The sequence below is a fragment of the Ambystoma mexicanum genome, chromosome 11, assembly GCF_040938575.1.
Source record: "Ambystoma mexicanum isolate Mex_15411 chromosome 11, UKY_AmexF1_1, whole genome shotgun sequence".
Lineage (NCBI taxonomy): Eukaryota > Metazoa > Chordata > Amphibia > Caudata > Ambystomatidae > Ambystoma > Ambystoma mexicanum.
In genome coordinates this window covers 72,757,400-72,829,488 of record NC_090934.1, presented here as the reverse complement: position 1 = coordinate 72,829,488, position 72,089 = coordinate 72,757,400, and the positions used below count along the sequence as shown (strand labels likewise).

At 46.5% G+C, this 72,089-nt stretch overlaps 1 protein-coding gene across 1 annotated transcript; it reads right to left on the bottom strand.

Annotated features, from left to right (window-relative positions):
* Positions 1-28,284: 28,284 nt before the first annotated feature.
* On the bottom strand, positions 28,285-57,288 carry LOC138504919 (uncharacterized). Its single transcript, XM_069625319.1, has 3 exons — positions 56,969-57,288; positions 29,358-30,153; positions 28,285-29,244 (listed from the first exon to the last, which is right to left on the bottom strand). The coding sequence occupies exons 1-3, from the start codon at positions 57,286-57,288 to the stop codon at positions 28,285-28,287; spliced, it is 2,076 nt and encodes a 691-aa protein (XP_069481420.1).
* Positions 57,289-72,089: the final 14,801 nt, after the last annotated feature.

Genomic DNA, 72,089 nt, shown 5'->3' with positions numbered 1-72,089 from the left:
TTACTCACATTTCCGGCCCGGATTCTGTCACTTTGGAGATATTGCAGAGGCTGGTGTGGAGTCTCCACTATGATGTGTTCCCCCTGGATAAACGGGCGGTAATTCTTCAATGCCCACACCGTTGCCAGGAGTGCCTTCTCACAATCGTTGAATTTTTCCTCCACGGAGGATAAAGTTTTGCTCGCATAGGAGATTACTTTATTGACCTTGTCATGCTTTTGATATAATACTGCCGTCAAGCACGTATTAGAGAACCCCGTCTCCAGGAAGAACTCCTTGTTTCTCACAGGGTAAGCTAGGCAAGGCGCTTGTGAGAGGCTTCTTTTGAGTTGTTTTACTGCCTCGGCTTGTTCTGGACCCCATTCCCACTTGACCCCCCCTTTCAGGAGATGAATCAGGGGTCTGGTGATCTCTGCGTAGCCCTCAATGAACTTTCTGCTGTAATTAGTCAGTCCAAGGAGGCTCCTTAATTCTCGCAGAGTTGTGGGGTCTTTCAATTTTTGGAGTGTTTCCACTTTCTTTTCCTGGGGACAGAGACCCTGAGGAGTAATCTCATGCCCCAAGAAATTAACACGGGTTCGACACCACTGTGCTTTCTGAAAGGAAAGTTTTGCTCCGGCGGCCCTCAACTGTGTCAGAACATAACGGATCTCTGCTATGTGTTCCTCCACAGATGAACTTTTGATGAGGACATCATCTACATAAGCCAGGTTACCCCTTGCACCCAAGTCGGGCATGGCCTTATGTAGGAAAATGTTGAACTCATTACCGGAGTTAAGGTATCCGAAGGGAGTCCGGGTCCATGTGTACTGCTGGCCCCCAAAGGTAAAAGCCAGTTTGTATTGGTCCTCCCTGCTGACAGGCACGGTCCAGTATCCATTGGTCAGGTCTATTGCAGTGAATACCTGTGACCCCTGGATCTGGGCCAGCCCTTGGTCAATGTAGGGAAGAGGCCATCGGGAAGTATGGACCCGTTTGTTGAGCTCCCTGAGGTCGGCGCAGAGTCTCCACTGGCCGTTTGGCTTCAATATTCCCAGCACCGGATTATTGAAGGTGCTGTGGACTGGACGGATTATTCCCCGGGACTCAAGGTTCTTAATTATTTCAGTAAGGGACTCCATTGATGCGAGAGGCAAGCGATATTGCTTCACAAACACAGGAGTCATGCCAGGGTCCGTGGGGATTGTCGTGGTGTGGATGTCAGTGCGACCACAGTCATATGAGTCTACCGCAAAGAGATCTTGGAAATCCAAGAAAACTTGTTTCAACTTTTGCTTTTGTTCCAGAGTCACACAGGCATCAGCTAGGTTGACTCTCTCTTCCACCATCTGCCTGAAGCCTGGAAAGACTTCTGGTTTGGCTATCTCCGCGGCCTCCTCCAGCTGGGTGGAGAAGTCCCTGGTCAGAGTGCTGATATGGACCGGAGGCTTCAGGTGGGAAAGGCAGCCCTCATGGACTTGGAAAATCACCTCATCCCTCCTGAAGTCACAAGTCACATCTTCCTTACCATAGGGGCAGGAAGTGTACACCAGGAAGTTCCCCCCATGCCGGGTAAAAATCCTGTCTGGTGTTGTATTGTCCTCACTGTCACTGTCAACGCAGTCCTTGGGGATTGGCCCTAACAGTTCGTTACCTAAATCAATGGAAAAATGTCGGTCATCAACCGCCATTCCAATAAGGGTGCCTGCGGCTAGAGTAATACTCTTTAAGTCGCTGTTATCCACCTCTATTAGAATGGTGTCATGTTCTATGTTGACTAATGGAGTTGGGTTTACCCCCAACCCTTGCTGTTGGAGAGAAGCGTTTAGATGTATGTAAGCATCAGGGTTTTTCAACTCTTGTCCCCTTTAAACTTTCACTTCCAGGGAGAATTGTCGGGTCCTTTCTGGGATGGTGACTTCCTCTTTAACCTGAATTTCAACTGCATAAGGTAGCAATTGAGCTGACCTAAATGCTTTTTCTGGATCATCAAAGCCCATGGGATTATCCGCTAATCGGGACCAAGCTTTGAAGTTTATTAGGTCCAAACTAATGGCAAAGCGATTGAGAATGTCACTGCCTAAGTAAAAGGCGGCAGGGACGTCTCGCACGACCCAACAATTGTGGACTATGCTCTTGTTGCCAATGGAGATTTTGAACATACACCTGCTTGGCAGGAGATGTTTTGAATTGGGTGCTTCCAGGTCCATTTCCCATTTGTCTATCAGTTTGAAGGTGGGAATGGCTGGATCTTTTGGGAGTTGGCGAAACATGGCTTCGCTGATGAAGCTCTTACCGTTGTTCACACACACTCGAGCGAGAACAGAGTCCTTCCCATCATTTAACTGAACAGGAATGAACAACTGCTCTCCAATTTGCTGAATATCAGCCAGGCTTTGAGCTGATTTCACATCTTTCTGGACTATAGGAGTGGGAGTTTCAGATTGTGGATTAGTATAGAATTTCAGAGTGTTTCCTTCCAGCGTGGAATACCACTTTAGACTGGAAGGAAGGTTGATTTTCAGAAATAGAGAGGACCCCCCATCACCAGTCTGTTGTCCTACTGCTATTACTGTCACGTCTGGAATTTGGTTGTTCTGGAAGTGAAATTCTACTTGGTCAGATTTTTGTTCAACCATGTGGCATGTGCCGTTTAAACTAACATGGTTGACACTCTGTTTTAATTTTATTGGTCGGCTAGTCTGGGTCCAGAGGACCTTGTTTACGCAATCTATTAGGGGTGACAACCTTCTCAGGAGGTCATTCCCTAGTAAACAAGGGGTGCCCTCTGGGGTCACAACTATGACCGGGTGTTTCAACTTGTGTCGCCCGATCTTAATGTCCAAGTCTGCCGTCCCCTCGACGGGAATTTCCTTCCCGTCAAAGTTCTGCAGTTGTCCAGGAAGAGAGGTGAGAGGAATTTGGTAATTCTCTCCCCTTCCTGCATTCAGTTCGTCAAAGGCCCTTCTGGACAGAAGGGTAGCTTGAGATCCAGTGTCCACCAGCGCTGAGATTGTACCCTGCCCCTGTACTTGTACCGGGGCATAATATCTTCCCTCCTTCTCCTCAAGGGGGCACAGATAATGTACATTTTTGGACAACTGGTGGGCTAACTTTCTGGTTTTGGACATCGCTAGCGAAGGGATTTGGGCAGAATCTTGTGGAGAGCCTTGGGAATCTGAAAGAAAAATTTTGCAACTGGAGATCAGAGCCATTGTGGGTTCCCCCGGCTCTGGTTCGGGGCCGCCCCCCCCCCCCTTTTTGGAGGCAGTCACCAGGATGGGTCTGAATCAGGGGATTTTCTTGCTGTTGGTTCTGGGATGAGATGGTGGGCGGCGGTAGCTCAGTCTCCACATCTCCCCAGTCTGGATTTGCATCCCTAGGGACCCATTTTTCTTTGGGAGGAGTTCCCCCCTCTCTGAAGGAGAAGATCCTTTTCCCAGGATCCTCTGAGGATCCCTCTCCCTCAAATTGGAAGATCTGTACCTCCTCCTCAAACTGAGTCTGTTTGGGTCTTTTGTTTCTCCTACCCCCCCTCTGCTCCTTAGGAGGCAGACTTTCAGGGGCAAGAGATTTTGTTTCCGGTTCCTGGGTTTCCAGGGGCTGTTTACAAGTGAGGAAGGAAGCTTCCTCCAAGGCTTTACACCCCCCTTCCCCTTGTGCCTCCTCCCTGGGAACCGGTGAGTTATCGGGGTGCTGCCCCCGTCATTGTTCTGGAGCACCAGGTCCACAGTTGGGTGCGTTCTGCGCCGGCATGCTGATCTGAGGGTTCTGCTGCGCCCTCAGTATATGACCCATATCCCGCGCCATGTTTTGAACCTGGCGCTCTAACTGGGAAACCCGCTCAGGCTGATACGGGGCCCTGTTTTCTCCCCTGGGCTGATCCCGGGAAGGGTAGCTGTCCCTCCTCTGGTAATACCCCTGGTTGGGAAGATTTGGGTACCCCTCCACCCTTGGCCTCCCCTCTTCCGGATTCAGTGGTCTGGGCTCAGGGAATTGGGGAAAGAAGGATGGATGGTTTTGGGGCTGAAAGTCGGGAGGATATCTGGGGAAAAAGTTCTGCCCAGGGTTTGGTAAATTTCTGCCCTCCGGTGGGAAGTTTGGAGGGAAGTTCCCTGGGTTAGGTGCTTGGCTGGATCCCCCCCCTTGGGCTGGAGGAGTCCACACATAACCCAGGATGGGTCTGTTACCTTTGTAGCGAGGACTTACATAGTCAGGAGAGCGAGGGACCCCATTTGTGGGGCTGCCTCCCTGGCTCCCTGTCTGTGACTGGCCCGAGGACCTTCTGGGCCTAGCATTATTAGGTGCAGGTAGGTTTTTAGGCCCCCCCATCTCCAAATCCAAAACGGGGGTGACCTTTACCTCTGCCACCTTGGCAGCAGCAGGGGTGCTGTTGGCTTTGGGGTTTTTCTGGGCGTTGCTTTTATTTTCTATGGGCTTCTGCACCTCATAGATCCGGGTAGCCTGTTCAATGACCCAGTCTAAAGATCTTTTCTCATGAAAATCCCTCACGAGCTGGGTCATGATATATTTGGGCAAGGCATGGAAAAACGTATTTATAAACTCTCTACTATCTGTGCGCACCCTTCTTGTGGTCTGTGCAAAAGCACGCTTTAACTCCTGCACAAATTCTTGTGGGGCCTGATCCTCCCCACATTGCAAATTGTAGGCTGCCTTGCGAGCCTCTTGAGGATTTCTGTGAACAGAAAAATGTTTCAGGATGGCCGCCTTATAGGTGGACCATCTTAAATGATTTTGGTCCTCCAGCCCCGCAAAGAAACTGGAGTATTCCGGGGAGAAGGTCCACTTTACATATTGAATGCAGCTTTGGCTGTCCTTCAAATGGAAAGTCTCCATCATTTGTTCAAACAACTCTAAGTGCTCCCAAACAGAATACTTAGCGTTCTTATGGTAAGGCGTGATGACGCTCCTGATTGCCTTAATCTGCTGTAAGGGGTCCTTAAGCAAGGCCCTTTTTGCCTTATTGGCCTTTTTGGTTCGGGTAACCCTTGTCCATTCTTCCTCGGACTCAGAGGCACTGCTCCCAGAGGTTCCCGTCTGTTCTTCCAGGTTTTCCCGGATTCTGCGAGCCTGGGAATGGCTGGCAGAATGTGGGGGCCTGGTCTCCTGTGTCCTGCGCAGTTCAGAGGAGTCTTCAGATTCCTCCTTGCTGCCAGGATTTGATGGGTACCCCCTCCACTGACCTAACTGGGCAGAGGTTTTCAGGATGCCCTTAATGGGCCTACTCTCCTGGGGTTCCCCATTGAACTGTACTGTACTTGGGTGCCCATACCCGGATGCCCACCCCTCCATTCCTGAGTGGTACTGGCCTATGAGCCCCATACTCTTAGCTGGATAGTAATCTGCCATCCCTGTGGCCCTGTGCTCATGTGCGCCAGGGGACATGGGGGTGGTAGAGTCCAGGGACTGGGGGAGATGAAGGCCCCTGGTGTTAGGGCTCCTGCGGTTATGGTCAGGAGTCTCTCTTTCCCAGCGGACCTCATCTCTATCCGCCCCTGCTCCCTGTTGCAATGCAAGAGCCTGCATTTGTGCTTTCAGTTCCTCTGTTAAGGCCTTACTCGACTCTATCAGTTTCTCCTGCATCGCTACCTGTTGCTGGAGCCTCTCATTGTGCTGGCAGAGAGCCTCATTTTCCCTCTGTGCTTCCTGGTTGGTCCTGGAGAACTGGGCCAGTCTCTGCTGCAGGAGGGTTACCTCCTGGGCAATGTCCCTATTGGCCTGCTCCTTTCTTGCTAGAGCATCCTCCACCCTTCTGGTGTGCTCTACCAAGTTCTGGTTTTCTTTTTGGAGGTCACCCAGCCCCTGGTGGGCCAGGTGATTTTCTTCCATTTTCCTTTTTAAATGGCAGACTTCCTGGCCTAAGGCGTCTCTTTCCTGACTAAGAGCCTGCATCTGTGCCGCCAGGTCGTCCCTTTGCCTTTGGAAGGCACCAGCATTCTGGCGCTCCTGATCAAACTCTGCCTGGGTATCCAGGTCTTTCAGAATTAGTTTGTTGCTCTCTGCCTTCACTCTATCTAGGTGGCCTTGCAGGGTGACTACCTGCTCAGCACATACCCTGTTGAAGTCTAGCTGTTGCTCCAGCTTTTTCTGGCTCTGCAGTAAGGAGTCCAAACTGTCTTGGTGCTCCTTCTGCAGGGCCAGAAATCTAGTATCCTGGTCTGTCTTTTCCTGTTGTAGGATGCCCATATCCTCTTTTATTTTAATGATATATTGCCTACTATCATTTTCTGCCTCCTGGCTCCTCTGCAGCCTCTGCTCAGAAGAGACCAGGTCAGATTGGACCTTCTCTAACGCCATCTGTTGCCTATTTGCCAGATTTTGGCTTTCAGCACATCTATCCTGCATGTCTCCCATATATAAATATAAATATGCCGCTATCCTAACAATCTTGTCGTGTTCATCTTTGGCCTTAGGAGCCATATATAGTTCACTCAGGGCCACATGTAATGGACCCTGATCTCTCCATAAGTCTGACCCTGTTTCTGTGACCTGTTGCATGATGGCCTGCAACCAGACTGTTTGGTCCTGGTGAGTCCACTCACCTCTCACAAATAACTTATGTAAGAAGTGCTCTCTGGCTATTTTCATATCTACCAAGGTCGTCATTCTAGAGATTGGTCTCTGTCCTGACTTACAGAAGTTAGTATTTTATTTTTGCAGAACAGAACTTTTCTTGGAGTGTCCCTTTTGAGGAATGCTTCACAGCGTAACACAGCGTGGTGATCCGACTGGATGTATGTATCTGGTCAGCTGGCACGCTGTATTAATCTGCACAAATGGTAAATCTAACCCAACGTCTCGGCTCGAGCCCCCACTTTGTAAGAGGATTCAATTCAGCACTACAGCTAAGTTAACGCCTAGTCTAGAATACTGAATGAAAACCCTTATTGATATATCTTTAGGTCCAGTTCATGCGTTCTGGATGACTACCCCTATATAACACCCCTCTCTTGGAATCCCCCTGACCCCACTGAGCCAAGAAGTAGTTCTGTTTTGCAAGTTTAAAAGGTTTATTTGATGCTTTAAACAATAGATGTATATATCACACTTTATAATAAATTAATAATTGAATAGCACACTTAATCTGATATGATAAAGATCAACAACGGAGAATCTGGCACTAGCACGCTTCTTTATAATCACTAATGAGTTGACATGAAATGGATAAGGTAGCACACTGGTAAATAGGAACAAAAGTATAATGTGGTAGAGGATGCTTTATGTAAGCTCAGGTGGATGCAATATTCAATGAATGCAGTACAGAAAATACGCAATATGATTTCAACCAAACAATGTAATCACTTTTCTCTGGCTATTCACTCCCCCCCTCTTTATGCAATGCAAGGAAATGGGAGGAAAGCACACAGTTCTCAGAAATGCAATCAATGTAATCAGTTCAATCCCCCCCAAACTTAGACAACAGAAGTTTAAAACACAGGCAAATGCTTTGATATGTGCTAGCAATGGATGAGAAATATGCTGGAAATGCTTTTGATTCCCTTTCAGAGGTTCAGGGTGAGTGGCATCTAGTTAATATTAGTCCAGGCTCACACTAGCAATGATGCAGGGATAGTTAGCAGGTTAAACGAATTTCTGGCAAATGGAAAGCAATCAGCACTGCTGTCTTTTTACACGTGAAGAAATTGCAAATCGCGGTAAAATTCGCGGATGCGTGTTCCGCGATTGCGGTAAAACTATAGGGGGTAGGAATGCGGTTCTAGGTTCCTAGGAAAGCCACGATTCTAAGCTATCAGAGGAAAGTTACTGCAAGTCTCTAAGGCAAACGGTCGCGGAGATATGAGCGATTTAATAGAGGTCGTTTTTGGTTTTGCGAATTTTAAAAGCTCAAAATGACAAGTGACAAATTTTACTAGAAATGACAGGTGACAGCTAGGAGGCAGTTCTACTTAGATTAAATAGATTGAATTAGATGAATTTAAACTAAGAGCTTTGGTTTGGTACAGTTTGGCGGTACTCACAAGAGATTTTAAACAGGAAAGCGACTTGGTCACGGACTTCAGTCTGGTCAGGTCTTCCCGAGTCCTGCTCACAGCGCCTGGCCTCTGGAACTGCTCACAGCGGTCTGGTCTGGGTCTCTCTGGGTACGGCACTGCTTTCTCTCTGGTCTGGTCTCTGCTAGGCACCGGTTCTCTGGGTCTCTCTGCTCTGGATAGATTGAAGTCTCTAGTTTGGCTTTCTGGAGGTTGATGGAGGTAGGTATGGATTTTTCCGGTAGGGCATCCAGCGGCAGATGAAATTGAATGTCTCTCTCTGTCCTCTCTGTCTGCTTTTATGTGTTTTTGAAAGTGGGTGTATATGCAGCATCACTAGACTTGCCCCTCTCACTTGTCATTGGTCAAATTTCCATTCCTTACTTGATTGGCGAATGAACTGTGAGTCAGAGGGATGTCATTTTATGGCTTGCAGATGGGACATTCCCCTGTCATCTGTGCACCCAAATCTATATATGATCAAAATCCATACTTCAGAGTTACACAGTTGTTTGAAATTACATATACATGGTGTGGCTGAATTTAGCCATGTCTCTGTCCAAATCTGCTTTTTCTAGAAGCTTGCATTCAGAGATGGTACATAATTGACTTTTTAACTGCTTTTTCAATTTCTGACATGGACCCAACTTTACATACATGTGTGCAGGGAGTAGGGACATTAACTGATGAAGTTTCAGATTTTTAACATGCACACATTTAGAGTAATATCCACTTTTCCGCTAAAACCCCCCCGAACATACCACCAGTTCCTACCACGTCTTAAACTGTGGGCAGAAAAATCACAAGAATTATGGTATCATTTATAAAATTTTCACATGTCCGCACCATGAGTTATTAATCTTTTTCTAAACAATATTCTGGCTACAAAGGGGTGTGGTTTTCTCTCAGCACAAGGTAGAAATACTGGTCCATCCAGTTCTGCCAAGCCAGCTTGCTCTCACAGGCAGTGCCCCTCCCAGCTCCTGCCAAGAGGAAGCTACATTTTACGACTGCGGTAATAAAAACCTTTGCCTGAGTGAAGAGGGCTTTGTTCACTCTCCTGCAGAGCACAGGTAATTCAATTATCAGATAGATGGCATATCCTTAGTGTGGGCAGCAAAAGTAAGATTGGCCTGGGAACCCAGTTGTGACTCAAGTTTCACTCCTGATGGGGGGTAGCTGTCAAGCAAAATCAAGTTCCTTAAGCCAGACCTTCAGCTAACTGGCAGGTTTTTTGTTGCTTTTTAACTTAACTTGCAATTTTACACATGCAGCTAGAATGCTGATTCTAAGTGCAAAACTATGACATTTCAACAGTTACAAAGGCATGTGACACCAAACATAGGTCACTCATTTAATCTAAACATTTTCGATTTTAGTGTCTTTAAATCCAGTGCAACTTAAACTGCTGCAATCCACAGCTCAGCCAGTCTGGTTATAAACCTTGTCTTATGATCTTCATTTCCCAGATTTTGTAGGCACACAAAACTCCATTCTGCCAAATGTCTGCTGGTGTTCAGTAAATATTTTGCACATATTGCAATGTTTGAAAATAGGCATTTTGACTTGCCTTCAGAAAAACACAGAGTGGTTTTAAAACGCCGGCTTTTGGATAGTGGTGAGTACTGGTACTGCACCCATTTTTGGGATTTAAGAAATGAATTCCCAACAGTATGGGTTTGCTTTTGGCAATCAGCATTGCCATTCCCAATGGTTTCAGACTACTGTGCGGGTAGTCCAATGGTGGTTTTAAAGCGCTTTGAAGCTAATCGGCGCTACTGTTTTTCCTTTGGCAACCCATTTCCCTCATGGCAACCCGGCCTTTCATTCTCGCACTGGTGGGTGGCAAGTGAGGCAGCCATTTTAGTGTGCGCACAAACTGCGCAGCTTTCCTGGATTTCGGCGCACATGTGGGTTTTCCGCCATCTTGAATTTCCTAAGCCCACAGCACCAAATGTTGTAGCATGATAGCTTAAACGTGGGTCAGGACACCCAACAATCTGTAAGCTCATATTGTGCGTCAATGTGGTTTCCCCCCTTTTTTTTTTTTTTAAAGAACTTTGTCAGTGTTGACAATTGCGAAAGGTTTGGTCTTATATTTAAGATTTTGTTTTTGGCTTTGCATGTTTTCATATTTATGCTGTTTTTTTGTGCTGTTGCATTGTTTTCAGAAGTAGTATTGACTTTGAGTTGTCTTTTTCTTTTTCTTTTCATCGTCATTTGCACTTGGCACAGACTTTTTTTGAGTTGGTTGGGCTTGCATTCTGTCTCTCCGTAGGTTGAGTGTCTGGGAGGTGTGGCCCAGGATCTTCAAAGATCTCACAGAGCTCCAGCTCTGATGACATTGCGCGCAGGGCTTGGAGCTGGCGATTTGCGATCGCAGCAAGCTTGGGTCCAACCGCCTCCGTTTTTTTTGCTGCAGCAGTCTTGCGGCTCCAGGCTCCCTCTCTCCGCGTGCCAGGCAGGCATCACGGTTTCCGACCACATTTCTCGCCAGGCCCGACGACGCTTCCACGCCAGGGAAGGCGGAGGAGCCCAGTGAGGCCGGATGGGTCTCCAGACTCTCCACCACTGCCCGCGCAGACCAACACACGGATCCGGACCCACCAGAGGTCTGCTCCTCGACTGCAGACACAGCACCCCCTCCGGGGTGAGCCGGTAAGCGAGCGAGGAGAGACGTGGCGGGAGGGGTCATGTTTGGTGATCTTGGAGTGGTGTTTGAATTTGTTTGTTGACAATGAATAGTAGATGTCTCGAGCTCCTCAGGTGGTTTCAAGAGAGGATCAGTTGAGAGCTGAGGGTCATTCGGCACAGGCCACAGGCTTTTACTTAAAGTCTGTGTGGGTAGTTGGAATACTTTCTTTCCCTCTTTATTTCCAGCAATTTTGGCGGATTTGATGGTGGGTGCTGAGGTATCTGGTGAATTTTGAGGTTCTTCTAGAGGGAGTTTTTGAAAGTGTGGACGGGGTCGCAGACCTTTTAGGCGCCCATTTTCTTCCTCTAGAGCAGTATGTGGGGGGGCAGTCAGTCCAGTCATGACAGCCATGACTGCAGGACTGCCACTCTTTAGGTAAGAGTGGCCAGGGAAAACAGACCAACAGGAAGTAGACTGCAGGACTGCCACTCTCCGCCACTCCGACTGCATGGTTGCACGCATTTTGCAGACATTTTGTAAGAAGGAACTTGTAACATTAATTTATATTAGATGTTTTGTACCACTAATATCTAAATTGTACATGTCCTTTATTTTGATTTGTGTATTTTCTCTTGCAATTGCAAACAATCGGCTTTACTCTCCGTCTCTGACCTGAAATGTGGCATGCTTGGTATGTTCTATATTTTATTATATATATTTTTTCACATTTTTTTCATCTTTTGTCAATTTACATTTCTGCTTTGCCTTGTTATGTGCATAATTTGATGAACACTCTTTGTAAAAGTTAGTAAAATTCTATGTGTAATGTTCTGTTCATAACTACTCACAGCCTTGAGAGGTGGTCGAAACACGTGTCGGCAGTACATTATGTATTCACAACATTTCCTAGTTCTACAATCACAAGTGGGTTGAGCGCGAGTCACCTTCCCAGATCTCAAATGCACTGTTTATCATTTGCAAATCCTAGTGGGAGGTTTGTCGGAACAGTGTGTGCGTTGCCAACAAACATTTTCCTGCTTGTTTTCATTTTAATACAGAGTGGTCAATAGCACACAAGAACTGTATCGAACAGAGACGTCTTTAGGGGAGGGCAAATGGGACACTTGCCCAGGGCCCCCACCTTGGAGGGGGGCCCCAAAAAGCTGCCTGATCTGAAGAAATAAGATTACATTGTTAACCAGTCTTAAATAGCACACATCAGGATATTTTATGGGGTGCTGCTGAGTCCTTAAACCCATTGCCTTTCTGTTTTGACAAGTACATTCTGCATTGATCAATTCATAATAATAATAATAATTCGGCATTTATATAGCGCTACGAACCCTCAGGTATCTGAGTGCTGCTTACTATTACCCACGGTGTGTGGTGCTCATTTATCGACCTCAGAAGGATGAAAGGCTGAGTTTGGCCCTGCCGGGATTCGAACCTGCGTGAGCGCTCTACTAGCTGTGCCACTTGACCGGCTTTTATTTATTCATCATCTATTGCTTTCTGTGTTCACTGTGGTATACATAGTGTGTGTGTTCCTTACACCACAACTCTGTAGCATTCTTTCCTTCTTGTGGGAATTATGTTGATCATGTGCAATAGGCAACAGTGAAATGCATGTTGATAAATAGTGCGACAATGGTTCAGAAGTTAGCTCAGTGTGTGAAGCACCCATTGCAGAGATATGTGTTCATATGCACAATTAGAATATCATATTCCAGCAAGTCTGGCTGAGCCTTTCCTATGTCTGAAGTTTATAAAACTGCCTGCATATGTACTTGGTTTTGCAGAACAACATCTGCTGGTATCAGCAATGTACCTGTACCAGATAGGGAATGCTATAAAAACAAACTTGTCATCGGTATGGTGAAGAAATTGGTTTGTTCAGATGAGGTGTTGTAAAGCCTAGGCAATCACCTCCAACAATGGCATATACTGTTAGTCCAAGAGGTGAATAAGTATCCAAATTCAAGACTATGGAACAAAAGTCTTCATGCTTGTATCCTGGCTTTGCCAAGCAGACGATACAGTGATCCTGGTCAAATCATCAAATATAACTTACATTACTTTGCTGTCTTCTGTGAGGTTTGCCTTCTTGCATGCTTCTGGCATCGTTTAGCCCATTACTTGATCTTTCTTCTTATGTAGACCATTTGAGTGGAAGGGGTGGTAGATAGAAGAGAGCGGACCAGATGTTGCAGGCCTTAGGCAAGCATATTTCAAGGTCTGACACAAAAAACGGTTAGCTCTTTGGTAAAAGTCAAATGTTTTTATGCACGTTTATAAATGAAAATGTCACAAGCCATTGTTTTGGAAGTATTTAAAGCTTCAAAACACAAAAGACAAACCCAGATTACATTTCTTAAATCACATTGATTGGTAGGCTGGTACTTATATACTTCCCTTGATGATGGAGAAAATGAAGCTAGAACCATTCCCATTTTGCATAGAACCCTTCTATAATATTTTGCTTAAAATGGTCATGTGTGGTAATGTGATTTGTGTACATTCCAAATCCATTTTTATAAAATGAGATTGTTTTAGTTAATGGTAAGAATTGGAAAAGAAAGTGTTCGAATGCAGAAATTGCAGTGTTGGCAAAAATCCCAGCTTCACCCCTTCAGCCCTTAACCAATGTGTGATCCTGGGCATCTCATTTAATCTTATATTGCCAGTCCCTAAACCTTTTCAAAATTGTCAGCCCTTCAGAGTGACTTCCTTCTCAGGATACGATCTTCATAAAAGACATATTCATGGTTTCACTGGCTATAGGGTTGCTTCCACTTTAATAGTGAGCACATTCATATTGCACACCACAGGCATTTGTTCCTTTGATATCTAATGGCAACACTATTTGAAAACCCTATCCCACTTCTAATATCAATCTGTCTGGATAAAGACACCTTTCTGGTAGTTTCTAATCTGCCTCCACTATCCATGCTACGGTATGTGTAGCATTGTCCTTCCTTCCAATTGGTCTCCTCTGTCCATGCATGAGAACTTTTGCATTCTGTGAGGCAACTAATGTGAGTTACCTGTCTATTATGGGTGACATGTACCTTTTACATATGGTCCTGCATTAATACTACAGGCTGCACACCTTCCTGGATGTTACTGATAAAAGTTATCCTGTATGCACTAAAGCAGTAGCCTATTCGTAGACTGCTAATGTTGGTCTTCACATGCTACTTGTTTATCATTCTGATTAGAGCAAGAATGTTGAAGGTAAGGGGACTTAAAGGGAGTAAACGTGCTCATTATGCTGCGAGACAGCATATCAACCTATAGGTTATGAGCGCAACGGGTGGGGGGTGCAACCATTATTCGTGATCCCTTAATTTGTTTGGTTTGGTGGACGGGGCCCCCAAAGATGTCTGTGCCCAGGGCCCCAAAAGTGCTTAAAATGGCCTTGGTATCAAACCCACATTGTGTATTTATTTATCTATCTAGAACATGGGCATATCGATGGATACAAAACTCCTGGGGCCGAGACACCGTGGCTTGTGTCACTGCTGTCACCCGGCAGTGGGTACAGCCAGGCCAATATATTTTGATGGGCCTGATTGTAGCGTAAGTGGGTTTGATGGAAAGAGTAAGTGCCACCTGGGTGATAGTAGAGTTCAGCCGGTGAGGTGAAATGACCCAGCGCTGTGTAGCAGTGAAAGAGTCAATCCCTGTCCCATGTATGTTGGGTAATGATCTTCTTGATCCAAGATAGTCGCAGCAGATACCCGATCGAGTGCCAAAGAGATCTCCAGATTGAACACTCTCAGAACCTTAGGGATGGAGTGCTTCCAGAGGGCTTGTTGGAAGGACTGGTGTGGCTGGTAGCCCCTAGTCCAGTTCCACAGACTGTTGAGTCACCTACTCCTGTGGGAGAGGGGCTCATAGCCACTAAGGACCCTACTTTTGTAGCACATGACTCAGTGACTTCAGAGTTGTCTGGCGCAGCACAGGACCATGACGTGGAGAACCAGGTGGGCACAGATCTGAAGGGTCTGCCCAAGCTGGATGAGTTTGCATCAGCTGGGGGCAGATCAGACTGACTTCTTCACAGTCCAGAAAGATTGTCCAACTCTGGAGACCCTGTGGCAGTAGGTGGAGGAGCAGGCTAAGGGCAAGGCCCTTGGAATGTTCAAAGTATACTGGGAGGATGAACTCCTGTACAATGAGTCAAAAGACTTGGAGTACAAAGGCAACAGAAGGTTGGTGATTCCCAAATGCCACAGAAAGTTCCTTTTGAATTTCGCTCACCAAATTCCTTTAGCGGGTCACCTGGGAGTGACTAAGACATCAGACCGGTTATCTGTGCAGTTTCAATGGCCACAGTTCTTTCTGAAGGTTAAGGAATTGTTGTGATCCTGCCTGACTTTCAAGCTTCTGGCAAATCAGGTGGTGCCATAAAGGCCCCCAATGCCTCTACCTGTGGTTTTCCAACCTTTCAAGAGAATAGGCATGGATATTGTGAGTCCTTTGGATACTCAAACCAGCTCAGGGAACAGATATATCTTGGTGGTGGACCATGCAATGGGATACCCTGAGGATGTCCCTATGAGGCGAATCAAAGCCCCTGTGGTTGTGAAGGCTCTTATTGGGATATTCTCCCGCATTGGATTCACTAAGGAAGTCGTTTCTGACAGGGGATCAAACTTCATATCAGCGTATATGAAAGCCACATGGGAAGAGTGTGGAGTCACCTATAGGTGCACTACATCCTCAAACAAATGGGCTTCTTGAGCGGTTCAACAAGACCCTGAAAGGCATGATAGGTGGCTTGGAAGAGCACCTGAGGAGAACATGGGACATTCTCCTGCCATGCCTTCTGTTGGCCTACAGATAGGTGCCACAGAACGGAGTAGGGTTAAGCCTCTTGAGCTTCTGTTTGGGTACCCTATACAAGGTCCTTCCAGTATAGTGAAAGAGGGATGGGAAAGCAAAACCTCATCCCCTACACGAGATGTGGTTGACTATGAAATTGGCCTTCGGTCTAGAATGGCCAAGTAAATTGAACAGTCGACAAAGAACCTAAAGGGCAGTCAGGAGCTGATGAAGCACTGGCACGACCAGAAGGCCACAGTGCCAGTGTATTCTCCAGGCCAGTGGGTGTGGATTATGGAACCTGTCAAACCCAGTACCCTTCAGGACAAGTGGACTGGTCCTTATTGTGGCTGGAAATGGTCATTGATGTGAATAATCTCATTGAAGTTAAAGGAACTAAACAGATGTGCAGGGATTTTCACATCGACCGGCTAAAACCCCATTATAGCCGGGATGACTTGGTCATGGCGTTAGTGAGTGCTGGAGCGACTGAGGAGGAGATCGATCCCCTCTCAGACCTACTGCACACTTCACACTGACTCCCGGTCGCGAAGATTGTTGCTCCCATAATCCGGACACTGGAGACAGTTAGCCGGTGAAGAGTAGGATTCAACGGATGTCCGATAAGGTCAGGGACACCATCAAGGAGGATGTTTCCAAGATGTTGTACCTAGGAGTGAGAGAGCTATCCCACAGCCCCTAGGCTAGCCCATTGGTCCTGGTCCCTAAAAACAACAATAATGGGAAGACTGAAGTTCACTTTGGTGTGGACTACAGAGGAGCTCATTTCTGTCACTGTTAGGACTGATTTTCCATTCTCTGGCCTGGTGGACAGATGTATAGAAGGCCGACCTATATTGTGACAGTAACAAATCTGGGAAGCTGTAGCCAAACCAGTGTAGGTAGCAGTGACAGGCGGTCTAGGCTAAGTTCTTCAGATAGGGTGAGCTTGTAAAGGGTCCACAATGAGGTCACACAATGGGAGTCACAGATTACACTTAGACAGGATGTATAAAAATACAGTTATTTAATTAAGGCCAAAACACACTATAGAACAATGACTACAAGCAGTAGACATATCACACAACACTATCAAACTTAATAAATATATACATTCACTTGGTTATAATGCATAATACCTATCAGAAACTCCTTCAAAGGAAAGGTTAGGCAAGTATTATGCACATAAAGGTCCACAGCGATGATCCCCATCTAAAATTGTCCAGCCCTAAATTGCCTGGGGCCTTGTGTCCAATAGTTCAGGATACAGTGCCACAGAAATTATGATGCAGGAAAAAATGCAGGTAGGGTCCAGTGAAGGGTTCTTAGGGATAGGGTTCAAGATAAACTAATGCCCATAAGTTGCCCCAACAGTCATATGTCTTGCACAAGCCAGCTATGGTAAAGCCAAAAGTGATAGAAATAAGGTTTAGTATACGCCCATTGACTTAGAATGGGGGTATAGGCATAGGTTAGAAACTCTGTAACTTAACCCTCATACTCCGATTCTTTCCCAGACTTGGCAGAACAAGGGTAAGAATGTCCAACATTGCTTTTCCCATCAAAAGCTGCAGTCCTTGAATCCCAGGGGTTGCAGGTTCGAGCTGCTCTCCGGTTGGTGTATTTTACTGTTGCAAGAACTCCCAGTTGAAGAATACAGAAAAACTCGATGCAGCACCCCTCTGAAGACTGGAGCCAGGTCAGGTAAGCATTTATCAGATGGTTGTTGCCGCGCATCACAAAAGGACTACGCAGCCACTGTAGGACTTTCCCTTCTATCTCAGATCCCCTTGCAGCCAGGACGCCAAGATTTCGCAGGAGGTAGTCTTACAGGGCCAGCTGAGAATCAGTATGGTGACACCGGCAGCATGGTAGCCCATAAACAAAGCTGGTCAGCCACAGGACAGTTCCAGGACTTCCTTTGACAGGGCACCGAGCAGATGTTGGGAATAGATGGTGCCTCCACTCCAAGGGTCGTAGCTCCTTCACAGGACTACTAAAGATCAAGAGCAAGACAGGGCTCCCCTAGGACAGCAGCAGAAGTTGGTTGCCAGGTCTCCTTCAGTCAGGTCTCAGGTTTCTTCGCAGGTCTCACAGTTGGATAGGATGGTTGGCTCCTTCAGGTTTCTCCAGGATCTCTGAAGAATGGGTGCAGGGGTCCTCTTCTTATCATAGAAGCCAGGTAAGAGCTGAAACACCCACTAGCCAATAGCAGGACTAGCCCCCACACACACACACCCCAGCAGTGGTCCAATCAGGACCACTGGCGGGATCAATCATGCATACCACTCAGACACACTGAAACCAGTTTGTGTATTGGAGTTAGACTGACCCGGCCCACAGCCTGCCAGAATACACACACAGACATACAGTAGCCCACCAAAAGCTCCTGCTTTCCCGGGCACTGGAAGTCATTATAAGGATTTGCCTGGCCTCTGAGACCAGGAAGAAGGCTAAAGAACATGATAGCAAAAGAACAGGTGAACATTCTCATGGCACGGGCATGTTTGACCCGTAGCCGCAGATAATAGCCAAAACGCGGTAAAAGCGGTAAACGCGGTAAACGTGGTAAAGCCTAAACAAAGATTCCCCAAAATTTGGGAAAAGTCACTGCTGCCACCAGCCTATCCTTTTAGCAGACCAGTAACCAAAAATCATCTGAGTGTTAGTCTAGGGCAAAACAAAAAAAGCACCCCATTGTACTGCAGTGTAAGCTGCATTGTACAATGATAAAAGGTTACCACAAGCGATACAAAAGTAACCACGGTAGTAACACAGTAACTCAACTAAGGGAAACAAGGTTTCCCAGTACTGACAGCCTGAAGGACATATCTGTTTCCGTATAACAAATGAGCAAAGGCCAGTGCAGTGAAGGTTAAGGCTTCACTGTACTGCGACAAGTACAGGTCAGATTTTAAAAATAAAAGCAAAACGTTTGGGGGTTCCATAAAGATGGAAGGAAAGGTGCAGTTAAGAGAAATATTTCCTAACAGTCATGAAGGCAGATGTTCACCCCATTCTTAGGGCAGATGAGCTCATTGACAAGCTTGCCGCTGACAAGACCACAAGTACCTTTGACCTCAGGGCAGGTTATTGGCAGGTCAGCTTGACAGATGGAGCGAGAGAGAGGCCAGCATTCTCAACCCTGGAAGTACATTATCAGTTCACTGTGATGCCCTATGGATTGAAGAATGCCCCTGCCACTTTTCAGCAGATAGTTAACAAGGTTTTGTTGGGCCTGGCGAATGTCCATGTTGCCTCTTTAGATGACATTCCTTTCTTCAGCCACATCTGGGAGGATCACTTATCCCACCAGAAACAAATGCTTCAGGCGCTGCAGAACGCAGGTCTGACTATCAAGGCCACAAAGTGCCAGAAACAGCGCAGGGCACAGTGACTTACCTAGGCCACCTCGTCGGTAGAGGTAAGAAACAACCTCTGGAAGCAAAGGTACAGGCTGTGAAGGATTGAGACATCCCCACCACACAGACGCAGGTAAGAGCCTTACTAGGTCTCACTGGGTACTACCGGTCACTCATCAGAGGGTATTCAACCATTGCAATGCCCCTGAATGATGTAACTTACAAGAAGATGCGGAAGAAGGTAACATGGACCCCACCTCTCAAACCTCCTTTCAGGACTTTAAGGATAGATTTTGCAGGGCCCGAGTGCTGAAAGTGCCAGACTGTGGTCAGGAATGCACTATCCAGACAGACGCCTGTGATTTTGGGATTGGAGCAGTGTTAGTGCAGCTGAACTCTGAAGGGGTAGAGCAACCTGTCACCTAAATTAGCAGGCAGTTGACAAAAGGGAAACAGACTTTTCTGTCATAGAAAAAAAGGCGCATGCGGTCGTGTGGGCCGTAAAGAAGCTGAAACTCAACATCTTTGGGTCTCACTTTACAATCCAGACAGACCACAGGCCTCTGCGATGGTTAATGTCCATGCTAGGGGTGAACCCTAAGGTTTGGCATTGGGCCATATCCTCAAGGGCATCCAGCACAAGCAAGGGTGCCAGCATGGAAATGCAGGTGGCCTCAGCTGGTATTTTCACCTTGATGACGAAGCAGACCCTCAGTAGGGTGGTGGTTCCCATGTTGAGGCTGGGGTGCAGTGGAGGATTTTGACCATCGGCGCGGGTAGTGTGCGCTCGTCTGGCTTTTTGATGATTTGTTTAGGAAATGGAATGATGGGAGATCAACCTCTGAAAATGTGTGGGGCTAATCGACACACATTTTCCAAAGTTTGCAGCACAACAAACACATAGTCCAGTGTACTCTGGGCGACACAGTCTACAGGTGCAGTCCTCCTTGTCACATTTATTTGACAGGTGACAGCGAGGGGTGTACTTAAACATCAAGAGGAGAAGGGCAACACCTACTTCCTCCCATGGCCAGCCTAATTAAATATCAAAGACATCATGGATCTGCCGTGTGCTATTGTCTAAATAGGTGTGGTGACAGCACATACTGATGAGAGTTAATTGAAGCAGGCCTGGAAATAGGCCTGGTCACAGAACTTAACAATGGGCAGGAAAACGAACACCTCTTGGACATGCCATGTGCCAACTTGAAGACTAGTCCCCACCTCTCTGTATAAAGGACAGTGAATGGCTGTGGCAACCACTTTCAGCCAGGAGATGGTGCACCCAACTCTTTGTGGGACACTTTAAGTATCTTTACAATTTATCTTTGCTGCTCCTCAACTCATCGACTTCCCCGTGAGGAACCCCCAAGTTATAGAGCTCTCTGAACACCAGGTCAGGGGGCGCAGGTGGCCGAACCATCTGTGGCCTATGGCAGTATGTGTTGTGTGATAGACCATGAAGGCGTTTTTGAGACACCGGGGTTGAATTTTGCGAGAAACAATATGAGATTTCCCTATTGCCACAATTGCCTGATGAACACATAACAAATGCCATTCTTTGCCCCATGGGCATTGCCCCAGCAGTCTAATATCTCCACGCACAGCAGCACCCAAGCACGTTAGGTTGAGGTTTGTGATATTGCTCGGCATGCAAACCAACATACTAAGGACGGTAGAAAGAGCAGCTGGGATTTTCATGTCTCATGTTGCTCTTTCTCCGAACCCAAAACTTCATGTCCCAGGAGAGAGAGAGAGAGAGAGAGAGAGAGAGAGAGAGAGAAAGAGAGAGAGAGAGAGAGAGAGAGGGAGAGAGAGAGAGAGAGAGAGAGAGAGAGAGAGAGAGAGAGAGAGAAAGCGAGAGAGGGGGGAGTGGGACAGAGAGAGATAGATTGAAAGTAAGAGAGAGCATGAGAGAGAATGAGAGAGGTAGAGGTGTGTGAATGAGACAGACAGAGATAGACCGAAAGATAGAAAGTAAGAGAGAGAGCACGAGAGAGAACAAGAGAGAGGTAGATATGTGTGTGTGACAGATATATAGAGAGAGAGAGAGAGGAAGAGAGAGCATGAGAGAGAGAGAGAGAGAGAGAGAGAGAGAGAGAGAGAGAGAGAGAGAGAAAGACGGCGGTAGAGGTGTGTGTCTGTGACAGAGAGAGAGAGAGAGAGAGAAAGTAAGAGAGTGCATGAGAGAGAACAAGAGAGAGGCAGAGGTGTGTGTATGTGAGACAGGGGGGGAGAGAGAGAAAATAAGAAAGTGCAGGAGACAGAAAGAGAAAAAAGGTATTGAGTGTGTGACAGAGAGAAAGAGGGGGTAGAGGTGTGTCTATGACAGAGAGACAGAGAGAGGGCGCATGAGAGCGAACGAGGGAGAGGTAGTGAGTGTATATGTGGCAGAGAGAGAGAGAGAGACAGAGAGAGAGAGAGAGAGAGAGAGAGAGAGAGAGACAGAGGGACAGAGATAGAGAGACAGTGTCAGATAGGGACAGAGTGACCAACTGAAATGTAGAATGGGATGTACTGCAGAGGTGAGTGGTAGGAGTGCAGGGAGAAGTCCATATAATGCTGCCTTGTGCGAACTCTTCATGCTTTGCTGTGCTATTTGATGCTTTCTTATCCATCTTATGTCTTGCCATGACTTTGTCATCCTTAACTATGCCTTTTTATGCTTTGACAGCCGTTCAGATAGCACAATGAGCTAAGCGCTTACCCCTAATATCTAGGCGCAACCTGCTGTGACAGGTCCGAATCGCGGCAGGGTCAACTCAGCCATTCATCTTTCTGAGGTCGATAAAGTACCACTCTGTGGGATAATAACGTCTTCTTTTATTTCAGCGCTTGGAGACCTATGGCTTTGTAGCGCTAGATAAGAAATACATTGTTATATGTGTGGCTTCTTGATTCTTCCTGCCCATCGCCAACCTGATTGCCATTCTACTTTTCACCTTATACTTTCTGCCCCCAGAATTCCCATTGCGATTCTTCTCCTAGGTGTGACACTTAATTTGCTCCTACACGTCCTTCTGGCGGTCAGCTTCTAGGTGTCCCACTGTGATTCTGCCTGCTACGGTGTGCTCCCATGGGTCCCACGGCATATGTTCTCCTGTCGGCCATCTGTAACTTTGCCCCCACTGTGCTTTTGTGCCTAAGCATCCCACTGTAACATTCACCCTCTGTGATTTTGCTTCATGGTGTCCGACTCTAGTTGGTCCCCACTGTAATTTGGCTCCCCACTTCCCGACTGCATGTGTGCACCAATATGTCCATAGAGTGATATTCCCTCGAGCGATTTCACTCCACTGCCGACTTGGTAGCCACATCTGCCTTGTCTCATATGTCTTCCCTGTCTTTCTCCAATGTGATATATGACTCGGCACTGCATGCTGTCTACTGCCAGGAATGCCAGTCCATGCCAGAACACCTTAGTACTTCTCATCACATTTACTCTACCTGAAGTTCACCGCTACCAGAACCTTGGCAAGGCCATACCAGATCGACTCCCCAAACGCCATTCAGGTCTCCTCTCACTGCTCCTGTCACTAGCGAGCTCAAATTCTATGTTCCAACACACAATCCACATCTGAACAAAGCCCTGAGTTCTCCACTGGCTGCAACTGGCGCTAGTAAAATCAAATTCTATGTTCCAGCGCACAATCCATATATGACCGAAGACACAGAGGTCTCCACTGACTGCTCCTGCCACTAGTGAGCTCAAATTCCATGTTCCAACACACAATCCACATATCATCTAAGCCACCAAGGTCTCCACTGACTGCTCCTAGCACTAGCAAGCTGAAATTCTGTGTTCCAACGCACAATCCATATATGACCGAAGCCACCGAGGTCTCCACTGACTGCTCCTGGCACTAGTGAGCTCAAATTCTATGTTCCAACGCACAATCCATATATGACCAAAGCCATTGAGGTCTCCACTGACTGCTCATGGCACTAGCAAGCTCACATTCCATGTTCCAATGCACAATCCACATATGTACGAAGCCACCAAGGTCTCCACTGACTGCTCCTAGCACTAGCGAGCTGAAATTCTGTGTTCCAACGCACAATCCATATATGACCGAAGCCACCAAGGTCTCCACTGACTGTTCCTGGCACTAGCGAGCTCAAATTCTATGTTCCAACTCACAATCCACATATGTATGGAGCCACCAAGTTCTCCACTGACTGCTCCTAGCACTAGCGAGCTCAAATTCTATGTTCCAACTCACAATCCACATATGACCGAAGCCACCGAGGTCTCCACTGACTGCTCCTGGCACTAGTGAGCTCAAATTCTATGTTCCAACGCACAATCCATATATGACCAAAGCCATTGAGGTCTCCACTGACTGCTCATGGCACTAGCAAGCTCACATTCCATGTTCCAATGCACAATCCACATATGTACGAAGCCACCAAGGTCTCCACTGACTGCTCCTAGCACTAGCGAGCTGAAATTCTGTGTTCCAACGCACAATCCATATATGACCAAAGCCACCAAGGTCTCCACTGACTGTTCCTGGCACTAGCGAGCTCAAATTCTATGTTCCAACTCACAATCCACATATGTATGGAGCCACCAAGTTCTCCACTGACTGCTCCTAGCACTAGCGAGCTCAAATTCTATGTTCCAACTCACAATCCACATATGTATGAAGCCACCAAGTTCTCCACTGACTGCTCCTAGCACTAGCGAGCTGAAATTCTATGTTCCAATGCACAATCCACATATCTACGAAGTCACCAAGGTCTCCACTGATCGCTCCTGACACTAGCGAGCTAAAATTCTATGTTCCAACGCACAGTCCATATATGACCGAAGCCATTGAGGTCTCCACTGACTGCTCCTGGCACTAGCGAGCTAAAATTATATGTTCCAACACAGAATCCACATATGTACGAAGCCACCAAGGTCTCCACTGACTGCTCCTGGCACTAGCGAGCTAAAATTCTATGTTCCAACGCACAATCCATATATGACCGAAGCCACCAAGGTCTCCACTGACTGCTCCTGGCACTAGCGAGCTAAAATTCTATGTTCCAACGCACAATCCATATATGACCGTAGCCATTGAGGTCTCCACTGACTGCTCCTGGCACTAGCGAGCTCACATTCCATGTTCCAACGCACAATCCACATATGTACAAATCCACCAAGGTCTCCACTGACTGCTCCTGGCACTAGCGAGCTAAAATTCTATGTTCCAGCGCACAATCCATATATGACCGAAGCCACCAAGGTCTCCACTGACTGCTCATGGCACTAGCGAGCTAAAATTCTATGTTCCAACGCACAATCCATATATGACCGAAGCCATTGAGGTCTCCACTGACTGCTCCTGGCACTAGCGAGCTTGAATTCTGTTTTCCAATTAACAAACCACATATCAACAATGCCACTGAAGTCTCCACTGACTTCTCCTGGAACTAACTAGCTAAAATTCCATGTTGCAACACACAAGACACATATCAACGGAGTCACCCACACATGGAACCTTATCACACCCACTAGCAGCCTTAAAAAGGAGAATGCTGCACCTCTCACAGCCTGACCAACAGTTCCTGGCTCTATGGACATTTGCGGGTCCTCTCTCTACATAGAGAACTCCAGAGCTCTCGACGCAAACCACCTAGAAATGGACCCACACGGAGTACCTGGGCACTTTTGAACTGCAACCATCAACAGCACAAAAAAAATACCCCCAATGTCCCCTCTAGTCCCATTGATCATGTCCACCAGAGTGACGAGGCACCATGAAACCGCAGTGGAGCAGGGTACAACACTCACCGCCATGACTGTGGAGTAGGGCGGGAACGCTGCAACACTGGTGCTGTGCCACCCCCTCTTCGCCATGCGTCAGGCTCTCATGCGTCACCCTTCTTCATCGTCCCCCTTTTATTTGTCCCCATTGCTCTTTGCTTCATATTTGAGCAACAGAAACGGGGATCAACATTAATGAAACCTATAAACGTTCAGTTTCAACATCAGGCTCCAAATAAAATAGGCGTTTATTTTTTACTCCCTCCTATGTAGAAAAAAAGTACAGAAAAAAAAAAAAATAACAAGGCGCCTCGGGTTTCCATGGTAAGCAGAACTCGGTAAGTGCTTGAAAGTAATTATGAAATACGGCGCAGCGCTCAGCCAAGCAGATGGCTTGGGAAATTGGAAATCCATTTCCGAGACACTCTCTGGTTCCTAAAAGAGGGGTGTCGTGTCCTGGTGCCTGGCAGGCGCTGATTAAATTAATGGTGAGGACTTAACTGCTCATGACAGTGAAGAGCTTCAGTTCTGCCACCGGCAGGTGTCAAAGCGCCGCTAATTTTAATTATGCATTTATGTATAGTTTTTGTTAAGCACAGGCCCTGGCAGGTTCAGGGACCAGAGCGCTGCACAAGCATCATGGACCTTTCGTAGTTCAGACCAGGCCTTTAAGTGTGCCAGGGGTCGGACCAGCAGCCTCTAAATATTGCCTTTGAGCAGGGGCTCTGCAGGGCTGTCCAGGGCTGTCCGAACTGACTTGCTCTTCCTTGCAGTAATGTATACATGCAAAGCTGTATGACAATACTACTTTTCGCCAATAGATGTCCCTATCAGCTATGTTTATAATTACAACATCAGTTAAATATATGTTGAATCAGGTTGTTTGTAAACAGGTTTGAGTATTGAAACACATTGTGTCGCTTTAAATGTTGTTAATTAGTACATACGAATCACAGATTTGTTTTAAAGGGTCTATGGAATTTCGTGGTGCAGTAACCTATTTTGCTTTGAAGTTGTATCTCATATGTGAATATATTTTTAACATGTTTTAACTAAGTTTATAGTGCAATTGGTTAGTCAAAACCTTACACACTGGAAAAGATTACCGTAAAAAACAAATACAAATACAGATACATTTTACAATTCATTAATAATTAAAACTCAGCGCCTTCAACAATACCGGCAGTCCAATTAAACAGTCCATTTAATTTACAATTCACATCAAAAATATATATTTATGTTGGTCACTATTTTAAGCACATTTACATTATTTTCTTATATGTTTTAAAGAAGAATTTACTTGGTTTCATTTCACGTATGGAAACATCACACTCTAAATTACGTGGGCCAAACCTCTTCTAATTTCTTTTGGATTTGAGGGTGTGCCAGACCCTTTTTAGGCCCCACCACAAACAATGTGCACCAGGGCGCGCTTCAGCCCCACCTCGATTTCTCATCCCACTTAAAGCACTGGTTCAATCCATCTTCCTATGTTGGCAAAAGCATCCAGCAAAGGGCCTCTAGAGGCATCCACTATAATGCGTTACAGTAATGGCAGCTACCGCATCGATTAGCATACTGATTGTGAGTATGGGTTGGTTAAACCATTGCTGTAAAGAACAATAAGCAACATTTGATGTCAAATGTTCTTTTACCTGCTTTGAGGAAAGAAATGTTTTGCGTGCCAGATCCACCGAACCACCCTTCATGGTAACTGCCTCTGGACGTGCAATGTGTGGTCACGACCACGATGTGGCAGGTCCAGTCTGTCTTGGGGATGCTGGGCCTCTGCTGGTTCTGGTTCAGTCACTGCTCGAGCTGGTCCAGTCACTGCTGGTGCTGGTCTGGTCACTGCCGGTTCTGGTCCAGTCACTGCTTATGCTGGTCCAGTCACTGCATGAGCTGGTCCAGTCACTGCTGGTGCTGGTCAAGTAACTGCTTGAGCTGGTCCGGTCATTGCTGGTGCTGGTCCAGTCACTGCTGGTCCAGTCACTGCTGGTGCTGGTCAAGTCACAACATGAGCTGCTCTTGTCACTGCTGGTGCTGGTCTAGTCACTGCTGGTGCTGGTCCGGTCACTGTTGGTGCTGGTCCAGCCACTGCTGTTGCTGGTCCGGTCACTGCTGGTGCTGGTCAAGTAACTGCTTGAGCTGGTCCGGTCATTGCTGGTGCTGGTCCAGTCACTGCTGTTCCAGTCACTGCTGGTGCTGGTCAAGTCACAACATGAGCTGGTCTGGTCACTGCTGGTGCTGGTCTGGTCCCTGCTAGTGCTGGTCCGGTCACTGTTGGTGCTGGTCAAGTCCCTGCATGAGCTGGTCTGGTCACTGCTGGTGCTGGTCCAGTCACTGCTGGTGCTGGTCAAGTCACTGCTTGAGCTGGTCTGGTCACTGCTGGTGCTGGTCCGGTCACTGTTGGTGCTGATCCAGGCGCTGCTGGTGCTGGTCCGGTCCCTGTTGATGCTGATCCAGTCACTGCTGGTGCTGGTCCGGTCACTGTTGGTGCTGATCCAATCACTGCTGGTGCTGGTCAAGTCACTGCTTGAGCTGGTCCAGTCACTGCTGGTGCTGGTCAAGTCACTGCATGAGCTGGTCTGGTCACTGCTGGTGCTGGTCCGGTCACTGCTGGTGCTGGTCAAGTCACTGCTTGAGCTGGTCTGGTCACTGCTGGTGCTGGTCCGGTCACTTTTGGTGCTGATCCAGTCACTGCTGGTGCTGGTCCAGTCACTGCTGGTGCTGGTCCAGTCACTGCTTGAGCTGGTCTGGTCACTGCTGGTGCTGGTCCGGTCACTGCTGGTGCTGGTCCGGTCACTGCTGGTGCTGATCCAGTCACTGCTGGTGCTGGTCAAGTCACTGCTTGAGCTGGTCCAGTCACTGCTGGTGCTGGTCCAGTCACTGTTGGTGCTGATCCAGTCACTGCTGCTGCTGGTCAAGTCACTGCTTGAGCTGGTCCGGTCACTGCTGGTGCTGGTCCGGTCACTGTTGGTGCTGATCTAGTCACTGCTGGTGCTGGTCCGGTCACTGCTGGTGCTGTTCCGGGCACTGCTGTAGCTGGTCCAGTCACTGCTGTTGCTGGTCTGGTCACTGCTGGTGCTGGTCCGGTTACTGTTCGTGCTGATCCAGTCACTGCTGTTGCTGGTCTGGTCACTGCTGGTGCTGGTCCGGTCACTGCTGGTGCTGGTCCAGTCACTGCTGTTGCTGGTCCGGTCACTGCTGGTGCTGGTCCGGTCACTGCTGGTGCTGTTCCGGTCACTGCTGGTGCTGATCCACTGCTTGGGCTGGTCTGGTCACTGCTTGGGCTGGTTTGGTCACTGCTGGTGCTGGTCCAGGTACTGCTGGTGCTGGTCAAGTAACTGCTTGAGCTGGTCCGGTCACTGCTTGAGCTGACCCGGTCACTGCTGGTGCTGATCCACTGCTTGGGCTGGTCTGGTCACTGCTTGGGCTGGTTTGGTCACTGCTGGTGCTGGTCCAGGTACTGCTGGTGCTGGTCAAGTAACTGCTTGAGCTGGTCCGGTCACTGCTTGAGCTGACCCGGTCACTGCTGGTGCTGGTCCAGTCACTGCTGGTGCTAGTCCGGTCACTGCTGGAGCTCGTCAAGTAACTGCTTGAGCTGGTCCGGTCACTGCTTGAGCTGGTCCGGTCACTGCTGGTGCTGGTCCAGTCACTGCTGGTGCTGGTCAAGTCACAACATGAGCTGCTCTGGTCACTGCTGGTGCTGGTCTAGTCACTGCTGGTGCTGGTCCGGTCACTGTTGGTGCTGGTCCAGCCACTGCTGTTGCTGGTCCGGTCACTGCTGGTGCTGGTCAAGTAACTGCTTGAGCTGGTCCGGTCATTGCTGGTGCTGGTCCAGTCACTGCTGTTCCAGTCACTGCTGGTGCTGGTCAAGTCACAACATGAGCTGGTCTGGTCACTGCTGGTGCTGGTCTGGTCCCTGCTAGTGCTGGTCCGGTCACTGTTGGTGCTGGTCAAGTCCCTGCATGAGCTGGTCTGGTCACTGCTGGTGCTGGTCCAGTCACTGCTGGTGCTGGTCAAGTCACTGCTTGAGCTGGTCTGGTCACTGCTGGTGCTGGTCCGGTCACTGTTGGTGCTGATCCAGGCGCTGCTGGTGCTGGTCCGGTCACTGTTGATGCTGATCCAGTCACTGCTGGTGCTGGTCCGGTCACTGTTGGTGCTGATCCAATCACTGCTGGTGCTGGTCAAGTCACTGCTTGAGCTGGTCCAGTCACTGCTGGTGCTGGTCAAGTCACTGCATGAGCTGGTCTGGTCACTGCTGGTGCTGGTCCGGTCACTGCTGGTGCTGGTCAAGTCACTGCTTGAGCTGGTCTGGTCACTGCTGGTGCTGGTCCGGTCACTTTTGGTGCTGATCCAGTCACTGCTGGTGCTGGTCCAGTCACTGCTGGTGCTGGTCCAGTCACTGCTTGAGCTGGTCTGGTCACTGCTGGTGCTGGTCCGGTCACTGCTGGTGCTGGTCCGGTCACTGCTGGTGCTGGTCCGGTCACTGTTGGTGCTGATCCAGTCACTGCTGGTGCTGGTCAAGTCACTGCTTGAGCTGGTCCAGTCACTGCTGGTGCTGGTCCAGTCACTGTTGGTGCTGATCCAGTCACTGCTGCTGCTGGTCAAGTCACTGCTTGAGCTGGTCCGGTCACTGCTGGTGCTGGTCCGGTCACTGTTGGTGCTGATCTAGTCACTGCTGGTGCTGGTCCGGTCACTGCTGGTGCTGTTCCGGGCACTGCTGTAGCTGGTCCAGTCACTGCTGTTGCTGGGCTGGTCACTGCTGGTGCTGGTCCGGTTACTGTTCGTGCTGATCCAGTCACTGCTGTTGCTGGTCTGGTCACTGCTGGTGCTGGTCCGGTCATTGCTGGTGCTGGTCCAGTCACTGCTGTTGCTGGTCCGGTCACTGCTGGTGCTGGTCCGGTCACTGCTGGTGCTGTTCCGGTCACTGCTGGTGCTGATCCACTGCTTGGGCTGGTCTGGTCACTGCTTGGGCTGGTTTGGTCACTGCTGGTGCTGGTCCAGGTACTGCTGGTGCTGGTCAAGTAACTGCTTGAGCTGGTCCGGTCACTGCTTGAGCTGACCCGGTCACTGCTGGTGCTGGTCCAGTCACTGCTGGTGCTAGTCCGGTCACTGCTGGAGCTCGTCAAGTAACTGCTTGAGCTGGTCCGGTCACTGCTTGAGCTGGTCCGGTCACTGCTGGTGCTGGTCCAGTCACTGCTGGTGCTAGTCCCGTCACTGCTGGTGCTGGTCAAGTAACTGCTTGAACTGGTCCGGTCACTGCTGGTGCTGGTCCAGTCACTGTTGGTGCTGATCCGGTCACTGTTGGTGCTGATCCGGTCACTGCTGGTGCTGGTCCAGTCACTGCTGGTACTTGTCTGGTCACTGCTGGTGCTGGTCTGGTCACTGTTGGTGCTGATTTGGTCACAGCTGGTCCAGTCACTGCTGGTGCTGGTCCGGTCACTGTTGGTGCTGATCCGGTCACTGTTGGTGCTGATCCGGTCACTGCTGGTACTGGTCCAGTCACTGCTGCGGCTGATCCAGTCACTGCTTGGGCTGGTCTGGTCAATGCTTGGGCTGGTTTGGTCACTGCTGGTGCTGGTCAGTCACTAATGTGCCTGATCCAGTCAATAATGGGACTGAGACAGTCACTGTTGGAGTGGTTCTGCTCGCTGCTGGCATTGGTGTGCTCACTGATGGGGTTGGTCCAGTCACTGCTGCGGGTGGTCTTGTCACTGCTGGCATTATTGTTATTATTGTTATTATTATTATTATTATTATTATTATTATTATTATTATTATTATTATTATTATTATTATTATTAATTGGTAATTTATAACGCGCTTGATACCCAAAGGTTTCTGAGCATGGATCCAGGGAACGAAACTGTGTAGCTCTGTGTCATCTTGTTTCTAAGGCGAGTGTGTTGCCCCTGAGCTATCTTCCCGAGACAAGTCATTAATTCAGTCATGGATGCACGTGGTCCAGGTCACTGCTGGTGTTGTCCCTGTCTGATGTATTCATGGGCGGTAATCCACCTCTTCCTCCTCCTGCTCACAGCACTGGCGTAACGGGGACCCTGCAGCCCCGCGGTGCAGGGGGCCCTTCTACCCAATGTCCTGGGGGAGGGTCCAGCCTCAAGGAGCTTCTGAGAGAAATTGTTTCTTTCAGAGGTTGTGGAATAAATACAATACTACGGCTGTTACACCGAGCAAAGGAAAATACACCGACACGGGCTTATAAAGATTCCCAGAATCTTTTTTACAAAACTGAACAGTATTGAACAAAGTACACAAATAGCTATTTGGCTGTCAATACATCACAGAGACCACCAGCAGGGTACAATATGAGCAGTGAGGGAATTTCCTAACTGGACATCGGTGCTTTTATACAATTTGTAAAATGATGTCCAGCCCCCTTACAGGTTAATCATGCACTGGGCTAGGGTCGCGCTAGGTTCACTTACCTAATTTACATATCTCGCGCATGCGGATTACTTTTCAATACATTTACTAACACACTCCATTATTCTTCAATTTAACATTTACACTCTTTATATATTGCTTTAATACAGACCAAACAATGTTTTGCATGTTATATTTGGATAGCATTACTGTTCTTGTATACTTGTAGTTTAATATTGGCATTTCAAGTAATCCCCTGCTCCGAGGTCAACAAAGGACAAGGTCGACATGACCCTAACATGTAGCCTGAAGGCAGGTTGGACATTAACTTCCCTACAGATGTTGGAGAGGTTAAGGCAAGAACAAGGACACACGAGACGGCCATTTTAGATTACAGGTTGACTTTGTACAAAACCCCAAAATGGCAGTTTCTAACCAAAAATGGAGGCTTCATTCAAGATGGCGGCTTACATCAATTTTGCGTACAATTTTCAAGCAACTTGGCGTAGGCCAATATACATACAAATCGTTTGTAATAAGAGGCATAATTTAATATCCGGTTTGACAAACCCTGCTTTTGTCCTATGCCAAGTGCTAATACTATTTCTGATTTTATTGCAAGTAACTCCATGCGTCATCGTCCAGACACCCCGAATCATTGTCAGATATATCTATTGCCATTAGGTCTGATACCAGAGTTTCCTTCAACACATACTCTTTAGAGGGCTCCTTTGGGCATATATTTTATTCCCTAAACACTTGTTGCTTGCGTGCAACATCCCCCTAATACTGAGCATACACCAGGGAGACACTGTATACAACAACAAAGAAACAGAAAACCTCCCAAGATAATCAGTAGGGCCGAGAACAACTTCCATCCCCATGACCGTAGGAGGTCCCAAAACCATGTACCAAGTTCCCAATTTCCCTCAGGAACATGTACTTCTGAACTAAGGACATGCAGATTTTGGATCGCCCTAAAGATCGTTGGAGAGGAGTCTGGAACATAAACGCAGCAAGCGGACCCCACTAATTTACATACTCCTCCTCGCTCTGCCAGGATGCCATTTAATGCCATCCGGTTCTGAAGAGCCACTAATCTTATCACTCTCTGTTCTAGCGTCATATTATAGAGTATGTCAGTGGTCCCATTGATGGTTCTCTCCAATACTCTCGCTAGTCCCCTAATATCTTCTGAATTCGTAATTTGCCCAAAAAATGGCACAAAAGATTTCATAATATCTCCTAAAGTTTGCGCTGGAGTATCCCTTTTTACACCTCGTCGTGGACGAGTCTTTGAAATTTCTGTAGTACTGGCAATAAATACCCCAGGCAATAGAATCCCTAGATAACAGGTTCCTTGCCAATCCCTGGGCAACCACGGAAATGCCACATTACCGCAAACAAAATAGACAGGTTCGCCTGCGTACAGAGGTCTGTTTTCACTAGTCAAATTCGCAACGTTGGCGCACTTTCTAAAATTACCCATTGACCCCGTTCCATTCCTCTGTATGCAGAAGGATACTGAATCGGGGCTGTGATTAAAAGAATAAGATGGAAGCGTGGCATCCTTATTGCCTATAGGAGCCATTTTGAAAGAGATTAAAGACTGAAAAGGACGAGACAATCTATCAGAGGGCTTAACAGAAGCAAGGTTTGGCTTGCTTCTATTTGCAAAAAGTGAGCATCCCAGGGGCATCAAAACATTCTTTTCAAAACTATTTAAATTTGTGCCATCAAAGTTCCCTGAAATGCTGTCATTCCATCGACCAAAAAATTGTGCTCTAAGGGAAGCGTAACAGGCAGTTGTCAGAGGCAGAGGGTAAATATACCAACCTAGCCCTTTATCCCCATATTGCGGTAAACGTGTACAGATCCAGCAATTGGTCTTATTAAAAATTGCATGAGTGGCATTCATGATTAATAAAAGGGTATTATTCTGATAATTCCGTCTATGCAAAGAATCTCTAGGCGACAAAGTATGCAATTGCACAGAAGGAGTGGGAATCCCAGATACATTTTCAATAGGTAAAAAGTCCTCTAACGGATATGCTTCTTCCAGAAACCATAACCCAAACCCAAAAGTCATTACAAATCCAGTAATTAGTACGAGAAGGCAACAATACACTTTGGGGGTCCCCTTACATACTTGATCATTGTCTCTGCTAGTCATATTTTTATCTAAAAGTTCAGTACGAGCGGTAGCGGGTGCAGGCATCATAGTCTTCAATCGAAAAACACCAATTGTTCGTTTGCTGGCGACTCCAGTCACGCATCTTCTTAATGTCTTTCCCACAACCCTTAGCCAACAGAATCTTCCCGTACAATCGGGCCAAAAAGACAAGCCCTCAAATGATTTTTTTTCAGTCGCACAGTCAGACCATGCTGTACATTTATTTCCTTGGCCGCAAATTATATTTTACCGTTTCTGGTGAGAACAAAGTGTCATCACTTCCTCCTGGAAGTGGTGAACGGATGGAAATGGGATCAAGAAAGGATTGATCCGGAAGTTCCACTTTTGGGGAGTGCGGAGACAAGATGGCCTTTTTGTCCGGCCCTGCGGATTCTGAAGCGGTCTCCGATTCTACCTTGTTGGTTGTTGCTGTTTCAGGCACGCGAGTTACAGCAGTGGGAAGAGATTCTGTGTCTTCTGTATCGTATGGCACAGGCTGTGGGATCCGTTTGGTGCGCGTCGCATGGATCCAGTATTTTCGATCCGCTACCCTCACGGCAGTCTGGGTGACTAGCAGGACTTGGTAGGGACCCCTTCTCCAACGAGGTGCAAGGCAAGATGACCTCTCAAAAACCTTCGTGAGGATCCTGTCCCCCGGTCGTAGACTGCGACCGGCGCCCTCGTAGGGTACAGGTAATGCCTCTCGCACCTGGTGATAAATTGAAAACAGATTTTTAGTCAACTGGTTACAGTAGTCTGAAAGAAGCACATTTACTATATCCCGTAGTGAGCGACTTTTTGACATACCCCAAATATTAGCAGGTCTCCCCATTACCACCTCAAAGGGAGAGACCGTGCTTAAAGTAGTGACAGCATAGGCAGCCGTGGATGTGCTGTCTGGAAGTTTAAAACAAGAGCCATCACAAAATAGCTTTCCGTGTGGGCTATTCAAAGGCATGTCCTTCAAATCGATTCTGCCTTTATTCTCTTGTTCTGTCATATAAAGGCAATCGTGTGACGTATCGTCATTATCAACAATATTTTGTGAGACAGGTAAAAGTTCAGCCGGATTTAATACACAACACCTCTGAATTTGAATGTGGGGAGCAAACAAGATCAGTTCATATCTTCTCAATCGTGCAGAAGTGAGGTGTTGCGTTTGAGTTCTATTCAATAGAATATCTACAGAGTGAGGTACCATTCGGGTTAACGCATGACCCAGGACCATTCCCTCACTCTGTTTTACAGACGCAGCAGCAGCAGCAACAGCGCGCAAACATCTTGGCAAAGCGCATGCTACAGGATCAAGGGTGGAGGAATAGTAGCCGCACGGCCTATTCTTCCCTCCATGTTCCTGCATTAACACAGCTAAAGCACATCCATCACGTTCATGCACAAACAATACAAAGGCCTTATCATAATTCGGAGTTCCTAAAACCGGCGCCGAACACAGCGCGGATTTGAGCAAATCGAATGCTGTCTCGTGTTCCAAGGTCCATGGCAATGGCAAAGAAATGCCCTTCTTTGTCAAAGCCAACATTGGTTTAATCGTTAACAAAAAATTTGGGATACACAATCTACAATAAGAAGCCATACCTCTCAAGGCTCTAACTTCCTTTTGAGTATTTGGGACAGGCATACCAGAAATGGTCTTTATTCGTTCAGGTGTCAACCGTCTTCCCTCCTTTGACAGGAGATAGCCTAAATAGGCGACCTCCTAGCAACAATATTGGAATTTCTTGAGTGAAGCTTTGTGGCCATGTTTTGCTAGATGACAAAGCAGCAACACGGTTCCTTCTTTACAGGCACTCTCAGAATCAGCGGCCAAGAGGAGGTCATCTACGTACTGTAGTAACGTGCAAGTAGTAGGCAACTCGAGGGTATCAAGCTGCTCTTTCAATGCCCTACTATAAATACTTGGACTCTCAGTGTACCCTTGTGGTGCACGAGTGAATGTAAACGAGCGTCTACCTAGAGTAAACACAAACAAATACCTACTATACTTGTGTATAGGAATACTGACAAACGCGTTTTTAAGATCAACAACGCTAAAGTGAGGGGCAGAAGCCGGAATCATGGTTAATATCGTTGTAACATCAGGTACAATAGGAAATTGAGGAGCCACAATTTTGTTAATAGCATGTAAATCAATTATAAAACGAAAGGGAATCGTATGATCACCTTTTTTGTATACTGGCAAAATGGGGCTGTTACATATGCTACCCGTAATCTCCTCAATTACTCCACGATGTACAAAATCAGAAACTATGCATTTCAAAGCCTGTTCGCCTTCAACTGAGATCTCATATTGCGGGATGCGAGGCAATTTTACTCCATGTTTCAAAATAATTTTAACAGGTTCAATTTGGAGAATGCCCACATCATTATCATCGATTGCCCATAAGCATTCTGGAACATTACTAAATTCTGGCGGAAAAGGTCGAGTCAAAAACTAAGAGGCGAGTGATTGCTGGGGTGAAATTGTTAGCCAAATCCCATCCAGAGAACAATGAATTACTGCGTGTAATGCCTTCAACAAATTTAGCCCCAGCAAGTTCTCCCCACAGTTTGTGGTAAGTAAAAATGGACACTGTTCAGTGAAGGGACCCAGTGTTATCGGTACCGGCAAAGAGACCAGACAAACTACAGGTGTGCCTGAAAACCCCACGAAACCTTGGATTGCCCTGACAGGGGAATATTTGGAACCCGTGAATGGTCAATGGAACATTTCTGTCTCCCGTATCTACTAAAAATAGATGCTTCCTATTTCCCACCGCCATCTCAACGTAGGGGCCTTCCTGATGAACGGGAATAGGTGTAGTTTCCAAATCCTGCTTCGGGCAATCCTAGCGGAACAAAATATTATCAAAAGGAAGTTCTTCAGAGAGGTACGCGGCAGAAGGGTGATCCAAAATGTTTCTATAATCCACATTCAAAACTTGCTTATCTTGTGGAGGAGATTGCTGTGATTCTGGTGCAAACTGATCTCTGCCAGGACCCTCTGCACCTGGGCGACCTCTGGATCATCTACCCATGTTCCCAAATGACCTTTGCTGTAAGGTCGGACATAGTGCGCGCCAGTGGCCTTCCTGCCGGCAATAGGCACACTGGTTAATGGTTACCGGAGCCAAGGGCGCACTTCCCTGTGGAATGTACTGACCCCTAAATTGATTACCCCCTCTAGGGTTTCTAACGATCTGCTGCAATAAAACTTTAGTTTTCAAGTCACCCTTTTTTTTCTCAAGCTTCTCTTTTTCAGTGTTTACACGATTTTCATAATACTGAGTCATATGCATTACTTTTGATTGGGACTTCGCCTGCCAAGCGCTTTCAGAGGACATAATCTGTGACTGGATGTCAGGCAGCAATCCACGTACAAATTTGTCGACAAACAACCTTTTCCCTGACTCTGTGCCCAAATCTTGTCCACTGAAATCCGAGAATACCTGCTCGAACCGATTGAAAAAATCGGTAGCACCCTCAGACTTTCCTTGGACACAGGCCGTAAGCTTGTCCCATATGATTCTTTTTTCTGGAATCATAGTCTTCAATTTTACAATAATTCTATCAGGCAAGGTTAATATTACTTGAGGTGGTCGTTCGCCAGCTGGTCTTTCTCTGTCCAGCCTAGTCATGTTATCCCATATATCTCCCAACCCAGGTATGTCATCTATAGTCCTAATCTGCTTCCACAAATCAACTGGCAGGAGTACGGGAAATAATAGGTCAAAATTACTTAGAGTGAATACCGACAACTGTAAAACCGACTCTATTTCTTTATAGAATCCGGTCAGATTTTTTCGTATATCAGGAATAGATTACTTTATGGTGTTCACTCCCTGTCTTGAAAATGGGACGTGAACAAACTGAAATGTAATGTGCAGGGATTTCTCCGGCTACTATACCTCGTGCAGCATCAGCCGCAATCTCAACTTTTGGGACAAATGTCGAAGGGACCATTCTCATAGGCAACTGAGAAGTAGGAAGCTCCGAACATTTACTAAACAACAAAGCCAAGTCAAGCGCTAAGACAGTCGAAGAAGTATCAATCGAAAAAGCTCTCTTATAAACACTCAACAATTCTACGGGACAACAAATCTTTCTTCTTACACACTCATTCTGCAGGTGCTCTACCATCACCCGTATCGCTTTCTTTTGCATTTCTAATGTATATTGACTTTATGTGTCATATACTTCATCTGGAGTTATCGGCATATCCGAAATCCATCTTATCGCATCCTTTGTACAAATTTGTGCTTCCTCACCTTTTAATTCTCGACGAGGAGAAAAACGTTTCTGTAAGTGCATAATACCTAAACTATCACCATCTACTTCCTCGTTCTGTAACTCTTCCAACTCCGTCCTATACTCAAATCCTCAAATCCTCTCAACATGCTCATATACCTTCTCCGCAGTATCTCTGGACAACGCTAAGGTGTTCAAATCCCGTAACCCTTGTGGGAAATCTACATCATCTAGTCTATTTCACATTATGCTTAAATGAGTCCTTAATCCTTCGATAAAAACATTTTTCTCAGGAATCTCTTTTAAATTTTCGAGTGTGGAAAAAACATCAGCTTGTTCACCCTTCTCCATACAATGTTTAGCCCAAGCAATCAATTCATTCCTCTTGTCTGGTGACACAGTATTATGAGTCACAACCCTTGGTCTTGTGGGATGTTTTTACCCATGCATCCGAGCCCTACCTCAAAAACTGTGCAGTACTGGCGTTGAAAACATCATGATGGCCAGAGCTTCCCAGAAAATGCCCAGGGAAGTGCATGAAGAATAGGCTGCTACCCATTTTTGCCGATGTTATGGGCACAGAAGGGCACTGCCTAAAACCACCATTGGACTACCCGCACAGTAGTCTGAAACCATTGGGAATGGCAATGCTGATTGCCAAAAGCCACCTAGAATTGTGGGGAATTCATTTCTTAAATCCCAAAAATGGGTGCAGTACCAGTACTCACCACTATCCAAAAGCCGGCATTTTAAAACCACACCAGATTTTACGTTTTGTATAAAACTGAATAAATGAACCCAAAACAGGCCAAAGAAAGACTTACTGAGAGGTGGATCCAATGTAAAGTTATATTCTGAAGTGACTTGAAGGTTTATAACAAGACTGGCTGAGCTGTGGATTTCAGCAGTTTAAGTAAATGTGGACTGAAAGACACTAAAAAAATCTAAATGTTTAAAAGAAATGAGTGACCTATTTCTGAGTGTCACATAGGTTTCAATTGTTAAAAATGTCATAGTTTAAACTTAGAATCAGCATTCTAGCTGCATATGTAAAAATGTTTAGTTTTATTTGAATGCAGAAACTGGGGAACAGAAATGACATGTAGCTAAAAACTGGCTTAAAGAGATTCCAATTTTGCCTGGCAACTACCCCCATCAGGAGTGAAACTTGAGTCACAGCTGTGTTCCCAGGCCTAGCTGCCCTTTTGCTGCTCCCACCAAAAGGGATATGACACTTCCCTGATTGAATTACCTGGGCTCTGCAGGAAATTGAACAAAGCCTTGTCCTGACCCAGGCAGATGGTTTATGGCGGGAGTCGTAAATGGAGATTTCTCCTGGAAGCACAGGGGAGGGGCACTGCCTGTGAGAGCAAGCTGGCTTGGCAGAACTGGAAAAACCAGAAATTCAAGATTTTGTGCTGGGGGGAAACCACACCCCTTTGGGGCCAGAACATAAATTTAAAAAGATGGATCATTCATAGAGCGGACATGTGAACATTTTATAAATGATACCATAATTCTTGTGATTTTTCTGCCCACAGTTTAAGAGGTTTTTAGAACCGGTGGTATGTTCAGGGGGGTTTTAGCGGGAAAGAGGATATTACTCTAAATGTATGCATGTTAAAAATCTGACACTTCGTCTATTAATGACCATACTCCTTGCGCACATGTGTGTCAATTTGGGTCAATGTCCGAAATTGCAAAATCAGTTAAAAAGTGAAATATGTGCCATTTCTGAATGCAAGCCCCCAGGAAGAGCAAAGTTTGAACAGGGGATACCTCCGGTGATATGTGAGGAGTGCATGTAATTTTAAACCAATGTTTACCTGTGCAAATATGTATTTTTTTTAATCAAATATAGATTGTGTGCCATTTGACAGGGGAGTGTCCTCTCTGCAAGCCATAAAATGACATCGCTCTGACTCACAGTCAGTTCCCCAATCAAGTGAGAAATGGAAATTTGACCAATGACAAGTGGAGAGGGGTAGGGTCTAGTGATGCTGCATACACACTCACTTTCAAAACACATAAAAACAGACAGACAGGACAGATAGGGACCTTCATTTCCATCTGCAGCTGGAAGCTCTGCCAGAAAAATCCATACTCTACCTCCATCAAACCTCCAGAGAGACAAACTAGAGACTTCAAATCCATCAATCTCCAGAATCCAGAAGCAGTGCTGTACCCAGAGAGAGAGCAGAGCTGACCCAGACTACTGTTAGCAGAACCAGAGCGCTGACCCAGATCACTGTGAAGTGCAGAGACCAGACCAGAGTCCAGTCTAAAACCTGACCAGATCCGTGATGAGGCCCATTTAATTCAAGAATATAGTGTGAGTACATAGTAGAACTGCGCAGAACCAATCTCTTAGTTAAAATAATATAATTCAATCTATTTACTCTAAGTAGAACTGCCTCCTAACTGTCACCTGTCATTTTCTAGTTGCTAGCTGTCACTTGTCTTTTTGAACTTTAAAATTTCAAATCTGAAAAACGACTTTCACAAAATCGATCATATCGATATTGCTAGCACTTGTAGTTCCTCTGTAAGAGCGCCCGGCGCATTCACAAATTTTACAGCGATTTGACATTTTACCGCGATTTGCAAATTTCTCCACGTGTGAAAACAGCAGTTTCATTGCTGAAAAATCATTTGCCTCATAAAAACTATCCCTGCATCACGGCTAGAGTGAGCCTGGACTAATATTAACTAGATACCACTCACCCTGAATCTCTAGAGGGAATTAAAAGCATTTTAGCATATTTTTTCACTCCATTGCCAGCACATATCAAAGCATTTTGGGCCTGTGTTTTAAACTTCTGTAGTCTAAGCTTGCTGGGGTGAACTGAATTACATTTGATTGCATTTCTGAGAACTGTGTGCTTTCCTTCCATTTCCTTGCATTGCATAAAGGGGGGAGGGGATTGCCAGAGAAAAGTGATTACATTGTTTTGTTGGAATCATATTGAGTATTTTCTATACTGCATTTCATTCATTCAACCTTGCATTTACTTGAACCCTATAAAGCATTCTCTACCACATTATACTTCTGTACCTATTTACCAGTGTGCTACCTTCTCCATTTCATCTCAACTCCTTAGTGATTATAAAGAAGCGTGCTAGTGTCAGATTCTCCGTTGTTAATCTTTATCATATCAGATTAAGTGTGATATTCAATTATTAATTTATTATAAAGTGTGATATATATATCTATTGTTTAAATTATCAAATAAATCTTTTAACTTGCAAAACAGAACTACTTCTTGGCTCAGTGGGGTCAGGAGGATTCCAAGAGAGGGGTGTTATATAGGGGTAGTCATCCAGAACGCATGAACTGGACATAAAGATATATCAATAAGGGTTTTCATTCAGTATTCTAGACTAGGCATTGACTTAGCTGTAGTGCGGGATTGAATCCTCTTACAGTCTTGCTCCCTGGTCTACTACAAGCGATGCAGGATCACTTGGAAGAGGAAGAATAGGCACATTCTGAATAACAGGTGAAGGCAAGGAGGCAGGCAAAGGGGCGATGGCTGGAAGAACAACAGGAAGAACAACAGGGTGGACCGGAGAAACTATGGGAGGGGGAACTACAACAGGAAGGGGCAAAGCGCCGGGAGGAGGGACATATGGAGGTGGCGCGGAGGCATCGGGCCTTCGTTCATGCAAAAGTTTATTGATCAATTCGTCTGACGTATGAAAATCTTTTGAAGGGTAGATTTTCTGAATGCCTAATTGAAATGCCCTGTCTGTGTTCCTAACTGACTCCAATTGCTTATTTTGATCATATAACCGTGCCTTTTCGACACTCGTCATATGTCGACGCATATGTTTCTCTCTACTCTTTTGTTGCTGTAAAGCTTCTATTTTCCAACTGTGCAACGCGTCAAATGCTGCAGTCCTAGCCTTCTTCTTTATTAATACAGACTCTAAATTTTCTATACGAGGGATTTCAAAACTACCATTGGTTGGCCACCGAAGATTAGAATTATGTCTGGTTTGTCTGTGCCAAATGTCATTAAATGCTATGCTACCAAAGCCTTTCTTACAGTACATAGTACATGCCGGCGACCCCTCCTGTGGTGCGGAACAGCTATCTTCCAAAGATTGTCTGTCACTGCGGAAAAATGCCCTAAAGCAGGCAGACAATTTCCCAGGCATATCAAAGTTCTGGTGTTACCTGGTTAAATAATTGCGCTCGCGAGTACAATGCTCCAAATTCAAATTTGTCAGGGTTAAATTAAGAATCGGGGCACGATTCACCTGACCAAAGGACTGGGAGGCCCAATCGGGTTACTAAGGACAATGCAAAGGACCCACGTTGTCTGGTGATTTTCAGCAAATGTACCCACCTCAAATATATGGACCCTCGTCAAGACGTCGTCTCGGGCTATAGCTCACCGTCCAGGGATCGGATCGTGCAGTTTCGTCGAGGAATTCGCGTCTCATCTTAGAGTGGCCGGTTCTATTGACACCGTCCGATCCCGGTCCGATAGCCGAGCCAACCTTCAACGAGACGAAGTCAATCTTGAGAGTCCCTATTCGGGCGCCATCTGTGGAATCAGAAAAAAAATACAATATTACGGCTGTTACACCGAGCAAAGGAAAATACACCTACACGGTCTTATAAAGATTCCCAGAATCTTTATTACAAAACTGAACAGTATTGAACAAAGTACACAAATAGCTATCTGGCCGTCAATACATCACAGAGACCACCAGCAGGGTACAATATGAGCAGTGAGGGAATTTCCTAGCTGGGCATCAGTGCTTTTATACAATTTGTAAAATGATGTCCAGCCCCCTTACAGGTTAATCATGCACTGCGCTAGGGTCGCGCCAGGTTCACTTACCTAATTTACATAACTCGCGCATGCGGTTTACTTTTCAATACATTTACTAACACACTCCATTATTCTTCAATTTAACATTTACACTCTTTATATATTGCTTTAGTACAGACCAAACAATGTTTTGCATGTTATATTTGGATAGCATTACTGTTCTTGTATACTTGTAGTTTAATATTGGCATTTCAAGTAATCCCCTGCTCCGAGGTCAACAAAGGACAATGTCTACATGACCCTAACATGTAGCCTGAAGGCAGGTTGGACATTAACTTCCCTACAGAGGTTGGAGAGGTTAAGGCAAGAACAAGGACACATGAGACGGCCATTTTAGATTACAGGGTGACTTTGTACAAAACCCCAAAATGGTGGTTTCTAACCAAAAATTGAGGCTTGATTGAAGATGGCGGCTTACATCAATTTCTAAGGTCAAGACCTTGCTGCAGAGAGTTATTCGCGTACAATTTTCAAGCAACTTGGCGTAGGCCAATATACATACAAATCGTTTGTAATAAGAGGCATCATTTAATGTCCGGTTTGACAAGGTCGGAATAATATGATTTCTTTCAGAAAGAAATGTTCCAGTTTTAGCACGGGATCAAGTATTCATTCCAATTTCCAGCCGTGCAACCACCGGCAAGTTTCTTTGTTATGGAGGTGCCCTGGCTCCTTTGCTTATGCCAGGAACAAGGAAGAAGGTGGAGGCCCTTCTTCTTGTTCCTGTCAGCTTGGCAGCCCTCAGTGAATGATGCACTGTATGTGATTCAGCGAGTGTATGCACATTGGTGGCCATGTATGCACGTGTGACTGAAGGAGTGTTTGGTGTATGGTTGCCTGTGTGAATGGAGTAAATGAGAGACTGAATGATGCTGTGTGAATGGGTGCCCATGTGTAGTGTGTGTAGTCAGTGCTCGAAAATCACAACATGGACTGGGAGAACTCCCTCTCACACTCCCACACCCCCTTCACGGAGGGGAAGTTGGAGTGTTAGTGGCGTGGTCGGGACTGAGGGGCGGGGCTAAGTGGCAAATAATGTGAGTGTCCTGAATAGAGGATCCTGGCTGCTTTGCATAAAAACAAAGTGCATTTTGGAACATACACATGATCACCAATTTATCAAACATGTCTGCACTAGTAATGCAAACGTTCAGTCCTTCTGAGCCTGCAATGCACACTTGGTATGGTGCTTATTTCCTCTGTCAGAATAGTCACCATGATAGTAAAATGTGTGCAGAGCATGAGACTTATATATAGCTTTGGACTGTTTCATTATTTGAGTTTGGGCTGTTGAACAAAGGATGGCTTTCAGATGCAGTCTGTGAAGTTGTATATCACAGTTCAGCTGCACGTGTATCTGGGCGTGGTGCAGCTGAGCAGTGGCTTGCAAACAGCATGATTCCATGTAGACCCGTGGGCCAAAACCGGCAAGTTATGAAAGCTCTCTGCCCCTGACTGCAGCGGGTCTTCTGAACGCAGCCATCCACAGGCACACAGCAGCTTCATTAATGCTGGGTGTGTTCAGGAGACTGGCGACAGTCAGCGGCAGAGAACTTCCTCATCTTGGGTGGATTTGGGCCTCAGGTCTACATGGAATGTTGCAACGGTAAGGCATTTCTTGCGGGAGTGCAGCTCCGTCTTGTTCCTGCCCAATTTCTTTCCTGTATGTAGTGCTGAACATGGGCAACGAGGAGATGAGGTGGGGAAGACGGCCTGTCAGAGATGTGGGTGGGACTGAAGGGCAGAGCTAGGTGTTGAATAATGCGGGTGCCTTGAAATAAGTATGCTGGCAGCTTTGCATAAAAATCAAGTTATTTTTGGGATCACCAATTTATCAAACTGTCTCTGATAGTGTTTACAATGTACATACCTTCTGTGCATGCAATGCAAACTTGGTGTGAATCTCATTTCATCTGTCAGAATAGTCACCCTGACAGTAAAATGTGTACAAAGCATGAGACGTATATACAGTGTTGTACTGTTTCAATGTTTGACTTTGGGTTGTCCGTTTGAGCAAGTGAAAGCTTTTCAGATGCCTTTTGTGAAGGGGATATTGCTGCACGCACGAGATTCCAAATGCACAGCGTTCAGGAGACTTTCGGGAAACAGTGGCAGAAAGCTTCCTCAACTTGGGGGATTTTGGGGCATGGATCTACTCTGAATGACGCTCCAGCAAGACAATTGTTATTGAAGTGCAGCTCTATCTTGTTCAAGCCCAATTAATTCCCTGCATTTGGGCTGGGACGGCCCGTTGAGGAGCTGTTTTTGGCAGGTCGGGGGTGAGGTGCAGTATTTGGTCGAAAGGAAGGGAGGGGTTGGCGGGTTACAGGGATTGTGCATTTTTGGACATCCATCCATGATAAAGCAAGCTTCAAGCATGATACGCTATTACCTGGCTAGACTGGCATTTGGTTCCAGGCACTGTAGCAATTCTTACTGTGGCATGACATTTTTTACTGTGCATGTATGACAAAGCAAGCATGATAAGAACTTGGCTGGATTGGCATTTGGGTGCAGTCTACCCATTTCTTACTGTGGCATGACATTTTGCAATGGACAGCCCCATGATTAAGCAAGTGTGATATGTTCTTACATGATAAGTCTTATTATGTGAGAAGACTTATTTTTATGCAGCCAATTTGGACATGCTTTCTTATTGTGGAATGGTATTTTGAATGGTAAAGCCAACAGGAGTATGGCCTGCCGCAAGGATATAGCCATATATTGGAAGACCCAGCCTGGACCTATTTTCGCATAGTATAATTACTGGCATTATGCGCAACACAAAATGAGCATGTTGTTATATGGGAATACTGCCATAAACATAGGTGCTGCCAAAGTGGACATGTATGAGCATAGCCAGCATGAACATGTATTAATACTGGCTAATCTTTTGGGAAAAGGGATTGTGGAAATGCTCCTGTGCACTGTTGGCGAAGTGTAACTGTTGGATTTTTAAATTAAAACCAATTGCAAATTGTCTGGCTTTTTAACCAGTTTTTCAAAGAAAGTGTGGTTTATAACACATAATTTAACCTAGTATTCAAATATATTTCTCAGGAAGGCACCTTTCGCCACCCTGTAGCACTTTTGGTTGGGTCAAACTCTCTTTGCTGCACTCGCATGATCTTGCATATTTGTGAAAATATTTACATCACTCCAATGAACTTAATCATCAGCTACCAATGGGTGAGTGGCTAGTGGGTGAATGGATATAATGTGTGCATGCAAAGCTGGGTCCAGGCAAGGGGCATTGTATCATGGATGTTTTCTTACATGTTTAACTGGTAATGTTGGTCAAAGTCAACTCGATGAATGTTGCTTCATGAAAGAGGGGCGGGGTTTATAGCATAATAGGGCCGGCAGACTGGACATTTTCTTTCTTTGGCTTGGCATTTATTACTCACATAAGGGGAAAGGTCAACATGATGTGTGTTCTTCCATGGGGAGGTTGGGGGAACTTAAGCAGTCAGCAAGTAAATGTATTCTTTCTGTGGCATTGCATGTTTTACTGGTGTTAAAGGTAAAGCCAACATGATGAGTCTTCTTACTGGGTGGAGACACGTGTGCAGCCAACAAGGAAATGGTTCCTTACTGTAGCATTGATGTTGTACTGGCATTAAGGGCAAAGTCACAATGAGTATTCTTACATGTTGGTGTGTGGGTTGGTAAGTAATATGTGCAGCAGCAGTAGTTTTCTTCTTGTGGATAGGAGAGTTTTACGGGCATTAAGGGCAAAGCCAAGAAGAGAAGGCTCTTACAAGGGGATACTGGCAGATCCAGCATGAACGTGTTTTCTTATTGTATCATAACTGTGAATAATATAATATTACTGGTCACACACAGAGTTGGCTGGTACATTTTGATGTCAGGCCTCAGGAGCAAGGCTCAGCCCCCTCATGTCTACTCTAGGTGAAAGGTTGAAGGCTTGATTAGGACACATACTTCCATGTTTTGCCTTATGCAGTGCCCAGCATTTCCTGCAGCAGCATGAGCATCGTGCATGTTGCACATGCATGGTGCTACAGACATTCGCTGAGTGTGGGGCGGTCTGTGCTTTGTTGCGGGCTTGGTGGCGGGTGGAGTTTCAGCATGGCTCACAGAGGGCTCCCACATTTTGTATTACACCACTGGCTCACTGTACCTAGTGTTGACCATTTGAGGCTCTTCATCTTCTTGTCGGGGGAGAAAAAGGTCAAGGTCTTCAAAGAGCAAGGTTGGGATGACCAATTGGCTCTCCCTTTGGGTCTTTCTGATGATGTCACTTCCTCAGAGTCAGGTTTGGCATGGGTGTACATGATTGTAGGTTGTCACGTCTGGAGCAACATGTCACTGGAGTGCCAGCCCAGGTCCTCTTCGTAGTCACAGATGTCCTGCTCCTTGTGACAATGCTTGTGAGTGACTTCTGCTCCCCCTGCTGGCATGGGATTGCTACTGCCACTGCTCATAGCTGATTGGGAATTGGCCGACTCCAGCCTCAGGGTAATGAGAAAAGGATAGCATGTAAAGTTGGAAGTAGTAAGGTAATAGGGCACTGGTGGAAGTAGGGAGAGAAAATGAAGAGCAAGTGGTGAAAATAAAAAAAAAAAGGGGAGGAAAAAAAAGGAAAAGAAAGGAAGAAAAATGGGAAAAGTAACACAAAATATCTCGTTTAATTTCTTTTGAGGAGGGGCTGCTCCTCCTGGGGATGTTGGGAGACTGGTGCTGTCGCTGCTCCTCATGAACCAGTGGCTTCTGGCAGCGCCCCACTGGCAACTGGAAGAGGTGTGGTGATTGAGGAGAAGAAAGGCCTGCATACATAGGCAAGGGCCACAGGCCAGAAAATCACTTCACTCCTCGTGAAGGCTTGGATTCGGTTCACCCGCTGCACGACGGGAACTTGGTTCACGAGGAAGTGAACATTTCCCTTCACCCAAAGAAATTGGCCAGCACAGTGTACCATTCTGCAAAGCTCCTGCTTTGCTTTACCTTAAGCGATTGGAGAATTCAATGTCTGACATCACACACAAAGCGGACTCTGCAAAGTTTTGCCGACATTTTGATGGAAGCTCCATGCAGCCTTTTTTTTCCAGAAAGCATCCCAAAGCGGAATGGCAAAGTGGTGGTGAATTACCTAAGGTTCACTAGGAACATTTTGTGGTACAGATTTGGACAATTTTTCCTACCTCTTGTGTTAACATACTTGTGCATATGCTCTTTTCTTCATAGAGTTGGCATTGATGTGTGGAGAATGGATAGCAGGCAATTTGCATAACCACAGACTCCAGGGAGGCATCTGACCAAGGTTGGCCTTAACTCGGCTGCATAATTACTCATTATTCTTATTGAAGGGGGGTGTCATTTTTCTGTAGGGGTCCTCCTCATCCCACACGTCAGGAATATTTCTATATATAGGGTGGGCCCAATGGTGTGTTTAGGGAGTGGACTGAGGTAGCAGGTGCTACCCCTGGAATCTGATTTGCCACCCCATTTTCCTAAACTATGATCATTATGTGTGGGTGCACTCGTACTTCATGCCGCCCCTGCATAAGTCAGTGCCCCCACTTGGACTCCCCCCTTCTCCATCAAAGGAGTCTGGACACACTACTGGGAGGGACCCCTCCAGTATCCAGGTGGGTTTCTTCCAGTTCTTCTTGGTAATCTCTGGCAAACTCAAGGTTCCTTATGCCCTCTGAACCATTACCATTGGAAAAGGCGGCACATCACCAACAGAGAAGGCAGCCCATCACCATCAGAGAAAAAGGCCCATCACCATCAGAGAAGGTGGCCCATTACCATCAGAGAAAGTGGCCCATCACCATCAGAGAAGGAGGCCCATCGCCATCAGAGAAAGTGGCCCATCACCATCAGAGAAAGTGGCCCATCACCATCAGAGAAAGTGGCCCATCACCATCAGAGAAAGTGGTCCATCACCGTCAGAGAAAAAGGCCCATCACCATCAGAGAAGGTGGCCCATTACCATCAGAGAAAGTGGCCCATCACCATCAGAGAAGGAGGCCCATCGCCATCAGAGAAAGTGGCTGATCACCATCAGAGAAAGCGGCCATCACCATCAGAGAAGGCAGACCATCACCATCAGAGAAGGTGGCCCATACCCATCAGAGAAGGCAGCCCATCTCCATGAGAGAAGGCGGCCCATCACCATGAGAGAACGAGGCCCATCAACATCAGAGAAGTCGTCCAATCACCATCAGAGAAGGCGGCCCATCACCAGCAGAGAATGCAGCCCATCACCATCAGAGAAAGTGGTCCATCACCATCAGAGAAAAAGGCCCATCACCATTAGAGAAGGTGGCCCATTACCATCAGAGAAAGCAGCCCATCACCATCAGAGAAGGCAGCCAATCACCATCTGAGAAGATGGCCCATAACCATCAGAGATGATGGCCCATCTTCATCAGAGAAGGCGGCCCATCACCATCAGATAAAGAAGCCCATCACCATCAGAGAAGGCGGCCCATCACCAGCAGAGAAAGCAGCCCATCACCATCAGAGAAGGCGGCCCATCACCATCAGAAAAGGCAGCCCATCACCATCAGAGAATGCGCCCCATCACCATCAGAGAATGCAGCAAGGGGATGAAAGCTACACCATCCAATCATCCGCTATCATTTTCTCACAGAAGCCCCCATTCACTGAACATATGGCTTTCTGAAGCTGCCAAGGATTTTGATTGCTTGGTTAAGAGCGTCACCAAGTAGCTTGTTGCAGCTTCTCTCGTTCCTAGCATTAGATGTCTTTCAATTTGCTCATGGGCTTTTCACAAGTGTGGTCTTACTTTGAGTCACCTTTTAACCCATTGTGTTCCTTGGAATACCTCTGTTTCCAATCCTTTCTGGACAGGGCTCAGTTATGGATTGTGGGTTTCCATGGCAAGTACCCGCTTCCTTCATTGTCGATGGACCCCTCCATTGTGTGAATGCTCCCCCCTGTAGGGTGGACACTTGCCTCTCTCAGACTCCTCATACCTCGACGTTCTAGAATGTTCAGTGGCTCGCCTGGGACTGGCTCTTCCCCTAAAACCTTCCATGGTCAAAATCCCAGAAAATATGTTATTCTGAATTATATCTCTGTGCTCACATAGCCTACTGCAGGGGTCTGCAACGTTTGGCTCTCCAGATGTTTTGGACTACAATTCCCATCATAACAGGCTATTGAGTATGCAGATTAGGTATGGTGGTATGGTGGGAGTTGTAGACCAAACCATCTGGAGAGCCAAAGGTTGCAGGCCCCGGGCCTACTGGATAGCTGCTAAAGGACAGTATTTCAACTGTAACACCATTATGCATTCTTAATATTTCAACAAACAGTCAATTGAATGCTGGGAGCTGCAATTATAAATTGTATTATATATTATAGGCCTACAAATAGGAGCATAAAGTGGTGTTTTCTAAACAGCCAGAATTTGTTAGAGGGGTTCATGCAGTAAATATGGAATTGTGGACCAAGGCAGGTTCTTTTGTTCTCAGGACATGCTTTGTGTTGGCACTCTTGAATTCCCCGATTTCAATTGAATGTTGAGTTCATCGAATTTTCATATGGTTGGTGGCATCATCTGTTAATAATAATAATAATAATAATAATAATAATAATAATTTAGCATTTATATAGCACTACAAACCCTCAGGTATCTGAGCGCTGCTTATTATTACCCACGGTGTGTGGTGTTTCTTAGCAATCCATAACCTCCCGTCTTTTGGAAACCATAAACCTGCCACATGACCTTGGGACACTTCCAGTTTCAGGGCATCGTGCATTGCAGTCCAACTGGTGCAATATTAAATGGATGCTCCTGGCAGTGGTGAAATCCAACCATCCCATGTTTCTTCATCACTATCTCCCTACTGTGCTAATAATCCAACCCATGGCTCCTCCCGATGGCGTAGTCCAAGCAACCATCGAACCTCTCCTACTTGTGTGGATATGCAAGTCCAGTGTCCTAAAGGTGTGCGCAAGTACAAGAAAAGAAAACTCTTTTAGCAAGGCATCAGACCCGCGGCAGTGATGTAGGTGTCAAGTGCGTTCCGTGTGGGACATTTTATTTAGAGTAGATGTAGTTTTGCCCCACTTAAGGGAGTTTTCAGGCTGTGCACTGTGTGGTGTGACAAATCCACACTACATTGTTTTATGCTTATCTGCACATCTGATCAAGCCCCCACACTATAAGGTAGGCTGTACCGGAGTGTGCTTTCTTGATCTACCCAAATATTGTAACTTTTATGTGTGGCCCTGCACTTGGTGGATATGATATCACACTTATACTGTAAATAGCACATAGCTGCCTCACGGCTTTGTGCAATGCTATATATGCAAACATATATAAAGAAAATAAATCCCTTGGGGTTGACAGGGTCGGACTGGGACAACAAATAGGCCCAGTTACCCAAAACAAATTGGCCCACCCCTCGCCTCAAAAAAGAGGCCCACCCCTCGCCTCACGACCCTTGACCTCTGATGACATCACCAGAAGGGATATCATTTCACCCCACTCCTAAGTGTCATCCCAGGAAGTGATGAAACATGACCTTTCACCCTTTGACAAAACAGGAAGTGGCATCAAATAGCATTGTTCCTAAGTAGACTAAATTACTGTGAATCCAAGCAGACGTCCAAGGCCAAATGACAATATGTTATTGTATAGCACTTACCCTTAAGCTCTTTTTTATATAGAACAAATATGCATACAATATCACCCAACCTGTGTTGGTACTCATTTATCCATCTAAGAAGAATGAAAAGCTTTTTGAAAAGAAAATGAAAAAAAAAATAAGTTTTATTCTATTTTATTTCCTTCCAAACTGGCCCAGGCATGGCCAGAATCGGCCCCCACTCCCCAGGGACGATTTTGGCCTGGACACGGGCTGAAAGGTCGAGGGGCCAAAATCCGACCCTGGGGGTTGACACAACTTTCAGGAGGGGAACTCCTCCCATGAGGCCAGGGAGGCGAAGCTGCTACCTGATAGTCCCCCTGGGGCTGGTACTCAGTGGGAGGATCCCATGAGAGGAGACCCTCTCAACGGGAGAATGTAAGACTATCAAGGGAGAATGCAGTATAATTACTCATTTTCAGGCTGCCCTCGGGCCACCTCCTCTCCCTCTCTCATCTCTGATTGCCTAACTGCCATTCAAGATTGGTGTGCAGCCAATGATCTTTGTCTGAATGCCAGCAAGACGGAGATCCTCCTCATCGGCACACCTTCACCATCCTTTCCCTTCACTCTCTGGCCGGCCTCCTTTGGCTCTCCTCCTACCCCCACCTGAGAGGCTAAGAATCTTGGTGTAATCCTTGACTCTACACTTTCCTTCTCCGCCCACATCTAAAATGTCAAACTTCCTACAGCACCTCCTTAGAGGTACTGTGCCCTTCCTCCCCTTCCCCCGAAGCTCATGGTCTCCCAAGCTCTGGTTCTAGGTTGGACTATTGCAACATCCACTGTCAATGTCTCTTCTTTCTTCTGCTAGTTACTTAATGCATAGTAACCCTGTATATCAGGTAGACAGTACTGTGATCAGGAAGAATGAGGAAAGAGTGAGAAGAGGTGACTCCAGAAATACTGACACGAAGAAGAGCAGGGCAATGAAGAGCCTTACACGGAACCAAGACCAACATACTACTTATCTGGAATTAAAAAAGTTGGCTTACCATAAAAAAAGATGGACTCGCCTCAGAGTCAGTACTTCTCCACAGGAGCGTCGAGCTGGGGAGCGAAGTGTGGAGGGAGAATGTGCTGAAGACCTGGACGCAGGGAGAAGGGAAATAGCATCCGAGAATGATGAATGAAGAGAAGGTTCACATGAGGCTGTGAAACCTGACGTCCAGTGGTGGGAGGGAAACCATCCGAGTGGACCAGGCAAGACCCGACGTACAGCGAGAAACCATTATGGTGGCTCCGCCGAAAGATGAGAGCAGACCGCAAGACACCAGAGGAAGGTAGAGATGCTTGCGGGTGTTGTCGAGGACCGGAACCCTTGCAGACCAAGTTAGTTATCCCAGCGGGACTAAACAGAAGCAAAACATACTGGGTGTGAGAGCACCACAAAGAGACCAGAAGAGAGGAAAGAGTCTGGGACCCGCCTGTTGAGAAATTTGGAGAGTTATATGTACAAGAAAATGCCTGGCAGGATAGTAAACCGAGTCTGAGTAAGAGACATTACAAACCAGAATAGAGGGTCTGGGACCCAAAGGTTAAGAGGTTCAACGAATTGCTGTCAGAATGTACCAAATTATAAACTGCAAAGGATACAGTACTCAAAAGGATACAAGAGGTAGGGTCTTCCGGATCCCTGTTCACACAATTTGCTAGTCGTGAAGTCAATTGAAGACCTTCCAAATGATACAACCCTCTGGCTGAATAAAACAGGCAGAGCGATGGATCACTGGAAAGGGCGTGGGTAAGGTATAGAAAGTCAGCCTAGGACAAAATAAAGTATCATGAATAGCTGCTCCAACCTGAGTATGATGAAATAGAATATGACAGGAATGTTCACACTGACCTTTAGTTCAGGGTAGAAGAATCCAGAAAGTCTCTTGAGGAATTGAATGTAGAACAAACGACAAGGAAGGGAAAATTAGTAGGGGAAACTTATCCCGAACGGAACGAGGCTCACGCTAGTTACGGGTTGAATTCACCACAGGATAGCGTCCAACACAGTTCATTGTCACCTTCCAATAATCCTTGAAAAGTTCCTTCCCACGTAAAGTAATGTCTCTAAATATGGCTCAATCCTTCTGTTAGTCTCACAGATGCAGGATTTGGAAATAGCGTTCTTTTTTAAGGAAAAACAAAGAACACGCGGTTATAAACAGCGTGAAGAAATAACGTGTGCGTGTGGATTTACACGCGGGCAGGATTTACGCAGTCCAGGCTAGCCGCGCTTGAAAACAGAATGCGCGTGTGGATTTTACACGCGGGCAGGATTCACGCAGACCAGGCCAGCCGCGCTTGAAGACAGAGTACGCATGTGGATTTTACACGCGGGCAGGATTCACGCAGTCCAGGCCAGCCGCACTTGAAGACAGAGTACGCGTGTGGATTATACACGCGGGCAGGATTCACGCAGTCCAGGCCAGCCGCGCTTGAAGACAGAGTACGCGTGTGGATTTTACACGCGGGCAGGATTCACGCAGACCAGGCCAGCCGCGCTTGAAGACAGAGTACGCGTGTGGATTATACACGCGGGCAGGATTCACGCAGTCCAGGCCAGCCGCGCTTGAAGACAGAGTACGCGTGTGGATTATACACGCGGGCAGGATTCACGCAGTCCAGGCCAGCCGCGCTTGAAGACAGAGTATGCGTGTGGATATAACACGCGAACAGGATACACGCCGTCCAGGCCAGCCGCGTTTGAAGACAGAGAGCGCGTGAGGATTTGCACGCGGAGGAAATGCTCCAGGAATCAGCGTGTGGCGGAACACACGCTACAGAAGGCCAAATTGTAGCTGTAGAAGTATGCCAGGATGCAGATCAGAGGTTCAGCTACACAACGCCAAAAGATTCGATCAGAAGCAGCGAGTGAAGTTTCTACGCTGCTTAAATACGTAATACCGTAGTTCACGTGACGAACAAAAGTCACGTGGATTTAGCGACGTGAAAGGTGAAAACGTCGTTTTCCCGGTAACGTATCGAATAACCTCCATTTGGAATAGAACGGTCTAGCTGTTCTGCGAGCGTAGCGTCCAGCATGCATGACAGTGCCATCCCCCAAAGGGGCCACCTCCCCCCTTCTTGAGTGAAAGCGCTTCAATAAAGCAGGAGCATGAATATTAGAAAGAGGTTCCCAGGACCTATCTTCGGGGCCATAGCCCTTCCAGTCCACCAGATAATACGGCCTACCAGAACGTAATTTCATATCCAGTATGTCTTGTACCTCGTATTCATCTGAACCACGCACAGAAATAGCAACAGGCCGTACAGGCAATCTCGTAGTCTCAGAACATGGCTTAATGAGTGACACGTGGAATACAGGATGCACTCGCCATCGTTGTGGCAAAGCCAGACGTACAGCAGCAGGATTGAGTACCTTGAGCACTACATATGGACCAATGAATTTAGGCAATAATTTCTTTTTTCCTGGAATTCTTAAGTTCTTAGTGGATAACCAGACTTTCATACCAGCCTTATAGACAGGTGCGGGTACTCTATGAGCATCGGCATAGAACTTGTCACGTCGTTTAGCCTGCTCCAATTGCTGCTTCACCTTTCTCTGTAATCTCTTCAGATCACGAAAAGTACGGCCTGCGGCAGGCGTGTCCAAGGATAGACCGGAATCCAGAGGTATTGATCGGGGGTGTTGTCCATAGAGAGCATAGAATGGCGAAGTGTCTATGGCACTATGATAAGAGTTGTTATAGGCGAATTCAGCCGCCGGCAGTACCGTGAGCCAATCCGATTGATATTGCAAAGACAGGCACCGCAGATATTGTTCCATAGTGCAGTTGACCCTTTCAGTCTGCCCGTCAGTTTGAGGGTGATAAGCACTGGACATTCTATCATCAATCAGTAAAGCAGAGGTTAAAGCTCTCCAAAAGCGTGATGCAAACTGTGAGCCCCTGTCTGTAATGATTACTGATGGTAGACCAAAGAACCGAAATATATGTTGGATGAATAGTTCAGCTAAAACAGCAGCAGTTGGTAAACCAATACAGGGTATAAAAAGAGCCAATTTAGTGAAATAATCGACTACGACCCATATGGTATCATATCCCTGATTTGGGGGAAGTTCCACCACAAAATCCATAGATATCATGTCCCATGGTTTGTTGGGGACAGGTAAAGACTGGAGTAAGCCCACTGGTTTACCAGGAGTATTTTTACATTGGATGCATACAGAACAAGAAGATACATAGTCTATAACATCTTTTGCCATGGTTGGCCACCAACACCACCTTTTGAGTAGTTCTAGTGTTTTCTTCCGTCCCGGATGGGCTGCAATCAAGGAATCGTGATTCCATTTGAGGGCTTTATTCTGCATTGAAGGTGTTGGTAGATAAAGAACTCCTTGTGTGAATGGTAAACCGTTATGTACGTCCATATTCATATCCTGGACAACTTGTGGATGATCTTTTACCCACTTTTGTACTTCAGTTTTTAAGGATGGTTGAACAGAACAACTGCATATTACATGATCTGCCAACAGTTGGATCTGTACTTTTTCTTCTTCCTGCGCCTCTTTACTCATGCGGGACAAAGCGTCCGACTTAACATGTTCTCGGGCAGGACGATAGGTGACCTTGAAATCGTATTGGGCAAAAAAGACATGCCATCTGGCCTGACGGGCCGTAAGGCATTTCATGGATTTGAATGCTTGAAGATTTCTATGGTCAGAGTACACCAATACCTGATGTTTGGCGCCAAGAAGATGATGACGCCATTCTCGGAAAGCATCCTTGATAGCCAGTAGTTCCCGTTCAGTGACGGTGTAGTTTCGTTCATATGAGGTAAGTTTGCGAGAGAAGAAAGCCACTGGGTGTTCCTCCTTAGTTTCTGTGCAAACTTGTGACAGTACTGCACCAATAGCGACACTGGAAGCATCCGCTTCAACGATAAACTGGCGATCTGGATCCGGATGTTGAAGCACGGGTGCAGTGGTAAATGCTTCCTTCAGCTTCTCGAATGATGCTTGGGCATGTTGGTTCCAACAGAAAGGAACTTTAGAACTGGTTAAAGCCGTCAAAGGAGCTACTGTCTTGGAGAAGGAATGAATAAATCTGCGATAGAAATTCGCAAAGCCTAAGAAAGACTGTAATGATTTGACATTATGCGGGATCGGCCAATTCAAGATGGCCTTCACCTTGGAACGACTCATTCGGGCACCTAAATTGGTAATGTCGTAACCAAGGAATTCCACCTCCTGTGAATGAAAGACACATTTCTCAGCTTTCACATAAAGATGGTTCTCCCTGAGTCTTTGTAGGACTGTGGAAACATGTTTGACGTGTTCCGATAAAGATGATGAGTAGATCAGGATGTCATCCAGATAGATCACCACAAACTGGTCCATTATGTCTCTGAATATATCGTTCATGAAAAATTGAAATGTGGCGGGAGCATTGCACAGACCAAAAGGCATCACCAAATACTCGTAAAGACCATACCGTGTCTTAAAAGCGGTCTTCCATTCGTCGCCTTCACGAATGCGAATCAAATTGTATGCTCCTCGCAAGTCCAGTTTGGTGAAATAACTGGAAGTGCCTAATTGATCCAATAAAACGTTTATCAGTGGTAAGGGATATTGATTTTTGATAGTAATGTCATTAAGTGCCCTGTAATCAATGCAAGGCCTGAGGTCTCCCTCTTTCTTAGGAACAAAGAATAGAGGAGAGGCAGCTGGTGATTGTGATGGCCGTATAAAACCCATTGCTAGCGCTTTATCAATATATTCTTTTAACACAACATCTTCTTTAGGTGTTAGTGAATATACACGGCCTGTAGGTATTTTGGCACCAGGAATCAGTTCAATTGGACAGTCGTACTGTCGATGTGGAGGTAATTGTTCTGCCTGGCCTTTATCAAAGACATCAGCATAATCAGCGTATTCGCATGGTATGGTATTGTCGCATTGCTGTACTACGCTGATAGTGGAATCTCCTACCATAGAAGTCAATAGGTGTTGTTTATTTGACACCTCCTGACTGGTAAAGCAATGTTCATTGCAATGAATTGAAGGATATTGGAGTGATCCTGAAACCCAGTCAACAGCAGGATTGTGAAGGGTTAACCATGCCAGACCGAGAATGATTTCGTACTGTGGTGCAGCAATGACATCGAAGATGATTTCTTCTGAATGATTATTCAATAATGTCATCTGAACAGGTACCGTCTCCTGAGTTACCATACCAGAAGTCAAAACAGAGCCATCCACGGTGTTAACCGTTTCAGGTCTTTTTTTGTTTACAAGGGGTAAGGAACAATTCTTGGCATAAGTGATGTCTATGTAATTGTTGGTGGCTCCAGAATCAACCATGGCTTTGGAAACCACTTCTCGTCCATCACAACGCAATGTCACCTGAACTATTACAGGTGCATGTTTAGGTATCGTACTGGAGTCCGATGAAACACTCGACATAGGGACTCCTGCTATTGTCGAGTTTTGGCGTTTCCCGAACGCTTGATGGGTTTTTTAGGACATGTCGCCAATAAATGCTCGGAAGAACCACAGTACATACATAAGTGATTTTTTCTTCGGTTCTCCCTTTCTGCATTGGACAATCGACCTCTCACGGCGCCAATCTGCATGGGTTCAGGGTCGTTAGAGGGGACTGCTGGTGTCTCTGAACACCCCGAGACTTGCATGAAGGGCTTTTTCTCTCCCTTCCGAGCATTCCTTCGGGCGTCGATTTGTAGAACCAAATCGAGCAGTTCTGGAAAACCCGTAGGAACCACAGGAACTGTAGATAAGGCATCTTTCAGTTCTTCCGAAAGACCCTTGTAGAAAACAGCCGTTTTCTTGCTGTCAGGCCATTGGGTTTCTGCCGTCAGTTGATTGAACCGAGCAACGTAAGACAAAAGGGGTTGGTTGCCTTGTTGTAGGTTAAGCAACTCTAAATCTGTGGCTTGAGTTGAATAACGCATGTCAAAAACTTTACTCATAGCATTCAAGAGATCGTCACAATCGTACAACAAAGGGCTATTTGTTTCCAGCAAAGGGTTAGCCCAAGCAGCAGCTGTGCCCCCTAAATGGGAAAGCACGAAGGCTGCTTTTGTGGTTAGATCAGGAAAAGATGTAGGACGGCAAAGAAAATGGAGTCGGCACTGATTTACAAAGGTTCTATAGGTTTTGGGATCACCCGTGAACCGTTCCGGAGGGGCTAAGGGAAACTGAGTGGGCATAACCACATTAATAGTTTCCTGTGGGGGTGCCGTAGTCCCAGATCCAGATGCCGTAGCCATTGGCATCTGTGCTCCCTGAGGACTTCCATGCAGGGCGTCTTGCATAACGTCCATACGGTGCCGTAACATGTCCTGTGCTGCAACCATTTCAGTTCTCAAATCACTGATCAACTGTGTCAAAACAGCTAAAGGATCCGTACCCTCCATGGCTTCTGATTCTGTCAGAATGTACCAAATTATAAACTGCAAAGGATACAGTACTCAAAAGGATACAAGAGGTAGGGTCTTCCGGATCCCTGTTCACACAATTTGCTAGTCGTGAAGTCAATTGAAGACCTTCCAAATGATACAACCCTCTGGCTGAATAAAACAGGCAGAGCGATGGATCACTGGAAAGGGCGTGGGTAAGGTATAGAAAGTCAGCCTAGGACAAAATAAAGTATCATGAATAGCTGCTCCAACCTGAGTATGATGAAATAGAATATGACAGGAATGTTCACACTGACCTTTAGTTCAGGGTAGAAGAATCCAGAAAGTCTCTTGAGGAATTGAATGTAGAACAAACGACAAGGAAGGGAAAATTAGTAGGGGAAACTTATCCCGAACGGAACGAGGCTCACGCTAGTTACGGGTTGAATTCACCACAGGATAGCGTCCAACACAGTTCATTGTCACCTTCCAATAATCCTTGAAAAGTTCCTTCCCACGTAAAGTAATGTCTCTAAATATGGCTCAATCCTTCTGTTAGTCTCACAGATGCAGGATTTGGAAATAGCGTTCTTTTTTAAGGAAAAACAAAGAACACGCGGTTATAAACAGCGTGAAGAAATAACGTGTGCGTGTGGATTTACACGCGGGCAGGATTTACGCAGTCCAGGCTAGCCGCGCTTGAAAACAGAATGCGCGTGTGGATTTTACACGCGGGCAGGATTCACGCAGACCAGGCCAGCCGCGCTTGAAGACAGAGTACGCATGTGGATTTTACACGCGGGCAGGATTCACGCAGTCCAGGCCAGCCGCACTTGAAGACAGAGTACGCGTGTGGATTATACACGCGGGCAGGATTCACGCAGTCCAGGCCAGCCGCGCTTGAAGACAGAGTACGCGTGTGGATTTTACACGCGGGCAGGATTCACGCAGACCAGGCCAGCCGCGCTTGAAGACAGAGTACGCGTGTGGATTATACACGCGGGCAGGATTCACGCAGTCCAGGCCAGCCGCGCTTGAAGACAGAGTACGCGTGTGGATTATACACGCGGGCAGGATTCACGCAGTCCAGGCCAGCCGCGCTTGAAGACAGAGTATGCGTGTGGATATAACACGCGAACAGGATACACGCCGTCCAGGCCAGCCGCGTTTGAAGACAGAGAGCGCGTGAGGATTTGCACGCGGAGGAAATGCTCCAGGAATCAGCGTGTGGCGGAACACACGCTACAGAAGGCCAAATTGTAGCTGTAGAAGTATGCCAGGATGCAGATCAGAGGTTCAGCTACACAACGCCAAAAGATTCGATCAGAAGCAGCGAGTGAAGTTTCTACGCTGCTTAAATACGTAATACCGTAGTTCACGTGACGAACAAAAGTCACGTGGATTTAGCGACGTGAAAGGTGAAAACGTCGTTTTCCCGGTAACGTATCGAATAACCTCCATTTGGAATAGAACGGTCTAGCTGTTCTGCGAGCGTAGCGTCCAGCATGCATGACAATTGCACATGCAAGAAAATGCCTGGCAGGATAGAGAATCAGGCCTGGGAAAGAGACATTATAAACCTAAGAAAGGGGATGGGACCCACATTACGAGAAGAGAAGACCAGAGGAAGAGAGAGATATTGGCCCTCATTACGACCCAGGTGGTAAGTTACCGCCTGGGTCGTACCCTTACCACCATGGTGTAAACTATGTTTACACCATGGTGGATGGCGGATTTACCGCCCCATTCCAAGGTGAGTGGGGCGGTAAATCCCCATTTCCCATTTTACCCTTCCCCATTCCCATTTTTGCCCCCTAGGGCATAATGGGAATGGGGAAAAGCGCTAATTACGCCACCGTAAATTGCGGTGGCGTAATTAGCACCAAGGTCCCTTTGCGGCATGGGTTTTAACGCCTGCAAAAAGCAAGCGTTAAAATCACCATCCCGCAAAGGGACCTTGGAATCAGGCGTTAAGGGTCGGCGCCGTTTACGGCGCCGTAAACCCCTTAACACCTGGGTCCTAATGAGGGCCATTCTTTGGCAAAGGTCAGAAGAAGACAAATGGAAAAGAGAGACATTCTTTAATCAAAGTCGTGAGAAGAGCAGAGGAGGAAATACATAGCCTCTGGTAAAAATCCAGAAATCATTGCGACTTTTGATAGAGAGCCTTGAAGAGGTTTGGGGAAGGGAGACACTTTTCTATTTTGGTGGAACTGTAAATATTTGCCTGGGGAGACCTGTGGAAGGGAGACCTCCCCCGATTTGCATGGAACTATAAAGAAAGGCCTAGTGATGGCCAGGGGAAGGAGGGTATTACCCCCCATTTACGAACTGCCTCAAACCAACCTGAAGGAGGAGACTGTTATATAGATTTCTTTGGAAGTGTAAGGGACGGAAATAGGTTTGGGACATACGACAGTGCACTATTCACTTTTTATGTTTGTTCTGACATCATCCTTAGTTTTTTTTTTAAGGCAGGGGAAACCCCTCTTAGTTATAGGGACAGGAAGGAGTCTTCCTTATTTTATGTTAAAGTAACATTTATGTCAACAAGCATGCCACCTTTGTGTCCTAAGTCTACTTCTGCACCCTTACAATAAAAAAAAAAACACATGTTCAGCAAAGTATTTTCTTTCATTATATTGCATTCCGTTCACCACACATACATTATTAGAAAGGGTTTTGTAGTCTGGATTTACTTGGATTGTTTAGATTGAGCTTTAGTAAGTGTAATTGTTATTTGTTGTAGTGAGCAAGAGGTCGACCATGTTAAAATACACAATTGCTAGAGGCTGCCGATTTTGCCATTGTAATGTGATGTGCTGCATTTCTGAGCTATGGTCAATTAATTGAAGTTTTATTTCTGCTTCTGGGCAGAAGGCTTCAAGTACCCAAGATCAGGAAGTTAAGGGATGCCAAACAGTTTTCAGCTAATTATTGCAGGGGAGAACGTTCTCAGGGGCCTGCAATGAGACTTGAGACCGCTGGTGTCTTCCCAGGCCATAGACAAATGAATACATAATGGATGTGAAGGACACAGTGAGAAACACGAGAAGGCCCAGACAGCAGCATTGTCAAAATGAGGAACTAGGATTGTGAACAGAGTGGCCCCCTGAGAGCAGGGCATTTAGTGTGGAGGTTAAAGTGTCTTGATAACTAAAAGAAGATGCAGGACCGCACACATGTTTTTTTCATTCAGCCATTCATTTTGAGACGAGAACTAGAAGGTTACATCCAACGTTGGCAGCATATCTCGAGACAGAAGTCGCAGGTGTAAGGAGCAGGTGGCCAAAGTGCCAGTTATGGGGAAGGGATTGTGGCATTCCATGGGATGCAACACATTTTTGTCCTCACTGATTTCCACTTACTTTATGATTGGCCCATCTCGTTGGGATGCTACAGACAGAGCTGTTTCAGGTGTTACTGTCCAATTACGGGAGTGCTTTTTTATTAATTAAACCATTAACAATGCCATCCAATGGCAATGCAGCATTTTGTGCTGATTGTGAAATTATGACTTTTTGAGGGGAGGTATTGTTAATGGTCATTAGAAAGGAGTGTTCTTTAGGGGCTTGATGACGAGCATCAAATTGAAATGTTAGAATTAGAATTAATGTTGCTTTTAGAAGATATGTTAATTTGCAGTTTTCCGCTTTAAATATTGTAGCCCAGATAGGCTTGTTAGGTTGGTTCTCAGTTCAGTTCCACAGAGCTGCCTGACATTCTCTAGGCCGTATTTGCACATAAAAAGGTGTTTTTTATCTTGCAAGGTGTCCACTTCATTTTTGATTACTTTTGTGTTATTTTTGGATTACCTTGGGGGACAGAACCTTTACATTTGTATTATTGTTAAGGGTGCATTGCATCTCTGGCTGCAAAAAAATCCAAACCATGCACCTCCCAATGATGCATGCCATGCACCCACCAAACTTCTCTTACTTGTAATCTCGTGCATGTAGCATTGCATCGTACAATGCTAAAATCAATCAAATCCAATCTCCTCACAATGGCACCAACCACGTACCAGACAGAATTCCCTTATTGCTACTCTTGGTAGCCGGTGTATTGTGTCTCTGGCTGTTACTTTTTCTATCAATGCTCTAACCACTGGACAAACATCCCTTACTGCCACTCTCAATGTATGGTGTGTTGTCTCTAGGACGGTTAAGATAGCCAATTGATGCTATTACCAGTGATAGACCATACTGATTACATTTGTGATAAAACCGTGTGCTTTTGGAGTCAGAAGACTATCAAGGACACTTTTAGGGCCAGCATTTCGACTGGTGAAATACATGTTCTCAAAGTCCTAGTGGGGACGTCAACTCCAGAGAGGATGATCGGTATGGCCAGCCCATCGCTTTCACAAGTTGGGCCTATAGGAGGCCCAAATGATAGAGCGTAGAAAGCCATATCATGTTAGAACTCTTGTCAACCTTAATATATATTGACACATTTTTCCAAAGCTAAGACTCAACTATTAATCATTGTGTTTAATGTGGTTCTGGAAATTTGGGCCGTTCCCCTTATAATTAGATTTGTTTTGAGATTGTATTTTCATTTTCCATTGTTTTCTTAATGGAGCTTCATCCCCTCTTTACCCCTCCCCCTCTTATCATATCATCCCTTTCACTCCCTCACTCTATTTTTAAAACAGTCACCTTTGCTCCTTCTGTTGCAACATATGTACCTTTTCGTAGTGACCATAAAAATGGACAGTCAGTATTAAAATTCATCAAAATAGTTTTGTCAATCTGGGATAAATATTTTTCAGTTTTTCAGTGCCTTTGGAGTTGTAAAGAGAATAGTGACCCAAAAACGTCTGCAGTAAAAATAGTCCAAGAGACCAAACAATCACTGCACTGTTTAACAAGGGAAAATAAGGTTTATTACATGCAAAAAGGTCTCAGGCGATCTCGTAGAACCGAACTGACAGGAAGCTCATCACGCCCAACGAAGTTATAGGTTATATAGCTGAAAACCACAAATCAGCATAAGTAGGTTACAATGTTATCTGACCACCCTCATTAGCTTTCACCTATAGAACATGCTAACACCCCGCTATATTCCCTGCACCGATTGGCCACGCCTTTTATAAACCCATTCCCCTGTTTACGTGGCCCATTACATTGTCAGTACTGAATAAAAGTACGGGATTGGCTCATAAGTATATTGATACACTAATAAATTGTGACCATCACGTGATGTGCACTCCTCCAATTCAGACATGTTCAAAGTAAACTGGAGCGGCCAACACTGCTTTGATAAGACAATGAGCCTTCTCATTATTCCAGATGCCGCGGCGCACAAAAATTGCACGGCCAACCTTGTATAAATTTATTGTATCACCTCTGCTCCTCCTATCCCAAATCACGGGACATTCTAGACACAGCTCCACACTTATCTCCTTCAAATCCCAATTGCTCTGAGGGGTCAGAAATGCAAGGTGCATAACTTTGTGAAGGTTTTTCACAAGTAGCCATTGTATTAACTCAGAAGGGTGTGATAAGTGCCAAGTTATCCCTAAACTAAAGAGGATTTCCCTATCTATCAAACCAGAACTAAAGGAAAACACAAGCAATCTGTCCCTCACACTTGTCCATGTAATAATCGTATAAAGGTTAAATATGGTAAGTCAAGTACAGCAGAAATAACATTTATGCTTAACATGAACCTGCAACCGGTGTTTCTATGTGGCTTGGGTCAGATCCCCTTCCCCAGGTTCAAAGCAAGATGTCAAAAGAATAAAGTTCCTTTTATATATGTAGCCAAGTTCTATTCACAAAGTTCTTCTTACTTCAAAAGTCTTTCACTTGACACTTGGAAATGTTCCTACAAAACAAAAGTCTTTATCTTCAAAATGCAATGCCTTAATGTTTCTTCTTATTAGAAAACAAACACTTTTTACAATTCTTCTGGATTCACAATAATAGTTTATCAGAATGTCTTTCATCTTGAAAGACAAAACACTTTCACAATTATTCTGGATTTATAGTAATAGTTTGTCAGAATGGCTTTTGCCACAGATCATCAAACACAAAAGTGGTCTTGCCACTGTATTTCATTCACAACCTTCAACCACAATGTAATACTTCAATGTCTTTTTCCTGGTTCACTAGCCTGCCAGGACTACCAATAATATTCCCTTTCCAGGTATAATCGCCTGCTACGACACAAACTCCGAAAACTATTACACGTACGTTTTGGTAAGACTTTCTTCACACTCTTAGAAACGTTCTTGATTTTCAACAAAGATCAAGATTTATAATATTTTCTCCAAGGATACATTACACATTGGTGCTGTTTTCTCCACTTGTTAATTTGCCCTAGGCAATGCAGGTTATATTCCTTCATTAATATATACTTCTTATAAGGAGGATGTATCTGCTGCCACTCTTGATTTCCCAACTCTACATCAAACAATTGCTGACAATGTCTCTTCATCACATTTGCCTTTCCTTGGCTGAGGTAATTTCTGCTGGTATAAGGCTTAACAATTGCCTCCTCCTCACACTGGCAAGAACAGTTACAATTTCTCTGCAATATTGTTCTCTGGTTATTTTTCCAAGGTGAGCTAGAGGTCTTTTGATATATTATTCCCACTTTACTTTGGCAATGGTTGTTATTGCCTTTTAATATTGATTTCTCTTCACTGTAGCAGTGCTAGTTTTAATTATGTTTCAATATTGCTCCCTTGTTAACTTTGTAACAGCAATTGTAACAATTCTTTAGTTCTGCTTTGCTTAAAGGTGTATATTTTGCCCATTTAACGTCTGTGCATGAGTTCAGTATTCAAAATACTTTTCAGTACACAGCATTCAACTACGGTGCGTTCCAGGGTTTCCTACCACAGACAAACTCATTGGTTGCTTCACACGCATCCAATTAAACTGATGCTGCTGCTTCTACTAACTTCTTCTGGATGCTTGACTGCCTTGGTCGCATTCCCACAGCCTGCGCTGCTTTGGACAAGAGCCTGCCTTGCTTCCTCCTGCACTCCGGTGCTCGCCAGCCACTTGGTTCAGGCACCATATAAAGAGAGCTTCTGTCTCTCATGGGACAGCTTGTCAGTTTACCGCTTCCCACTGAGTAAACTCTGCAGTTCAGGTTTTCTACACCAAAGACCCTCTCAGGACCGAACTCCACATCAAAGGTAGAGGCAGTTATGACGTCTTCATTCCTCGACTTCTGCTGCAGGAACTACGGCTGTCAACTGCTACTCCTGCTCCACCTTCGTGAATAAATGGCCTGCACCTTAGGGTTTCTTAAATACCTGCAAGCCCCGCTCAGGTGTAGGTCATTGGGATCAATCAACTGTACTTTGCAGTTTGGTCCTCCAAGCTTCTCTTCCTCGTCCCAGTACTTAAAGCAATGGGGGACTTGAAGTCCCCAATTATCTGATTGCTTTATACATTACAAACACAGACTTCAACTTTATTCAATTCTTTTGTGTGTATTAAATATACCCTTAGAAAAGGATTTTTGATGAAGGGTTGATTTTGACTTAAAGGGAGAATTACATTTATCATAAGACAAAGGGCCTCATTACACGGATGGCGGTAGGGATTTAACGTTACCGGTAATGTATTACCGGCAACGCTGAATCCCCATGTGGATCACGACCCGGCACACCGCTATTAGCGGCACTGCTAATTACGGTGCCACTAATAGCGGGCAGGCCGCGTGCGCGCGACCCTCCATCCCGTAAATTACGCTATGCCGCTATTAGCACAGCATCACAAGGCCAGTGCACATGCTAATAGCGGCATGGTAAATCCCCCCAAACCCCTTACCGCCATGGTGCTAATACCGGCATCACGGACCACCCGTTAAGGGAAATGAGCAGTGTTCCCATCTGCCACAGGTGGACCAAATCAGCACAGGTGGAGGCAATGGAGACTGTGGCAGCTCAAAAGGAGCACACCACACCGCTTCCCACACCCCTTCCCACACCAAGATGGTTCCAATACTGGCAGCATTACATGGCCTGGAGGACCTCATTGCAGCGCAGCTGCTACAACAACAGGCAGCACAAAGACGCAAGAGGAGGAGGAGGAGCGGGAGGAGGAGGAGGAGGGCAAGACAGGCACAGCAAGCACCACAACAGCTCCTAATCATACCACAGAAGCACCCGCCAATACCCAGGATCAGAGCTAGTCCATTCAACCTGACCCCTGAGCAGATATACACCCTGTACCGTCTGGACAGGGTTACCATCACCAGCATCGTGGACATGATCCACAACGACATTGTGAGCCTCATAGACATCAGAACTGCCATCCCCCCACTACTGAAGGTGGTGAGTGTGCTCCACTTCCTGGCCACAGGCACCTATCAGCATACAGTGGGACAGATGCATGGCATCTCACAACCAGTATTCTCACGCACGCTGAACCAGGTACTCGATGCACTCCTGAAGCATGCACCTGAACACATATCCATGCCACAGACTGCCCAGGAGATTGCAAACACAAAAGTTGGCTTCTATTCACTGGCAGGCATTCCAAGTTGCATCGGGGCCATCGACTGTACCCATGTGGAATCGGTGGTCCCACATCACAATGAAGTAGTGTACCGAAACAGGAAGCAATTCCACTCTATCAATGTCCAAATGGTATGTGACGCCAACAAGATAATCACACATTGCTGTGCCAGATTTCCAGGATCAACACATGATTCCATGGTTCTGCGGAACTCAACTATCCCACGCTACATGGAGCGACACACCGGACAACGTTTGTGGCTACTTGGTGAGTAGCAGGGCAAGCACATGGCAACGTGATTTGGGGGGGGGATACATACACCAACTGGGTGTGAATGGGGGGGAGAGATACATACTCCAACTGGGTGTGAATGGGGGGGAGAGATACATACTCCAACTGGGTGTGCATGGGGGGGGGAGATACATGGAGTATGTACTCCCCCCCAACTGGGTGTGAATGGGGGGGGGGAGATACATACTCCAACGGGGTGTGAATGGGGGGGGAGAGATACATATTCCAACTAGGTGTGAATGGGGGGGGAGAGATACATACTCCAACTGGGTGTGAATGAGGGGGGAGAGATACATACTCCAACTGGGTGTGAATGAGGGGGGAGAGATACATACTCCAACTGGGTGTGAATGGGGGGGGAGAGATACATACTCCAACTGGGTGTGAATGGGGGGGAGAGATACATACTCCAACTGGGTGTGAATGGGGGGGAGAGATACATACTCCAACTGGGTGTGAATGGGGGGGAGAGATACATACTCCAACTGGGTGTTGACTGGCATCTGTAGGGAAAATGGACATACAGATGTACGCCAATGTCCATCAGGGAAGGCCAAGATGTACTTGAGAAGAACCCACATGCAATTCGAAGGTGCACAACATTGAGAACAATGCAGGTTGCAAAATATTACACATCCATCGACATTGAACATCATGCCACGCCACATATTACACAAATCAGCAACATGGCGTCAAGACAGTAATACAGAATCAGTGCAGCACAACATCAATCCAGCAATGCGCCCTTGAATGCATGCAAAGGGATCACCCCGAGACATAGCACTGAACCACACACCTATGGCACCACTGAAGTGATGCTTCACAGCATGGCAACATCGGTGTCAGGATGTCAGTACACTAGCAGTGTGGTACCAAATTTGGCTGGGCCAGGTACACCTAAGACCTGGCCTCACCCAGGACATGTCAATTATTGTTGGAGGCATTAATGTGGCATTTCTACTTGCAGGGTCGACCTCCCCCTTGCACGTTGCTGTCACACAGACCATCTGCATGTATGCTGTCAATTTAGTACTTGAATCACAATGCAATGTCAATTTGTGTGATGTGAACAGGCCGCTCTTGAGGTGAACAGTAACAGGACCCCGTTCATTCCCCCATACAGGTGATGCAGGCTATCCCCTGAAGACCTGGCTCCTCACACCTGTACGGAACCCACAGAACAGGCACGAGGAGCAATACAATCGTGCACATACCCGTACCCGCATCGTGATCGAGCAGACTTTTGGACTTTTGAAGTCATGTTTTAGGTGCATTAGCAGGTCTGGTGGTGCTCTCCTGTATGGACATGAGAAGGTGGGCAAGATCACCATGGCATGTATCATGCTGCACAATATGTGTATCAGACGGAATGTGCCACTGCCCCCTGACATTGAAATAGAAGCACCTGATGAGGATGATGATGGTGATGAGGACGGAGGTGAAGGGGATGCAGGTGTTGCAAGAGGGGATGGCCAGGAGGGACGTGCTGTGAGACAGCATCTGATCAACCAAATATTCTGCGGAACATGTTTTCGTACTGTCACATGGATATGGGGGGTAATGCACTGGTGTATGTTTTGAAGCACGCAATGGACCCTGTCACCAATAAAGTACACACACACAATGAAGATGTCCAAGCCTGTCTTTTGATCAGAAACCAGTGTATTGAGTGACATAAAGGTGTAGAACTGCAAGCCCCAAAACATCCCACCACCCTTCCCACCACCCCCCACAACAGACCCATAACACCCTTCCCACCACCCCCCACAACAGACCCATAACACCCTTCCCACCACCCCCCACAACAGACCCATAACACCCTTCCCACCACCCCCCACAACAGACCCATAACACCCTTCCCACCACCCCCCACAACAGACCCATAACACCCTTCCCACCACCCCCCACAACAGTCCCTCATGTGTCTGCCATGTTTTCCCTGGACAATGCACACAGGGGAATCTCCATCAACCCCCTATTTTCCATTGTCCTTGAAAGGATCTTGAGGGTTGCCAGACGTGCGCCTTGTGGTGCGCGATGAGCGCCGGAGGGGGCTTGTTTGTCTCGACCCGGAAGATGAGGACGGGGCAGACTGGCCTTGTTGGGAAAAGTGGCAGTCCATAGTGTCAGCCATGCGAACAAGGACCTCCCTGAGCCTCGCTATCTCATTGCATAGCCTGTCGGTGTTGGCGTCCATCCGCTCAGTGCAGTGCCTCGCTGTCTCGACAATGTTCTCTCTGAGATTGGCAGCCTCCTCAACATGCTGGCCAACCAGCACAGTCAGCTCGTTTTGGCGCTGCAGGATGGTGGTCAGTTGGGGGGCAGTGCTGGGTGACCGTGTACTGGATGCTGTGCCCTCTGATGCATCCACTGCAGCAGGTGATGGTAACATGGGGGACATGATTGCAGGGTTGGTGTCCTCAACAGTCCCATCAGACCCAGGGGTCTGGAATGGCACAGGTGCTAGGGTTCCAGGGGGGCTTGGGGTGTGCATCTCCATGTTCTGGCCTAGGGTGTCCTCCGGATCGGATAGGGGGGCAGTGGCGGCTGCCTCACCAGCAGAGCTTGCCGCAGCTGATGGTGGGCCCTCGGTGGCTGGCATTGGTGCCAGTGAGTTCACCTCCGGTGATGGGGCCGCAGTTGGTGGTGCAGCTACTACTGCCCTGGCAGTGGCACTATGGCGATGTTTCCTACTCGTCAGGTGTGGCCTTCCCCCCTTGCTCCTGGATGTTGTTGGGGTATCCTCCGGCTCCTGTGCCCTTGCCCTCTTGCATGTAGCTGGTGCCTTTGATGCATCAGCGGCATCCTCCCCATCTGTATGTGAGCCTGTCAGGGATGAGAAGGGGAATCTCATTGGTTGCGATTCAATTTACTTAATGAAGATTACATGAATGATGCAGTTGTGGCCATTGGGACTCAGTGGTTGTGGATTCAGGTTATGTGCCAGTTCAGTGCCTCATCCATGCATGGTTGTGTTTGGGACTTGTCTCTGGTGATGTGTGCATGTGTGTGTGTTTGGGTCTGACACTGACATGGTGAGGGATGGATGCATGTGTGGATGTGTGTCCATGCATGAGAGGAGTCTGTGCTCACATATGGGGGTAACAGTACATTCACACCGCATCCTGTCATGTGTACACTCACCTCCATCTGAAGTGGTACCCACGCGGATCTACATGCTGCCCACTCCCTCAATGGATTCAACAGCAATCATGTTTGCGCATGTCTCCTCCCATTCCTTCATCCGGATTGGTGAGCCATCTCCACCGGCACTGGCAATGCGGTGGTTCTCAGCCAGGATGCCCCTCACCCGCAGCCTGAGGTCGTCCCACCTCTTCTTGCATTCGCGCACAGTGCGCGTGCTGTTGCCCACAGCACTGACTTTGAGAGCTACCTCCTCCCAGATGGCTTTTTTCTTCAGCAAGGTTGGCCGGCGCATTTGCAAAGACTACCTCTGCATGCTCTGCAAGGGTCTGTGTTAACATGACCAATTCCTCATTGGTATATTTTTCCTTGCGCTGCCTGTCACTGGTTTTCTTCAAAGCCTTGGGCATGATGCAGGTGTCCCAGATGAATTTGCACAGCTCCCAACTCAAAACAGGTCGAGGGTGCAGAGGATGGCAATGGATTGTGTTTTTAAAGGTGGCCGCCGTGCTCTTTCCCGTTCCTGTGCGATGACGCTATTTCCGGTTCCGCAATTTAACAGTCACCGCTAATAGCGGTGACCGCTAATGGCGCGAGGGCGGAGGTGCTATCTGCACTTTCGCGGAAGGCAGTAAATGACTTTTTGGGGACTTTAGCGGCATGGCGGTAGGGTCATTAACGGCATGGCACTATGCTTGTGTCTGCGTACTCGTAATGGTACGCCATTAGCGCCCTCTTGCGAGGGCGGACACGTTAATAGCGCCATGCCGCTAATTTGCGGTTTTTAGCGCACAACGTGTAATGAGGTCCATAGTGTTAATATTCTGATTCCTATGTTGATCATGATAGTTTTGATTACCAACAAGATGGATAGCTCTGGGAATGGGAGTTTCTCTCTGGCAACAAGCATTTAAATATGCTGGTATTATGAAAATCTCTTCCTCTGAGGAAGACAAACACTGTGTATCTCCTAACAGAGCACCACCCCCAGGGCCAGGATCAGGTAGTGGCTGCCTTCCCCTGGCCACCTGGGAGGAGACTGTGGGCAGAGTTGCTGTGAGAACTCTGCAGGATTCATGACAGTGCCCAGTAATGACGTGAACAGGGCACCAGTATTGAGTCTGAATTTTAGAGATTATTTTGCATTTGGTTATCCATTTACTTATAATTCCAATGAAATGACAACTCCTGGGTTGAGGGCGGTAGTGTTCTAAGTCTTTGTCTGGCCTATTGGTATCACAAAAACTCTTACCCTATTCTCATGAATATGTCCTTCAAACGGCACATCCCTACCTACCCTCCTCACAGCTAACATTCTGTTCCCACTGAATTCAGGGTATACAGCTGGATACAATTAGTCTTTATCTGTGGACCGCGGGTACCTTTGGCCTTGGCTTCACTCCTTGTGAACGGAAAAGGGATTTGTCTTGGGACTGAGCTAAATGGAGCCACAGCTCCAAATAAAGGCCTGCGTTCTATTCTCTTCATTGTGTACTAGGCCTTAAAATCCAATATGGAGGCACTCCTGCCATGTTAACACGCTGAACTAAATCCTCACGCAGTACCTTTCTGACTCCCTCTTCCACCTACTTCAACTCTTTCCTTGCACCTCACTTAGGAACATAAATTCATACACAGCCACTAAACACAGGGCCTATAACACTGCCCTATCTATAACCTCTGCAACCACAACATGAATGTATTTGTTGCTCTTCTGTTCTGCAATATGTGGGTATCTCATATGTATCAAAATTAACTACAAGTGATAAAAGCACCTTCTGCCATGAAATACTCACCTTGCTCACATAGTGCTACATGTTCATGGGTTTTTCTCACCTGAGCAGTTTTACCTGGATAGGACGCTATAAGTGCATCTTATATACCCCATTTAGTTAATATTCCATTGACTAACCCGTCTGCCTCCTTTCTT

Excerpts from the sequence above, each read along its gene's own strand:
- LOC138504919 (XM_069625319.1), bottom strand. The coding sequence starts at position 57,288 with ATGTCGAGTGTTTCATCGGACTCCAGTACGATACCTAAACATGCACCT. Across the intron at positions 30,154-56,968 it reads GATGTCATTGCTGCACCACA|CACCAGCAGTGACCAAACCA; the intron begins GTACGAAATCAT and ends GTGACTGACCAG. Across the intron at positions 29,245-29,357 it reads TGACTGGATCAGCACGAACA|ATCAGCACCAACAGTGACCG; the intron begins GTAACCGGACCA and ends AGCAGTGACTAG.